Below are 60,948 nucleotides of genomic sequence, written 5' to 3'. Positions count from 1 at the left end.
CAAAAATACCTGAGCAGTGCTGTGTAGTCTTTTTACCCAAAGTCCATACTCTTACTGCAAAGTCACAGTACGTAGAAGAGCAATGTGCAGGTATGCTGCGATAGAGATTCACAACAGAAAGAAGACTGTTGAGAGCATCTAAATTTTAATGAGACGAGAGTTTCGTGCACAAGGCTGCTCTTGTTAATGTCTAACATGAAGTTACAAAATCCAGGAATATATAAAACATGTTGTAATGTAGAGAGCGAGGGGTGGTACAGACATAAAGATAATTATATAATCATATATAATAAAATAAAAAGGGGGTACAACTGCCCCCTCAACTCAACTCGACAACTCAATAACCCTACTTATTCTCTACCTTACAACATGTCATATATTCTGGAATTTTGTAACTTGATGTTAGACATCAAGAAGTACAGCCTTCTGTGCAAAAGTATTCTTTCTGTTGTGGACAATCATTATGCAGTAAATGCGACTATCCATTTCTTGTCATTAAATGCTTTCCCTTACTTTCTTTCTTTTTTTCTGCAGTGATGAGCATCCATAAGGACACATGCCAGAAAGGGAGTCTCTTTGGGATGACAAACCCTCATCAACCTCATGAGGATACAATGGTTGACGAATGGTTCTCAAGCACATCGAAACTTCAAACAAATAATTCATGAAAAAGCCAGTCAGTGCTAGCACCAGGAATTGAACGTGGGCCATCCTGCTACCAGTCAGAGATGTTCAGTGGTGTAGCCACGGCGGGGCTAGAGGGGGCTCGAGCCCCCCCCTACCTGCCACGGACCGACCCACACAAATCGTGCAAATCCGAGAACATAATATATGGGGGGGGGGGGGACCAGTGTGACTATCGCGAAAGTTCTTGCAGTTCATGGCGTCTATCTAAGAAGCATTCTTGAATGGTTTTCAAAGTATGAGCTTTTCAAAATACTTCCAATCTCGTGACACCACTTCATTGGTCATGACAGCCTATACATGTAATCGTACTGTGAACGTCTAAACCAACTATTTCGTTCCCTTTTTTAATCCTCAGTTTGAAGTGTGCACAAGTATGTGTGTGTTGTCGACGCAGGATCAGCGGGGGGGGGGAGTTTTCGTATCGAGCCCCCCCTACCTTTGAGGTCGGGCTACGCCACTGGAGATGTTACATTTCAGGCGCTCATTGACTTTTGGTGAATTACTTGTTGACTTTGTCCCAAGGTGGAGCCCGCTACAGCTCATTTGCTATCTGTTAATGTTGTGGCGTGTGTTGCGTTTTTCTCTTTGTGTGTTCCAGACTCAGAACGGTTAATTTGGATCAGGTCAGGTACGTTTCATTTAGACATGGCAAACATAAAGTGGTGTTTCTCAACACAACTTAGCAGTGGTCTTCATGCAATACTGCTACGGCCATTAAGCGTGAATGGAAACCTAGCCAGAGCAGCTGATACACAGAGAGAACATAGCCCGTGTGTGTTTGTCTTTTCCACCGCAGCCCTTGGGTTTCCTCCCTGATGGCTACACATGTCAGGGATAGGTTTCAGAACCGGTAGTTCCCGCCAAGTGTGAATTGCTTTTCAGGGGATCATCACGCTGGCAGATGAAACATATGGTTGAAATTATTTGCAGGACAGGAATTGCGCAGCTTCACACAAATACTACTACTACGACGTAAGAGTGGTTTAAAATCTATATTTTTTGTGTTCCTGACATTATCGCACAAGATGTAGTATCCACTATGATCCTTTATGTGGGGGGTATGTACAGTGCAATCAACAGATGCTATTTACAAATCTGTGTTTTCTACTGTGTTGAAATGGGGTAGTTTGTATCTGAGAGCCATAGTGAAACACAGGCCCTCGAGAAACATGGCAACACAGCAGGGGCTCTGGATACTGCCTAAATTTCCAGAACACACAGCTCAAGGCAGCGGTTAAATAACAAGTGGTTAGAGAAATCCAAGATAGTTGCATCCGTAAGCAGTCCGCTGTTGGATTTGCTTCTGTCAGAGATACGTTATCTCAAAGGGAACGCACGGACACACTCAGAATGATACTAGGGCTGCGTGTGAAATAGAATGAGGAGAGGGGAAGATATATAACCCTTTTTCTTGTCTGTTATTCTATTGGTTAAATTGTCATTTTCTTAGCAGCATATGTATGTGTATATTCCAGAGTCTGCTAATAAATATATCAGTTTAGAGCTAGCAGTCGCATTGTAGATGTCTCATCCTGCCCTTGGTTGCTTGTGATTCACTATGGCCATGCTTGCTAATGCAAAAACAGAAAAGAAAAAAAGGCAATAGAAAAACACGAAAAGAGCGACCTAAAAAGCTGCCTGTTCTAGAGCTGACATGGAGGCAATGCAATGAGGTAACATGTTCCATTAATGAACTGTGCATAGTAGTACATATCACAACGGCAACCGATTATTCAGATTTTTCTTGAAGTACTTTGTTTTTTTTTTAGCTTTGTTTGCACAGTCTATTATTGGAGCTTTATGTGATTCCCCTCTTCAGATACTTTAACATTGCTGATGCTGTGCAGTTTGTTAATTTTGAAACTGTACTGTGCTGAGGTACAAAAACAGAATTGTCATATCTGCATTTGAGCACATAGGAATAATTTGTAAGTACTTTACTTGTTGACATTAATATTTGCACCAGGTCACAACATTGTTGATTTATGGAAAATGTAAATAAATATATTTATTTGCTTGCCAAACAATGCGCAAATGTCTTCTTTTCTAGTGAGATATTCCCTGTTCACCAGACATAAATGTGGAAAGGTTAAAGGGGCACAATGATGGTAGAGTCTAGCGTTGCTTTTTGCCACTTCACATATATGCACTGTTATTCGTGTGCACATGTAGGAATAGGAAGGTAGAGGATGCGCATAAAAAATTTCGTATGCAGCCACACATATGGTTCAGAAGATTAATTAGATGATGTCCAAGCATATATAATTGTGCTTCATGTGCAATGGGTATGCTAACGGATTGCTTCCATGAAGCCTTTTTATTTATTTTTTATAAATTATTTTTATAAATGTTATTTTTTATTTTATATAAATTTCATATTACATATTGTATACTTATATTTTTATAAATTAAAAACTCAAGTTACACGGCCCTTTTTAAATGGTTTGGTAACGTGTCTCTCACTGTAAAGGTAAGAGGCCATTGAGAATGCTGCAGACAAGGTTGCAACTTACATATTGCTTATCACGTCCTACATACAAAGTGATTTGTACAATAATTCCTGAGCACGGAATTAATCCCGAGGCTGGCCAGTGATGTCACCCACGACGACAAGTCACATAATTGCCTTTAATACTTTTACACCCCATGGGCTGAGTTGTGAATTGAAAGAGCACTCTACAGAAGGATAAGGTACACCTGATTTCTAGGATCTATGCTATGCCCTAACTCTTCAGGCACCACATTTCTAAGTGGCAATATGTGCTCTGGTACCTCTTTTGCGTCTGCATAGTGTGCAACCACATGGCTACTGGAGCTTTCGTGTGCATGTTTTTGTGCGACGGTGTTCATTACAAACAATATCCAGATGTTAGACATAAAATGCAGTAGTTTGTAGCGTACGACACAACGCAGCGTGACATGGGAGTGCGTGATTCAAAGAAAGCTTCTGGAAAATGCACAGAATCTCACAAAAAGTTTAAAATGTGATTTGTATTTCATTTTACGTCTTTCGTCGTTACATACCGTCGTCGACGCTGTTGCACATTGATAAATCGTACGTAAAACTTGTCCCATAGCAGTATGCGGTTTCTCAAATACATAGCACAATTTTCCTGCAGTAATAAAACGCTGTCGGCATTTTCTTGCTGACACGGCTGTCGAAACGTCAGCCTCTACAATGGGCAAGTGCTGTAAAGGGGCTAACGCAGACGCGACTTGATACAAATTGTACGTGCTCACAAAACACAAACGGCGAATTCCAGTCACAACATCGCACAGAGGTTGCTTCGCGAATGAGTTCGCAGCTGCTGCACTGTTTACTTATCGCGGAACGGTGGAACCCGGCTGTCCGCCATCTTCAAGCATAGATACGTGAAGCCGTGAGAAGCCGTAGCTGAAATCCACTGACAAGTACGAAGGCGCGTACACGTCACAATGCCCGTTCGGGCGCATTTACGTCATAAAAATGGCTGCGCCCATGTGTGTTTCGGAATGAATTACCTATTTTTTTGACATGGTACTGTACCGAACTGAGAGAATGAAGGTGTATTTTGGGGAGAGCTGGATGTGGGCTTTCAGAATATCACAACCGTTTCGACTATTTGGGATATCGGCATAGCTGACCTTTAAACATATGAAATTATGGGTCGAGGGTATACATTAGATCCGTCAGAACAGGATTGAAATTAGATAGCTTAGCTGTGTCGGCGGTGGAGTCCAGACTCTGAAGTAATGCGTCTCGGGCGGAGCCAGCTGATGAGGTGATGCTCGGTGCCGGGGATCAGCGGTGACCACACACACAACATTTGTTGCACTCGATCCTTGGTGACTGTCCCCAAGTCCCATACTTCGTCGACCCGGTCTCGACACACAACCGTTCGCTTGCACTGCTGCTTTTCAACTCCCCCTTTGTCTCCGAAGTTTTCCCGTACTTTTCCTTTTCCCGCGTTTTTGCATTCTGAGAAGCATTGCCATAAAAAAAAAATATACATACGGGCCGCTCGTTAAGAAAGGGAGCATCCCCAAAAACCATTTAACGCGAGTGCCATAAACGACACTCTGCGGTTACAGCTGAGTTCCCGTTTGCTCCCTGTCCGACTCTCGGCAGAGGCCAGACCCATAAACGGGCACTGTTAACAAAAGAAAATTAAAATGCTTGAACTGTACGTATCCGTGGACCCCTCTTTTTACTGTGAAGAACACATGAGCTTTATGACACTACCCTCACCTTAGGAACAATTAATATTGAAATTAATTCGCAAAGCTCAATAACACTAAAACTTATAACAGTGATTACCGTGTCAGAACTATACAAGCGCATAGTGCCTGAGACAAAACTGTTAAATAGACCAGCCGCCCACAACCTAAAATACATAGGACAACCCTATAGTCTCTCTTTTAAATGCAACATGACAAATCCACAAATAACCATCACAATGTGGTAAAGCCGTACAATACTACGAATTTAAAGTACCATAAAGATGCATAAGTCGATGTCAACCCCGCTCAAAATATTTGCACTTGACAACGTTTGCACACGAAAATGGCGGTAACAATACTATAACACATGTCATATGGTCTGGTATACATATTAGCTGATTATATGCGGCTTAGGTAGTCTGCACCTACATTATCGGTACCCCTTATGTACTCGACAGGAAAACTATATTCTTGCAACTGCAAACTCCATCTGAGGAGGCGGCCGTTGAGGTGTCTTTGTTTACTTAAGTACTGTAACGGCTGATGGTCCGTTTGCACTGTGAAAAGCCGACCGTACAAGTACGTCTTGTACCTATGTATCCCCCACACCGAGGCCATCCCCTCCCGTTCTATAGTAGAATAGGCGGCCTCGCGGGGCAGCAGCTTACGGCTCGCGTATGACACCGGGTGGAGGATCCCCAATTCCTCTTGGAGGAGTATGGCCCCGAGGCTACGATCAGATGCGTCTGTCCGCAAGACAAAGAGACGTCCGAAGTCTGGTAGCTTCAAGATGGGAGCGCTTGATAGCCGCTTCTTTAGATCCTTGAACCCTTCCTCTTGTTCGGGAACCCACGCCACGCGGTTTCCTTTCCCCTTCTTTGTGAGGTCGGTGAGGGGTGCTGCTATCCCGCCGTAGTTGGGAATGAACTCCCGATAATAGCCAGCTAGCCCCAGGAAGGATCGCACCTCACGCAATGTTTCCGGTTTGTTCGCGTCCAGAATCTTCTCGAGTGTCTTTGGAAGGGGTGAAAGGGTGCCCTTGCCAAGCCGGTGGACCAGGAAGGAGATCTCTTCGGCGCCGATTTCGCACTTTGTTGGTCGCACGGTGAGACCTGCAGTCCTGATCTTCCCAAATACTTTTCTTAGGGTGGTGAGGCGGTCCTCCCATGAGTCACTGGCGATGAGTCCGTCGTCATAATAATGAACAACGTCGGGGACATCTCCAAGAAGCTTTCGCATGAGCCGTGTGAATATGGCATGCGCAGTTTTAATGCCGAAGGGCATATACTTAAACTGGTACAATCCCGACTTGCTGGAGAACGCGGTCTTCTTTTTTGAATCCTCTGCTCGCGGGATCTGCCAGTATCCCTTGGAGAAGTCCAATTTTTTAACCACTAGTAGTGGGGAGTTGTAAGCGGAGTTACACTTCTTCACTATGCCCATACGTAACATTGCCTGTACTTCATCTTCGATAGTTTCGCGTACGGCGAATGGCAAAGGGTATTGTTTTGTGTTGATGGGCTTTTCGGTCGTTAGTTCGAGGTCGCACTGCACCAGATCAGTGATCCCAGGTGTGTCTAAGAATATGTCTCTGTGGTCGTTCAGCACCTCCTGTACCTGTTCCTTCTGCTCTTCCGTTAGAGTGGGGGAGAGTGCGACGTCCCGGAAGGTCTCATTTTGGTGAAGAGATAGCACTTGCAGGCCTTGATCATCATCTGTCTCGTTCATTGCTGTAGTGTTCGTATAACGGAACATATAATATCACATACACGGATGGCATCGAAGTAACGTGATACACACCGCCACGTAGGCGCGTCGATCCAACACGGTGTCTGTAAACAGATACGATGAGAGAAAATGTAGAGGTATGGGGGATTGGAAAATAAAGCATTGAAGTGTACGGACGGAAAGGAGCCTCTGTCGTTGTTCTGTTCAACGTTGGGCACGATACAGAAAAATCCTGGCAAGACACTACAAAAAACTGGCGACGAGGATGGGATGTTAATCCACCGTCGGAGAAGCCCATGTCCGAAGCAACGGGACAACAAAGGCAAGAAGCAGGTTCGACAGACGCCGCGGAGCCGCGTCAAGTAAGCGATATGACGAGCTCCCTACCAGCCCTTCCACCGTTCGACCCGCACTCAGATGTGTCCTCGCTCGCTCAGCGTTGGACCAAGTGGTTAGCTCGATTGGAGAACTTCATTTTGGCGGCCGATGTCAAAGATGCAGAGCGCAAGCGTGCAATGCTGCTCCACTATGCCGGCGAAGCAGTGTACGACATATTCCTATCGCTCTCTAACACGGGAACGGATTACAAGACTGCCGCCAAATGCCTGACAGAGCACTTCGCTCCTAAGAAGAATACAGTCTTCGAGCGACATGTGTTTCGACAGGCCAGACAAGAGCCTGGAGAGACGTTGGACCAGTTTCAAGTCCGACTCAGAAGATTGGGTGCAACGTGTGAGTTCACCGCCATTGAGGACGAGATGGTCTCGCAGATCATAGAAGGCACATCGTCGCAGAAACTGCGCAGGGCTGCACTTCGCGAGACGGACATCACGCTGGAGAAACTTCTTAGCACGGGACGCAGCATAGAGATCTCCGAAGTGCAAGCTAGCAGCATAGAGAGCCCAACGTCAGCCCAACCTGTGCAGAAGATCACACCAAACAAGCAGCCGCATGAGGGTCCGCCTCCGAAGAAAAATCACCAACGAAATCGTCCGAAACAAAACCACACTGAAGACACCCAATCAGAGAAGTGCTCAGCATGTGGAAGGGCCTGGCCCCACAAAGGTGGCAAGACAAACTGCCCAGCCTGAGGACAGACCTGTCATAAGTGTCAGAAGAAAAACCACTTCGCTAAATGGTGCAGAGGCCCTAGAGAGACAAAGGAAACAGTGCGATCCCTGGCTGCATCGACCTCCACAGCAGACCCTCAGCAAGCCCCGGGCTCAGATGAGTCACTGTTTCACGTGCGAACCAACACGAGGAAGCTTCCAATTGTCACCGTCAAGGTTAACGATACGTCAATAGACTTTTACCTGGACACTGGAGCTGGGGTCAACGTTGTAGGAGAGCAAACCTGGCGTAAACAGCTCCGAACACCGTTAGACGCTACAGCAACGCGTCTCGTACCGTACGGTGTTACCCAAGAGATACCTGTGCTGGGAACATTCGTTGCTGAGTTCAGTGCCCGAGAAATGAAAACGAGAGCACCAGTGTACGTTGTAAAAGGGTCACAGACATCCCTTTTGAGCTACCAGGCAGCCACAGAACTACAACTCGTCAGCGTTGTGCAGAACATTGCCGAGAAGTCTTCCGTCGACGCCGTAAAGGAATTTCCAAAGCTGTTTGATGGACTCGGTAAGCTCAAGGACTCCCAAGTGAAACTAGAGATTTCGAAAGACGTGCAGCCCGTCGCCCGTCAGCACCGGCGGATTCCCTTTCGGTTAAGAAAAGCGCTAGAAGCTGAGCTGTCACGGCTGGAGGAACTCGACATCATCGAGTCAGTGACAGGACCGACACCATGGGTTTCCCCTGTCGTCCTAGTTCCCAAGCCTCGGAACGACGGACCGGTGAGAATGTGCATCGACATGCGAGAACCCAACACAGCAATCACGCGCGTTCGTCATGTCATGCCTACCGCAGAAGACATAGTAAACATACTCAACGAAGCTGCATACTTCTCAAAGCTTGACCTCAATGAGGGCTACCACCAGCTTGAACGAACGAAGAGTCAAGAGTCATAACCACCTTCGCCACACACTGCGTTCTCAGAAGATATAAACGATTACTCTTTGGCGTGAATGCCGCAGCAGAAATATTCCAGGACGCAATCAGACAAGTCCTGCCAGATGAAGATGGCATCATCAACGGAAGCGACGACATCCTAGTGTCAGGGCGCACAATCCAAGAGCACGACCGCCGTCTGCGCTTAGTGCTGAAACGTCTTGAAGATGCAGGACTCACACTCAACAAGAAAAAATGTGTCATCGGTGCTCAGGTCCTCAAGTTCTTCGGACACGTGTTTTCGGCCGAGGGAGTGAGTGTAGACCCAGACAAAGTAGCAGCAGTAGCTGAAATGACGCTGCCGAGAAACCCGACCGAAGTCAGCAGCCTTCTCGGAATGGTTAACTACTGCGGCAGATTCATCCCTCGCCTGGCCGAACTCGTAGAGCCCCTGAGAAGCCTGACACACAGGGACTCCGAATTCTCCTGGACAACAAAACACCAAGAGGCACTTGACAAAGTGAAGGAGGCCATGTCCCAAGCACACACTCTGGCGTACTTTGACGACAGCAAAGACACATATCTCCTCACCGATGCTGGACCTGATGGATTAGCCGGCGTTTTGGTCCAAGAAAGAAAAAGGGACAAGATACCCAGTATCTCGGGGTACTACAGCAGAGCACTAAACCCGACTGAGAAGCGATATCCTCAGATTGACAAAGAGATGCTTGCAATTGTGTCGGCTATCGAACACTTCCGAGTATACCTCGCTGGGGGACATTGCACAGTAAAGACGGACCATCTACCGTTGGTGTCCATCCTGAGAAACCCCAGTGCAAAACTGTCAGCAAGACTATAACTTTTAAGCCTATTGCAACACTACCTGTTCGAGATCCAGCACATCCCGGGAAAGGACCATCCTGCGGATTATTTGTCCAGGCATCCGCCTCCCTCACCGCAAGAAATCAAGCTTTACCGAGAAACCGACGCAGTTGAAGAATACATCTCCTTTGTAATGAAGGCAGCCACGCCAAACGCACTAACCGTGCACGACATCAAAGATGCATACAAGAACGATGCGCAGATGAACAGTTTAATCAGCGCTCTACGGGCAGCTGATCGAAAGTCTCGTGAACGCCTGTGGAAAGATGAAAAGCTAAAACCTTTTGCCCAAATCAAGGACGAGCTAACTGTCACTGACAGCAACATAGTCCTGAGAGGAACTCGTCTGGTGATCCCCGAGAAAGTCCAAATGCAGGTCATCCACCTTGCCCACCAGGGCCTGGTGAAGACTAAACAGCTGATACGAGAGAAAGTGTGGTTTCCAGACATAGACCAAAAGACGGAGGCCGTGATCAAGAGCTGCGCAGCCTGTCAAACAACTGTCGAGGAGAAGAGAGTTTCGCCCCTGATGATGACTCCGCTGCCCGATGGGCCATGGCAGTCACTATTTGCAGCAGACTTTGCGGGACCCTTGCCAGGATACAGCTACCTGCTGGTGGTCGTGGACGAGTACTCACGATTCCCCATCGTTGCGACGTTGTCTTCACTGACTACCACAGCGGTAACGGCAAAACTCAACGATATATTCGCAGTACACGGCTTACCACATGTACTGAAAACAGATAACGGTCCACCGTTCTTCTCGAAAGAATTCGCAAGCTATCTGAGCCAAAATGGCATACGTCATCACCGTACCACCCCACTGTGGCCGCAAGCAAACGGTGAAGCAGAGAGATTTATAAGAAGTATCCAGAAGACCGTGAAGGCGGCTGGCGCCTCCGGAAGCAACTGGAAAGAAGAAATCAGCAACTATCTCCGGAACTACAAAGCAACGCCACACTCCACGACTGGCGTTACTCCAGCAGAACTTCTGTTCGGGAGAAAAATTCGAACAAGAATTCCTGAGATGCCAGAAAAGAAACCCCATGAGAACCTGGAAAAGAGAGACCGGGAGAAGAAGGAGCAAATGAAAGCATATGCAGACAAGCAGCGTCATGCAGCGCACCATGAACTTCGACAAGGAGACACTGTGCTACTGAAACGGCAGTCGCCACTGTCGTGTGAGTCTGCATATGACCCTCGACCCTACCGAGTCATCAGGGTCCAGGGAACAGCGATCACCGCCGAACGCGACAACAAGAAAATTGTCAGGAATGCCTCATTCTTTAAACGCGTTCCTGAAATCCCCTTCCAGGATTCGGACGAGTGGCAAACAGCGGAGCACCCTGCCCATGCAGCTGTTCCTCCTGCCAACACAGAAGATAGCACCAGCCCTTTTGATGCGAGCCCGGACCAACGCACAACCAGCAACCATACCACAGCAGCAGTGACAAACTGCCGTAGTTCCGAACGTGCAAATCTTGAAAGCCGCCTACAAGATTTGCAGACTACTTCTTCATGTGAATGAAGGGGGGGGGGGTAGTGTTCGTATAACCGAATATATAATATCACATACACGGATGGCATCGAAGTAACGTGATACACACCGCCACGTAGGCGCGTCGATCCCACACGATGTCTGTAAACAGATAGGATGAGAGAAAATGTAGAGGTATGAAGGAGTCGAAAATAAAGCACTGAAGTGTACAGACGGAAAGGAGCCTCTGTCGTTGTTCTGTTCAACGTTGGGCGCGATACAGAAAATCCTGGCAAGACACTACAGTATAAAAGCCTATAAACTACACAGTAATATAGACTGTTCCTTAGTCAAACGTTGCAATATAGACCGGTTTCGAAATTCAGCCCTCTAGCGGCGGCGCAGTGCTCCGGCCGCCACGTTGCGGGAGACCGTCCGTATGGTCTGTATGGCATTGCACGTCTATCCCTGCGTACGGCGTTGTTGTTAACCTCTGTTTAGACGCTGACATCTCCTGCTGATTCTTTTTATCTCATGGTACGTGATGTCACAACCATTTCCCATCACCGGCTGGGTGAATGACCTTTCAAAGCTGCCGAAGCTCTCGGAGGGAAGCATTACGTCCTTCAGCCCATCAGAACGAAATGTGCGAAGGAGTTATAGCTTCTGCGTAGAGCAGTACGAAGTCACTTCATCAATTCAAGCTAACTATTCAAGGTAAGCATAGACTCCAGTTAAGTTCTTATTCATGCGGCTTTGCACAGCACAAGCAAACGTTTTCTGACACAGTGTTGAAGTAGCCTTTTCTACGCGCACCTCAACGCTGATCTTTTCATTCTTGTCATATGAGCGTACGAGAGGCTTAAATAACAGTTCCGTGCTCAGCGATCCTATCTTCCCCTCCCCCTTGAAGTACGCTCTATTAAGCGTTTTTTTTTTTTTTTTGCAGTACTTGAGTTACGAACAGGCGCGGCGTCAAAAGTTGCACATGTATTTAACCCAAGTACCAGAAAAGCGCCAGTTTTCCTTTAGTCGCTTGCTTTGGGAGGGACTTTCCAAGGGAGGGAGTTTCCAAAACAACAACAAAAAAAGAAAGACCCACACAACGTAATGTTAATTCGAGGTGAACATTATATCCTTTGCTGTTTGTGGCAATGCAGTTAAGGGTGAACAAATTTGTTTATACACTCATTTATTTGCAGGCCAGGTGTATGCTTCATCAACAGAAAATCCCTACTCTACGTTGCTGTGCTTACACGAAAGTGCAGCCGTGCAGGATGGTGTCTGCGACTGCCCTGCTGGACGACAAGTTTGCGACCACCAAGCAGTTGTGCTAAGGACTGTCCTCCTACTTGAACAGTGCGGATTCAAAGAGGCCCCTCCAGAACTGTCATGCACCGACCTTCCACAGCAATGGAGGACACCTCGTGGCAGCAGGATTCCGGGGACATCGATGCAGTCTGTAGTCTGGCGCAGTGTCCGAGAAGGAGGACTGGATGAACCCATACCAGTGCGAATTTACCATGCACGGAAAAAGCCGAGGACGTGCCTTGAACAGGAGCTGTTGTTTGAGAAAATTGATTAGAACAGGAGCTAGCGGCTAAGAGGCTGGGCAACACCCTTCAAGAAATCAACAGCAGTAACCAATTCCTTCATACGCTACTACATCTTGGACCAGAGGAACCTAAAAGCACACGACTTGGCACGGCTTGTGCAAGCTCCCTACTTTCGTACCATCAGGCCCTGCTACCCTTCGGATTTGCTTCCGTCTCGGAGAATTGTTTGAAGCCTTCCCAAACCAGCTTTCCACTGCAAGAGTTTTCCTTCTTCTCTGGCTTGTCACCCAGCACCATATCTGGTGCATTTCCAGAAAACCAAGTGGGAGTTTTGAAGGTACTACATTACCACTATTTTCAGGAAATCCCAACACTTGCGCACTCACATGAAACACTGTTTGCCCCAAATTGACGTATAGGATGCATAATTGTGAACTGCATGGCTTATGATGACACAGTCTGCCCTTGATAACAGCATGGCGTCCGTAAATATAAATTAAATTAATACAACCCGTTTTCATTCACAGTGGCTGTGTGTCACCAGCTCTGCTGCTCGTGAAATTGAGAGGAACACACGACAGCAGAGGAACAGTTCGACCTGGCTGAAGGAGAGGACTGCACGCTTGACAGCCTCCAACTTTGGTGCTGTCATAAAGCGTGCCACTTAGACAAAGACGGGTATCGACAACCTGGTAAAAAGCAGGAACCTATCAAGAGTGAAAGCTGTAAAGTATGTATATATGGATTTAACTATGGTTCCTGGAGGCTATTTGCATTGAGCAACCCTACTCACAATGACTTATGCTGCAGGTATGGCATTGACAATGAAAACATCGCCCGTGACAGATATAAAGCAGTCCTGCACACCCTCGGACATGGAGTTACAGTTAGTCCGTGCGGCCTGCTGGTTTTGCCCTCGTGTCCCTGGCTAGGAGCATCTCCAGATGGCATTATTTCTTACCCAAAGGAAGACCCTCCTCACGGAGTCCTGGAAATGAAATGCCCCTATTCTCTCCGAAATGCCAGCCTGGGCGAACTCTCAGAGGAAAGCTTTTTCTCGGTAAGGGCGGTAGAGGATACGGCAGCTGAGTGCGAGGATGGTGAAAATATGCCGCTTTCAAGCAGAACCAGGAAGCCAGTGCTCAACGGGGAACACGAGTACTACTATCAGGTGCTTGGACAAATGGCGTTATCAGGGTTACAATGGACCGACTTTGTTGTTTACTCGAGGGATTTTATACTTATCGAGAGAATACCTTTTTCAAAGTGTGATCGGGAACGTGTGGAGCGCAAGCTCACCCAATTCTATTTTGAAACACTGCTGCCTAGATTTCCCCCAATCAAACACAGAATAATAAATAATAAGTTTTATTGTTTCTTCCTTTTTTGTCTGTTGTATGCTTGAGCACTGATTAAAAAACTTTTTGCACTCGCATGAAACACTTGACATGTCACCAGCCTACATCACATTACTGTGCATTTCGAATAATAGGAGCTTGAAAGTTACTTAAAATTACGCAAACAGTCCATATCTGGTTGATCACGGGACCTAAGGAGAGCTGAATAGCACGGTCAAAAATATGGAATGACTTTACACGCTGAATTCTTCGTTCCACATGTATCCTTAATGTCCTGAGTTTCGAGCACTTCAACTTCAGAAAACTGGCCCTGTCGAAGGAAAGGTGGAATGTTCAAGTGGACGTTCCTTGGTTCCAGGAGGTCTGCTATTTTGAAGCCTTTGTCGGTCATCATTGAGTCGTTTTCAGCGAAATCCATCTGCAGAAACCCACTTCTCACAGTGTACTCCCAGTCATACATGCTGCCAGTGAAAAGTTCTGACACAAAAGTCACAACTCCGCTCGGGGCTATTCCTATCAGTCCTTTGAACGTGTTAGTCGACTTATAGTTCGAGTACGTTCTTGATTGCATCACGAACGAGCTAGGCGCCTCGCATATGACTTCAGTAGCATCAATTATCACACGTGTTGTTGGGTAGCGGTCTTTAAATGCGTCTGGCATTGTGCAGTCAACAGTTTCACGTGACTGCCAAAGGGGATGTTGTCCAAGTTGCACGTACATAAAGTTTATCCATGTAATGAAGGTCTTCGAGACACAAAACAGGTGTGCTACGTGTTGGTGGAAGAGACCCAGCCTGAGCTTCACTAGCACGAGGAAAAGCTGGTTCTCAGTGCTTAGTTTCTGAGGACGTCCCCTTGTCTCACTAGCACCAGTTTCTTGCGACTCTTCACAGTTCCACTGAACAATGTTCTCCGCATTTTCGCCAGGACCAAGATATTCAAGAAGTGCACAAAAAGTAGCATAGTTTGGAAGGCCCGTATTGAACTCGAAATCCTCGTTACTGCCCCGGAACTTCTCAATGCAGAAAGGCATTCTTTCTTCCTGAAGTTTTCTGCACTTGTCCTTGCATATTTCCAACTCGTGGCTAAGCCTATAATTTTCTGATGTCTTTAGCTGTAGTTGACCACTTCAACTCCTGAAGCTCCTCTGTCAACTCAGTGATGACCATTTCCTTCCTTGCCAGGTCATTTTTAGCACAAGCAAGCTCCTTCAATACCGTGTCGAGTTTGTCTTGAGGTGACATGACTTCTTCTGTGACTGTGTCCGGAGGAACAGTATTTTCCTGTGCTTTTTGGCTTTCTGCAGTAATGGAGCTCACTTGCTTTTCCACCAGAATGCTGCGTCTGATCAGAGGTCGGCGTGGCTTTTGTTTTGGCGAAGCAAACGAAATGATCGATGGAACAGCATGGTCCAAGAGGATGTGTTTCCCACTGGCCACATTTGGAACGAAGTCCTCTTCTCTTAAATGTTTGGAGCATACTTTTGTGTGCCTCGTTACTTCGAATAGCGGCCCTTCGTCTCGTTTAATCTTGATTATCCATTGCTTCAACAGGGCTTCACTTTTGGGGACTTGTGATACGTGACCTGAAAAATAGTTGCATAAACATTAGTTGGAAGTTGCACATTTTGTTGGTTCATATAGCACGTTTCACCTAAATTGATAAGAAATTGTATCCAAAGAGACAAGTCTAGCTTTTTTTATCAAAGGTTCACGTACAGCCTCGTGGATTATTATAGACATTTAGAAGACTACCTCCAATTAAACATGCCCAACGATTAACGGTTAACTAAGAGCAAGAGCTGGTTCGCAAGTTGATTACGACCGTGACTTAGCGAGCAAAAACGCGCAGAAACTTACGCGCACGAAAAGCAATCGCGACTAATGACAGCGTGTCACATCAAGTGTGGACAAGCTTCCCGTTTTAGTTAACATCTTGCAGAAACTGCCCGCGTGCGAAGCTGCCTATTTTGGTGGTGGTGGTGGTTGGTAAAATAACGAGGGGAGGTTGAATTCGCGCAAGCGAATTCTGCTACCCCCAAAAAAAGAAAGACGGTACACCCCAAAGCAGAAAAGAAAAAAGAAAGGAAACGGTACGATTGCACCACAGAATGTGCGAGCGCACCGCAAAAGCTCACCGGGGTGAGCGTCTCGACCGCGACAACGCAGGACAGAGCGCGCCGTTCACATCCGCCGTAATGTCCACGCTCCGTCTAGTACAGAGTTTCTAGTCCACATTTCACAATGAAATTGACAAGAGCATTGAAGGCCGCGTCCCTGTGGTTAGCGTCCCATACGCCTAAGACTTTCTCTATGCCTGCCTATTTTGTTCACCGCAGCTACGTTGCAATGACATACGCACTTTCGGATAGCCATTGTATCACATTCATTGGAATTGGCGATTTACCTTTCTGCCTTCCTCGTCGAGATGTCCCACTTGTCGGCAGAGAGGTACACAGCAGCTGCACGGCATATTGAACTGAAACCGGCGGTTTGACCGCGTCACAGCAGCGCAGTAGCTACTATACGTACAGCACAGGAGGTGCGTGAGTGCCAGATCCTCCCGCAACATGGCGGCTCCGGCGCGGTGCGCGTAGCACGCAACAGATGGCGCGGATTTTTGAAAGGGGTCTTGAAGACTTGAAGGAAGACTTGAAACAGGACAGCTGTATCGCCGTCATTCTGGCCTGTCACCAAGCCTCAAATACAGCGCTATTTGGCACGATGCCTCAGTGACCTTCAATCGATGATACATCTTATCTGTGATGCGTGGGACTAGGTATCATCGATTACTGTGACACGTTTTACATCGTTTTTCTTTTTGGGTCTCTCATTGTGGTCAAATCAGCTGTTGAGATGGACGGCTGCAGCGATTTGAGACACGTCAGAGAACTGTCAAGTGGGCAAAATTTGTCCACCGACCGATCACTGTGACGTGGTTCATGGCAAGTTGTCTCACGACATAAAGCCGATTACAATTATAAAGGTGTCTTTTATCTTCTCTAGGCAATACAAAGCTTCTCTCTCTTCAGCGGAAGGTAGAAAGTATAATACCGTTTCACCGAATCTCTAACAAAATTTTAATGAGTATCTACACGATAAAAAGAGCTTAACCACGTAACATGCTCAGGGCTAACCACTGTGCGGAATGATAGCCGTTCTAACTGCTTCTGACTTCGCCTTTCTGTCACCGCACGATAAGCGCAGTGGTGGTAGTGGTGGTGAAAGGGCTCACCGTCATCGGCCTCAGAGAGGTGGGCAACGTCACGACGCCCTGAGGAATGTGCATCCTGGGCCGACTTCTAAGGGAACTGCGCCGACATATGTCTGAAAGCATCTGGGGAAAACCCAGGGAAAACCCCTGGCAGCACAGCCGGCACCGGGATTCAAACCCGGGCACCTCCCAGTCTCAACGTGACGTGGCCAACACGCCAAACCACTGAGCCGCGCGAGCTGACACGATAAGCGCTACTAAATGTCAAAAGCGTCGTACGCCTCACATTTTCGACCAATCAGGAGAGAGAACGATATCAATCTGAATTATGTATTGGCTAGGATCGTTACAAGTTACTCTTTACTGTAACTAAGTTACTATTATTATTATTATTATTATTATTATTATTTATTGGTCCATCAAGGGGCCTTTATATGAGGGAGTGAGCACGTATGCAACACACTGCTACTAATTTGGTTACTACTTTGGTGACTTTCAAGTTAACCCGTTACTTTTGAGTTTCCAGTAACTTCTTGAGGAGCTCGTTCCTCTTTTAGGTAACTTTGTAACTTGGAGTGAGTTCTTTTTGTTCAGTGGAGGTGCAGAAAAGTGATATCACAATCCTGGTGATAGCGCGTGCATGGCCGTCTCCTCGTCAAACTCCGCTTCCTTCTGACGCAGGGAACGATGCAAATACAGTGTTATCCATTACAGAGCTCAAGAGCGAAGTGTACATAATGCGTAGCTAGTAACTTGAACATAATTCATTATTTTTACAAAGGGTTTACTTGGGTTCAAGTTCAAGTTCTTAGTAACCTAGTTACACTGCTTATACAGCAACATAACTTATAACGAGTTGATTTTGTATTCCTCATCTCTGTTAACGAGTGCTAGTAAAACACAGTATGATTCTACCCACATTATGCAAGCGTGGAATAAACAAGATAACTACCTACCACCTGGGGATGAAAACCAAGCAGAATAGTTAAGCGTCCTTGCACTGCATTTGCACGATATCACAAGGCGTGCTGAAAAACATGCGCTCGAGTACACCTCTCCTTGATCACGAAGCTCCGAGTGGGTCACGCAAGGCGCGTGCGAACAAGCTGATACAACAGTTAGTTGTTGCAGCTGGGAAAAAGATGAAACAAAATCATGTATAAAGGTCCTCTTTTCGCCCTCGAGACCTCAATTTCTGTTTTCCGTCGCATTCGATTCCGTCAACGAAAAATGAAGGCATGCACTGTCGTTCTTGTTGGTATTCTGGCCCTTGTCACGATGGTCCACTGCTTCAATGGTAAGTGGTTAGACTCCTCAAAAGTGTATGCCTTGGTAGTTGCTTGTCATAATAAGAATAATGAATATAGAAGAAATAGAATATAGTTTGCGAACTATTGCATTGCATGGTAGCATAAACAGCAAAATCGTTACAAAAGTGTTAAAATAGTTCAATGCGAGCTTAAAACCCCACAGAGACACACCTACACACAGCACTGTGTGGTTTAAGTTTGTATTGGGCATTTTTTTTTTCGTTTTTATAATGCATTACCAACAAGTCCAGATGTGGACACTTATGACCAAAACGTGGGCGTTGCATCAATCAGAAACAAGACAATGACCGGAGCACACGTATCCAGGTATATTCTCGAAAATGCAATCCACGCAATTGTTGTATGATGTGAGAGCACCTTGTTCTCTGTTACTATCTGCCCCATTACCTATCCCGCGTCCCGTTACCTTTTTCTTCGTTGTCCGCACTCATATGTGTTTCCCTTCGTGTCTTACAGACGAAGAGAAAGAGAAGGCTATCGGCGAAGCAGAATTATTTCTTCGGAGCCGTCGCTCCCCTGCAGATGATAGCGACGATACGCCAGGAGCCAAAGGAAGGTCGATAGCAGAAGAAAAATCGAAAGGAAAGGGAAAAGGGAAGGGGAAAGGGAAAGGAAAGGGGAAAGAAACAACTAAATAGATGTTTGAGTAATCCGTGCGGTGTGTGAGACCTTGTCTATGATCCGACATCCATGAACATAGCAGACGACCAATAAAGTATATCCCACTTGTTCTGTATGTTCGTTTAATATTTATGTTCCGCTGAACAGTGCTTCAAGCAACAGATTAGTGATTCAATTAACAAAATTTTGTTATAAGTCACCAACTGCAAAGTTGACCTAATAACTACAAATCAGCCAAGAACAGTTTCGCACAACAACGAATTGAAATGTATTAGTATTACTCTTGAATGGCTGCTGAATGTTCCAAGCTTTACCTTTACTTTCCTTCCTGATCTATATCGATCGATTTATCTATTGGTATTGGAATAATCTTGAAAACCAGGAGCGCGGACGAAAAATGAAGAAAGACACACACGTAGAAATGCTCAGCCGGAACAGAGCTGTTTGCTATTTTATTTTTATTTGACTTATTTCATTTCACGTACACGGATATGGGGCATAAGCCTGACAAGGCACCTGGACCATTAGAGACTGCCATTCTAGATGGTCTTGTTTCGAGCAGCCATTTATTCTGGCCTTCAGAACTTATATCCCCCGAAACAGCGCTATTGAAGCTCATATTCAACATCTTCTCCTCGACTGTCACAGATTCGACACCCCTCGAGCTTCGATCCCCGAGATAAATATATCCCCCCCCCCCCCCCGAAACCGGGAAGATATTGATAAATGACGTTTCCCCTTGTGACCATATTTGCGAAGATTCTCGAAAGAGCCTACGGTGACTTAGCGGTTTCCACGCAAACACAGTGTTTGTTCGAAACGTGGTCCACAGCATTGACACTCTTTTAGGCTGACGACTTTTGAGCTCCAGGAAATCTTTTTAACGTTGGCGAGGTGTTCTAGAAGCAGTTCCTTCATACAGCGACCCACAGCAGTGTCTCCCATACACAAAGCCACACACCGTCAAGCGGCATAGAAGAAGCCACATTATGCTTACAGGGCCCCAAAGGCTGTATGCGTTTAATTAATGGCACATACATTGATTCGAACTAAACCGCGCAAGACAGCTCAGTTTCAAAGCCTTCGAGAAGACAATGTTCATAAAAGAACTTTGCTCAACTGCAAGAATGTTGTGTGAGACTGCGTGAAAATAAAGGATTACCACGATACGATGATTACATACGACACCGCTTGAATTACGTCGATCGTTACATGGTAATTTGATTCTGTGTGCATAGCAAAGATCTATTGGTCACACCCAGCTTGCCGCAGTCAGTCATGTTGTTTCAGCATACGTTTGGCAATCAAATGAAAATAGCTTTCCTTTGTTGCGGTATTCAGTACAGACGAAAAACCTCCAAATTTAACCAGCTTAGAGTGCGAACTAGAAAACGGGAGGATAGGCTTTTCATTCTCCTCTCCATAAGGCTAACAGAAACGCGGGTTATAGTTGATTGTTAGGCCTACGACACCCAAGCTACGGTCCTCCAATCATCGAGGACTGCGACCGGTACACAAGTGAACGCCGGGTTTTTCGACGCCAACTTGAGCTCCTTGACCGTAGACCATTCAGCCTGTCTAAAGTACTTGGCCTCTCTGGAGCTCTCCTGCGCATCAGTGCCAGGCTCTTCACTCCCTTTTTGCTTGGATGCAAGCCACTGGACTCCTCGAAGAGCTCTGAACAGGACTCCGACCTGTCGTCCCTTCGCGTTCATCATAATTCATCCTCTCATATTAACCGCTGTGAAGTGGAGTAGGGTCCTGCAGCTACGAAACATCCGTCATCATCGCTTCTCCTTCATTCATTGTTGTTGTTGTAGGCCTAGGAATTTCAGTTCACCATGGGGAGGCTGCTCCATGTAAAATTCCAACTCAGGGGCCACAGCACGGACATATTCCAATACAATGTTCGTTGAAAGGGAACCGACGTCATATATAACTACAAGAACATCAACAAAGCGACGAATCAAAAGCTTTCCTTTACCCAGCTCCGTGTCCACTTCTTGTCCTCCGTCGCTCCCCCCGTCCTGAAAACTCAATGATTTGTTGTTCGGTCCACTGACATACTTGCCAATATCAAAACAGGCATTGCTAAGACAGGGTCAACCACCAAACCAATACTAACACCATCCATGCGATTGCTAACGGAAATAATAGCAGATTTCAGGCAATTGTCGGGTGTTGTGATAAAATCATTGCACGAAAGCCCAACCTCTGACTAAAATATCAGAAACTGCTCCTCAATAAGGCTATTGTCCCACTTGAGTAAAAGCCGTACAACTAGGGAATAGTACATATTCTTGATATCCCGAGAAAATTCGCATTTACAGCAACGCCGTGGTGTTACTCCAAACATTCCAAGAAAGGAGACGCTGCAGCATGCGTGACGACGCAGCACACTCTAGAGACTATAAACGCGTGTTAATCGACCTCCACAGCAGTATTCACGGACGGCTCAACCACAAGGGGAAGTTCGTCCTCCGCTTTTGTCATTCCCTCCGAGCCAATTTCAGATGGCCATCGTCTCTCACATAAAACATCGTCAACACGCGCAGAGCTTTATGCTATTTTTTCGTCCTGCAGAAAATTACTGACAGCCCCGTTCGCTCCTGGGTCGTTTTTGAGGATTCCAGATCTGCACTGCAGAGTGTGGCAACTATGGAACTTCGCGGCTCCCTCAGCCCTGTGGTCTTTGAAATTCTGCAAGTCTATAGGAAAGCAAGCGCACAGCATGACTGTATCGTCTTCCAGTGGATCCCGGTTCATGTGGGCATCAGTGGAATCGAGGACGCAGATAGAACAGCTGCAGGTGCGCATCAGTACACCCATTGAGTCCCCCATCATCTTGTCTCCGGGGGATTGCCGTTACCTCGTCTGAAGCCTCACCGGCCCCAAGATCCACTCTCAATGGCAACATGACATCACCACCCACTCTCTGCTTTACACATTGTCCCTTTCTCACCGCCGCCGAATGCCACTGTCCGTTACCACAGACTTCCACCGCATGAGACCTAATGTGCTTGTACATCGGCTTTCAAACATCTCATCGGTGTCGGCGCATCCAACCTCTGTTCCACGTGTGGTGTGCGCGGTGATTTCCATCCCATCCTCCTGAGAGAGAGCGATCGCGAGCGCGCCCTCGTGGAAACTGCTTTGCAACGCGTCGATCAACGCCAGTTGAGCTCAGCCTAAAATCTCGGGCCATGAGCGGACCCCTCACATCATATGTAAGGCCTACGAGTTGTTTCGGAGCTCCTCTTCAGCTCTGGAATAGTGGACGAACTCTAACAGGACACTTTTCCATCATCATCCCTTTCTCATCCCTTCCGTAAGAGCCATGGTGCAGTGTACCGCCATAGCGGCGGTAAATGGCCCACCGCATCATCATCCCATTTATGTGTGTGTTTATGTCCGAACACTCAACAAGCTCCTCCGAAATCCTCTGGAAGAGAAAACCAGAAAGCTGTAAAAACCTTAGTCGACGCTGCGGAAACTCCCCAGTCATCACCCCGTAATAAAGTTGTTGTTTTTGGTCAATTTGATGGCATAAGGCTGTATAACTCAGCCAACTTTGCAATTTTCCACCCACACAGAGTAACAAACAGTTAGCGCTTCTACCACTCGACATATCACGGTTGACTGTTTGGTTCAAAGTATTTTCATGCATGCACACGAATTATGTACCTGGAGCTGTTAGAACAGAGCGTGAAATGCAGTCTCCACTCTGTGACATTCATTTAGTCCTGTGCATTTACTCCCGAAAGGGACTACTTTCTGTGGCAATGCATTTTGTCCCCAAAAGGAGCAAAATTACTCCTTCTTAGAGCGTGCGGGGAATGAAATAATGGAAATAATAAGCCCCTCAACAATAAGGATTGAAGTCCAATCAGTGGTTTATCCAGAATCTCAAGCACGGAGGAGAGTTCGAAAAAATTGGTTGGGGATCGTTATTATAGTTGCGTCATTATAGCTTAACATATCATTGCCGACATGTGTCTAAAGCTGAAATGTCAAGGGCACCCCCTGTAGGGGGTACACATGTGAAAACGTTAGGAGGGTGTCAGTGAACATTTGAGAGGGTGTTAGGGGTATAGGGGGTGTCTGGATAAATCACTGAGTCCAATGGTGTCAAAGAAGGTCAAAAGAACTTTGAAGGCAGAGCGTTCGTGGGCTGGATTTGGCCAGGGTGATGAGAGCAATATTACCCATTGTCTTTAGATTCCTGCACATGCATGGGATCTGTACCGTATTGGCACTGATTAAACACCCTGCATCTTGTTGAATTGTATTGTATGATTCTTGACACAATGGTTCTTTTCCTGCCACTGCCGCTCTCAAGCGTTCAGAAGATGTGAATCGTCAAGTAATCTACATGAAGAAGCTGGCTAAAGATTGAATTGAATTGAAATTTATCTACCATGAACTATTATGTACACAAAAGGTTTCTAATTATTACTAATTATTACACTATGCTAAAGGTTATGTTGAGATATTTGAGTGAAGGCTATATTGACAGAAGAAGATGCAAATAGTACGGGAATGTTGGCCGAATACACGAGTGATCTGATGAATTGATTGATTAAGATATCAAAAATACGGATACGCTGGGCTACTCTAGAACTCGTGAATAGAAGACAAAGTAGAAAAACCGACCTCACGATGACCAAGAGTGATTTAAAAGAAAGAAAAACCACGCAAAAAAAGAAAAGAAAAGCAAACAAGCAGAGTCCACCGGATGAATGAGTCCAGTAAATGAAATAACAGTTCAAATGAACGTAGACCGTATACATGAATGGCCCACATCGCACTGCACAATGTCCTTAAAATAGCAGCCGAGAAACACAGATTGTCCAGAGGCTGTGCAGAAGGTCACATGATATCAGAAATTGCTTAACTGCGTCTATGCTCCCAAGCAGCACAATGTACTGAAAGTCGAGTGCAATAGGGGTGGACGGTATGCGTCTTATCAATGTTCTGTTGATTCACGAGTCTGTTCAAGGCCGTTCACCTACCCGTCCACCCCTATTGCACTCGACTTTCAGTACATTGTGCTGCTTGGGCTGGTACTTGGTGACCCACAGGCCAGCATCCATTATCTTTTTCGGTGCTGAAAGGGCGGTTATCGAGATGAGCCAGCGACGATTCTAAGATCGGTGATGGTCTCTGTAATTACTGCAGCCTTGAATGACGTGTGGAGCGACATCTGTGATGTCGCATTCGCTACAATTCGGCGACGGAACCTTTCGAAGCTTATACAGTAGACGGCCATTGACGGGAACATTGAGGGGCAGCATGTAGCACCACACACACACATACACAGGGTGTCTTTTTTTTAGGCGATACAGATTTTTTATTTAAAAAAAACTATAAGGGCTATAGTCATGCTCTTTTCACTTCTATCATCTCTGGGCCGGCGGACGTTCTTGGTCATGTGTTGCTCGACCGTCAAATGACTAATTACCTAAAAATCGTTAATTAACTTTTTAATTATAAAAGCTATGAAGTTGTCCCAAAGAGAACATCTGTTCCTTTCGGTGACCTGATATCGTAGCCGTTTTCAGAACAAAAATCCGCTCGGTAGATCGTCCGCAAAAAATCCGTGAAGGAACACCATTTTATACTATATTTTGTTCAATGCGCATCTTCGGAGACGCGTCTTTCCTTCACCCCCAATGTGAGACGGTGAAGGAGCCTCATGCGTCGAAGATGCCGCCACAGTGCCGCCTCATGCGTCGAAGATGAGCTTTAACTTGCGGAAACAAAACAAAAACACATGTATTGGGTGACGCCATCGAAACTGCCCGTATCTAGTATTGCATTTTCTGTTAATGTTTTTCCAGGACGCAAGAAGCGACAGTGTGCTCTTGCTAGGGAACGGATTTTTGTTGTGAAAACTGCTACGATACCAGATTACTGAAAGGAACAGATGCTCTCATTGGGACAACTTCGTAGCTTTTATAATTAAAAAGTTAATTACCGATTTTTAGGTAATTAGTCATTTGACGGTCGAGCAACATATGGCCAAGAACGTCCGCAGGCCCCGAGATGATATAAGTGAAAACAGCATGTCTATAGCCCTTAAAAAATTTTTGTATGAAAAACTATATCGCCTAAAAAAAGACACTCTGTATATTATAAATTGGATGGTGATGAGGTAGGCGATTCATCGCCACTGTGGCGGCACGCTACCCTATTGCTCATTGGGAACGGTTGAGGGGATAATGACGGGAGGAGTACTTTCAGAGATCCGTCACCAGACCGGTGGAGCACAAGTACTCCGCAAGAATACGCAGGCCTGGCGCCTATAGTGGGCAGCGTTCGACCACGATCGAAGATTTCTCGCAAGATTGAACGGCCTTTGGTCAATATGTTGCATAGCAATTTCCATGCGTGCATGCTCTTAGTGATGTTGCCCACAAGCCATGATGGCGTGGAAGAGGTCGACGTGCACTCCGGGGCAGAAAGAAGACGAGTTGGAGCCGAGAGGGTATTTAAAGGCTGTGTAAAGTCAATGTTCAGCCTCATGCGGTGGAATAACGCAGTAAAACGGCGCGGTATTGTCGCGCAGGAAGTACAAAAGAAAGCGTGAGGTCTATAACAGAAGAGAAGGGAGTGGGTTACGCCTGTCTATTGACATCTTTTGGACATTCTTTGGCTTCTTTGGCTTTTCTTTTGACTTCGATTTCCTATGGACAATTGCCCAAACAACTGCTGTAGATGGCCTTTGGCCTTTTTTTTCCCTGAAAGTCTAAAGAGGTCGAGCCACAGGAAATCTATTGACTGCCTTTGGACTTCTTTTTTCTTCATTTTCAAAAGACAAGTCAATAGGCAGTCCAAAGAACGATCAAAAGAAGGGCGTTCCGAAGGAAACCCGAAAACTTAGGTGGAAGCATAAAGTGAGTTAGTGTAGCGGTAAGAGATTATACAATAGGGGGGTTGCACATTCCTAGAGTAGGAAGGAGAGAAAATGACGGGGTGCTCCACGTGATAGCACATCCTCCCCTCCGCCCCCTACAACAAAGCAGGATCGAGGAGCACGCCTGCAAGGCCGGTACTTAACAATTTAGTTATTTGCGCTGCACATTAAAAAAGGAAAAACTCGCGTTTCTGCCTCCAATAATTATAGTAACACCTGGTATTTCTTCCTTCTTTTCTTCAATATTGTTATTTTTAGCGCACCTTTCCTCCTCAATTCCTCGCGCTTGATGACAGTAAATCCCGGCGGGCGACATTGTTTGGCTTTCAAGCCGAGCCAATCCATTCCTTCCCGGCTTGATCTTTGCCATGTTTATTTGAGAGCGTTGTGGCGCCATATACAAGTTCTCTGACAAGTTAGTTGTTTCGCGTTCCAAGTAGATTTTTGTTTGTGTGAGGTGGCCCGATGTGGGCATGCTGGACATCCATCGGATCGAGAACCTCTAGAACATTGATGCGGGTTTACGGATACTGCAAAGCGTAGATAATTTGTGATTCGCCTCCAAATCGATTTCGGACACAGATGCTTCGAGGCTTATATTGTTGCTACAGGTCAGTCTTCTAATGTCATATTTACTTGATCATATTGAGGGAGGGATGAGCTTAAGGATATGAAAAGTATTTGTAGCTGCTTCGTGTAGTGAGCTGTATTGCACGTGGTTCTGAGTTAGCGCTCAGCTCAACTTATTTTCTGAGCTTGCACAAAAGACTTCAACCGCATGGTTCACACCCGTCGTATTTTGACAGGGGATGCACAATAGAGTTGGGGGTCTTCTTTATTCCAGTATTTGTCACGATGACGGAGTAACATTACTGGTGTATCCATGGAAGCGTGTGTAAATGTCAAGTATGCGACACTGTAAAGGCCACCTTTTGTCCCCATATGGGGGTAGGCTTAGAGGATGTGTGATATTACTCATATTAAATGCAGATGCCACAATACATTATATGCCACAAAATATTAAGGAGATGCTATTCTATGTTTTCAGAAAACAGCTGAAAATTGCGCTTTCCCTATAAGAACACTGTGAAGGTAGACAAGCACCAGCCTACTGGAGAAAAAGGAAAGCATCGCGTTGATGATTTACAAAATGAAGTGACTCAATAAAGTGCTCCTGTTCACATGTGACTTTGCGTTTGTCTCCCTTAATGCTTCAGAGCAGATTGAATTAAATTTGAGGCCAAGGCAACCCGAGACAACGTAGAATGTGCAGGGAGGGAGGGAAGGAAGGGGGAGTAATCAAAAGAAAAGTCAATGACTTTCAATAGATGTTCAAACCAAAACCGTGTTGACCTTCAAAAGGAAGTCCAGAGCGGAAATGTCTTTTGAAACCTTTTGGACAAACGTCAAAAGGAAGTCTGTCCCAAATAACCATTAGCAGTCCAAAGCAATCGCAAAGGATTTTCCATATAAAATCTACAGGATTTCAATACCATGTCTATTGACTCTTTTGACTTATTTCTCTAGAATTTCTATAGCATGGCCAAATTTTTTTCATAAGGGTTGGGCCTGCATCTTGGGGCCGGTATATAAGGGTCGAAAGGGGGTATATACCCTCGCCTGGAGACAGCATTATCGGCGAAGGAGCTGGAGCTGATGGGCGCTCAAGGCGGCTCTTTCTGCTTTACCGCTGATGCCGACACGTCCGGGGATCCACTGTAATGCGACAGTGTGCCCTGCAACGGCCGCCTCATAAACTCGCAGGATGTCAAAGACATCAGGACTGCGGGTGCCGCGTATCCACAAGTTAGCAGCACGGCGAAGCATGGTTCTTGAGCTTGTAAAGACGACCCTGGACTGAGCTGGGCTGGCTGATATTTCACAGCGCCAGCTGTCACGGGCTGAATTTAGTGGAGGTCCTGTCCTGTACGTCGCGCCGCTGATTATTCGGTGTGCCATTGGTTGGCGCAGCAGCAAATCGGAGAGCAGAAGAAGAAAAACAGCGGCAGTCGCGCAGAGTCCTGCGAGCGCCGTCACTGTAAGGGATGTCACGCTATGAGTCAGTAGCGCAGAGTGCCTACTCCGTCCGGAGATAGGGATTTGAGGGCTCGACGCCGCGGCTGCAGACGAAGTATGTAGCACATCGAGCGAACAAGCAGCCCGGCGCGCGTTGGCTAGGCACGAAGACAACATGACCCAGCAGTGGGGGAACGCAGAGCGGTGGCGATGAGACGAAGCCGAGATGATCCGAGAGTTAGAGAACACGAAGGCATGGCCAAGAGCCGAACAAGGAACAAGTACGCGAGCACGAAGCCGCGGTCGAGAGACGTAAGCGGTCCCAAACGTGTGTACTTGAAACAGTGCGCGTCCGTCGGAGTTTGCGGATTTACGAAGTTTGGACACCTTTTGTTTGTGTGTTTGCGTGGCGGTCGCAGAGCACTGCAAACTGTCGGTCAGGGTTAATTCGAACGAAACAGCAATCGCAGAGACGGTATTGTGTGTGTGCGGATGTCAATAGCGGCATTATGGGCCGTCCTAGAAAGTGCTCGTACAGAACATGGCGAGACAACCACTATCATGATTGATGCCAGATTGGTCGGCCTGTGCACTTATTTTGCCTAGCTGAGGGTCCTTTAACGTGCACTGAAATTTAGCTGATATGTTTAGTTGAAATTGAGCTATGTTCAGCTATATTTGGCTGATATGTTTAGCTATGGTTAGCTCATATTATAACTTGAAGCTTCACGTCACGAGACAACCACTATCATGATTGACGCCTGATTGGTCGGCGGTAAGCAGATAGTCCGAGGGCTCCCAAGCAGTTTACCTGCTCCCACAGATCTTTCCTGTGAACATTGTATCATTCGAAAATTCACGCGGCTGCCATCCAAGTATATCAGCCATGCTCCCAGACAAACGGTCAACGAGCTAATTCACATGGACTTGTGCGGCCCTTTTCCACCCTCACTCGGAGGTAGAGCAGGTATCTACTTGTCATCGTTGACGATTGTAGCCGAAAGGTTATTGTGCATTTTATGAAAGCTAAAGGGGAGACAGCGTCGATTGTCCAAGCGGAGATCACGAAGACTGAAATTCAAACCGGAAAGTGGGTACAAAGAATACGGACTGACAACTGTGGTGCGGTACCTTACAGTGTGGGGATATTGCGATGAATTTCTTGCACAGGATCGGAAAGATTTTCTCACACGTAGGGGAATCGTGCATGAAAAGACAATGCCTTACTCTCCACCAGGCATAGCCGAACGTACAAACCACACACTCGTCGAAACTGCCCCCTACTACTCGCGGAGGCCAAATTACCTGAGGTCTTCTGGGCTGAAGCGGTAAATACAGCGGCTTACGAACAGGGGCAGCAAATGGATATTGCAAGGACTTATTCCAGTGGAGGTTTATACCAATCGCAAGCAAACGGTTGCCTATCCGAACACTTTTGGGTGCCTCGCATATACATGGATTCCAACACATCGCAGGTCTAAAATTGACGACAAGAACATACCCAGCATTTTGTGGGGATATTGCAATGACCGCAAGGGATATGGGTTGTTTGACCCTCAACGTAAACGAGTCTTCGTCCGTCGCGACGTTCGCTACCTAGAACAGCGCAGTGGTTCAGAACTTCAGCACGGTTTCAACCAACACGAAACCGAGCAGACGCTCAATGTTCCTTTCTACGAGCCCACCACCGTCTCTCTTCATGGTGACGCCACATCAAGTACCACGACTTCTACAACGTCACACATGCGTCGTGACACGGAAACGTCAGACAACTTTGCCATCCGGAACAGTTCTTCTATAGGTACTTCCGACGATTCCACCGGAGACGATGGTCTTGAATTATGTCGCCCTACTAGACTTTCGCATCCTCCTCAGAGATTACATGCAGGTGGACCCGAAGAAGAAGTGTTATACTGATCATGTGTGTTATTGTCATAAGTTCACCCCGGCTGATAATAACATCACACTCATCATCATCATCATCCTATTGCATTCTGGTTTCGGTTTATTAAATAAACGGGGTGGGGAATTTATTGGCAGAAACAAAAAATAAGAAAGAAAGAAAAATAAACAGCTGGCTGGGGGGGGGGGGGGGCAGCAACGCTCGCGCTGCTTCTCTTTCCTTCGCTAAGCACGCAGCCAGCGAAGCGCACGGCCGTGTCTTCTCTTACATTCTTACAAATTAATTACAGTAATTTCACCACTTACTTACTCTACATTGCTTCACATTTACACTTCACTTTGCTAGGCGCTCTCCAACATCGATCTAATATGGCACTAAATTGCATGTGTGGGGCCAACAAAAGGACGAGAGGTGCTCAGAAACCGCCGATTAATTATTGGATTTTTTTTATTGGTGTGGAGTTCACTTGGAGAGGTGTCCTATTCATCATCTTGCAGTGCGTGAGCGGTAATAACATACCTTCACTGCAAATGTTAAAAATTAACCGAAAGAAAGTGCAATGGAACACAGGCATAAGGGTACAGTTTTTGATAAAAACTAACTTGTACATCGGGCGACGAACTGAAGGAGAACTAGCTATTTCAGAGCGAAATGTGGTGCAAACCACAGAACTCACGAGCATTATGCACTTGAAAATGGGCTACAGAAACGTTGCTTTTTTTTTTTTTTTTTTTCAATAGTCGTTAACACAAAATCGGTCACACCGCCGCCACGCGTCGTTTAGCGGAAACATTACAGTTTATATCGGAGCGGGCAATTAGCATTGCATGCTTTACGTTCGGTTCGTTTCCTCTGCTTTGTGGTCTTTGGTATCCTCGTGTGAACGGAAAATTAACGCTCTGTGAGAAGTAAAACACTACCAGTGGACATACGAATTGATATTTTGTCGTGAGCAGGAATAACGCGCCCTTTTGACGGTACGAAATTGTAAGAAGCATATGTTTGCTGGGTACTTTGCGTGCGTGAACGACGGTGACCGTGGTTATTCCTCCTCTCCATGCGTTCCTGGAAGTCTTTATAGTGTATTAGTTCCGTACATGAAGTCTAAATGATTATGCAAAAGAACGCGCACAGCTCTGTATGTGATTTGCAAAATTCATCGAGTAATCGTCTCAGGAATTCGTTTGACGTTTCATGCTGTCGAAGAACATCAACGCTTGTTGTTCGCTTTGTTATTTACTTTCAGTGTCCCTTTCATTGTTCACTCTAATGGAGCACGTTGGGAACAGCAGGCGCTGCATTCTTAAAGGAGAGCAGCTTCTGGCGGCAGGCCATGTTATCGATTGTAGTGTGTAGTGCTCTGCGTGTGTCCGGGCTCCTCAGTGCCCCTCATTTGGTTTGCCTCCACTTGACTTGTACCGGTGAAATAGGTATTGAAGCTCGTGTGCACCTATCCCACAGGATAACTTCATGATCTTACTGATGAAATTACTTCATCAAACTTGTAATACGTTACCGATTAAAAATGTAACACGTTACTTTTCCCGTTACTTTTATATTGTGGGCCATACCAAAGCTTACAAGCCTGCAGTGAATGCAACCATGTAGCTCGTGTTGGAAATTCTAATATGAGACACCAACATACATGATAAGTGAAACTCACAAATACATTTGAAAGCAACATACAAAACACATACACGCTTTTATCATAGATTTATATACGCATTGACATATATATCTACACAACACCGTTATCTACGAACGACTTAGGTTTATACATATGTACATATACGCGTGGCTAATACGTGGACGAATACGTGGTGACTAGTCTATGACCCACATCACATATTTATACAATTACATGCTCTAAGCAGTAGGTCGCGGTTGTATCATAGGTACACGTTGTACAGTCGCGCTTTAATTCCTCTAGGCGAAAGTCCCTCTTTTGTCAAGAATTTTATCACAGCGCGGTACTCGTTTTTTTCTATTTTAACTGAAGAGTGCACCCTGGCAGTTTGAAATGCCGCTCTCCAACTGACAAAAGCATGGAGAGGGTTGAGGGTGGTGCTCCGGCCCTCCAACAGATGGCGTGACGCGTCCTTAATCGCATTTTCAAATTCGCGCGCATTTTCTACCTCGGGCCGGAAACTTATGGAACCACCCTCGCACACTCATGCTCTCAGGTGGGTCAAGCTCTTGTTTTGTTTAACATTTTAACTTCTGCATGCCTTGCAGGTGCATGATATGACAATATCTGCACCACTGGTGTAACCAGCTGCTGAGTAATTCCGGAAATCTGAAGACAACAGTTTTGAATGGCGTTCTGATACAAGATTGCAGATACCAAAAGCTCTTCTACTTTGCAGTGTTGTGCCCTCTGCTTCACCAGACCAGAAGAAGTACATCAAATGTGCATCATATTCAGAACTTCCGGTGCATCTCACACACTGGCCACAGATGTTCGCATCACGCTTCTCACCACAAAAGCCGAGTGCCCAAGTGAACACAATTTATCTTGGAAACTTCGGCCAGAAGTGAACAAGATGGCTGCAGGGAACATCCTGCTGTCCTGCACAATCATTTTCAATGGGACCAGTGCAGCCATGGTGTGAATTCATAGCGCCTTATGTTTTCACAGATTCAATTGACACCTTGGAGTATTTGCTGCTGACCAGGTTCCGTGGTTACTCGAGCTGATTAATATTAAAGTCACCTCAACAGACCTCACCTACAACACCTACTAGAAAGGTTGCTGGCTCCCTTTACCGACACAGGTAGGATTATCAGAACTCACGGTCATGAGAGACTGAAACATCCAAATAATCTTACTGAAACACAAGCTTTCGAATAGAGTCTGTCCTTCATTAGGCATGATACAGACATACATGGTACAGATATTTATACTGATGTACATTAGAGAAAGGGAACAAAGAAGGTAGTGAGGAGGAAATCCAAATTATTGTTAGAAAGTATTGAGGGCACGAAAAAATAATACAAAACAAGGCACACAGGCTTTGAGTAGTTGAATTTTCTGTTGCAGATAGAATTCTATCTGCAACAATGACATAAAAGGTACACGTAGTAAAAGGTAAAAAGAACAAGCTTGCACAATTGCAATATGCAAATGCCATGCTCGGGAATGCTTAGTGGCCATGTAGTCCACAAGAGGATCTTGTAACAGAAGATTAAGAAAAACCTTGAATGTGCGGTCAAGTTCCGTGCACTTACTGAGCTGAACCCGTGGATGCAGCATACTTGTAACCGCCTTTACAGGTGTAGTTTCAATTGTGAAGGAAATGCGGAGCTTCTACTTAGCATGTGGAGAAGTATGAGCTTACGTATACAAATCACCTGTCATTCAGGAAACAATGTATACAAGCTTCGAGATAATGTGTCTGGGTTTGACCTGGCACGCTTTCAACAGCCATGACAGCCATGAGGGAACGTGTTTCGATAGAAAGATAATAGGCAACACACTTAGCCATGACCATACCTTATCTTCGCAGAGGATGTAGATTACCTCCTGAGTGAAACACCAACAACTTGCAAAGGTGTGAGCTACAGTAAAATAGTAGCAGTCTGCAAATGGCCTGAGCCCACACCAGTGGCTGCAATTTGACTGGTATAAGGGCAAACATGGGAAATTTATAATAAGAAACTGAGAAAGTGTTGCAAAGATGGATGTGCGCAGATACAGAAAAGGCCTAAAATTTTTGTCAACGACAGGAATGCCTCTGTTGATGCTATTGGCATGACCCCACCTAAGGCCTTCTTATACTGATAAAGTCATGAACGCGAGATGTTTTATTGATGTATTTATTTATTTCTATTTTTCCGGTGGCCATGAACGTCCAGAGGGCCTCGTTAATGGTGCATCATACAAACAGTCAATACAAAGAAATGAATTAAAACACCATAATTACATAAAATAAAACAAAAACAAATACTACGACAAAGACAAAACCATGTAGATGGCGACGCAACGACTGGCCTTGCTTTGGACCCATCATGAAGGAGGCATCGAAGTTTGCGTACGACGCCGAATTAGTCACCACTGAACAGATCAAAAGCCCCTGAATGGGAGTTATATAGAATATGAAGCCTCAAAGAAGGTGATTTCTCGTAACTATTACCACATACATAAAATGTTTTGTGGGTTCTAGGGCTGCAATGTGGAACATAGAAATTGAGCCTTGATACGATCGTAGCTGTATCGATATATGTCTATATCGATATATAAATCGATTATAGGCAAAGTGATAGCCTATGTTCTCTTAGAGCTTATGGACTGGAACGTGTTTGTGGCAGTATTAGTACTCGTAATGTGCTCTATAGTATGAGTCGTCTAATAATTTTTTTCAAACACCTGTGCACTGAACAGAATAAAAAAAGCATACATACATTGCGTTACCGGTTGGTGCGAAGTAGCACTTGCAAATTGATATGAACACGGTATGGGGATGTTCTCCTTCATTGTTTGCTTGTTTACTGTTATCACTTGTATGCTCATTCATAAACACAGTGATCAATAAAGCTTTGATGACTGTAGAATGTATTTTACTGTGTAATGGCTGGCTGGTTATTCCAGAAGGGTATATGGCAGACCTCTATTGTTCATGAAAGGTATCCTGGTGTGATCAAGCAGTGTTCAAACCATCCAGTGTACTGCTGTCAAGATAGGAGGCATTCAACGCAGCGTACAAGCACGTGAGAGAAAAGTGAGAGCTTCATCTCAGTGAAAGCGAATAAACATGCACATGGTCAGACAGCATCTACTGCATCACACGTCAAAAAGGCAAAAACCTTTGTGTGCTTCAGAAGGAAAGCTTTCCCTTATGGCATGTACAGCACATGCTGCGAGGACTTTTCTGCAGTGCTTTCAGCTTTCCTAATGGTCCCCAGAGCCACCTGGTAAACTGTTTGTAGGCAACGTACCGAAACTTCCTGCATGTAGCATGGACAGCGTAAAATTATGATATGTAACTTTAATAATAACAAACCGAAGGCACACATAGAGGAACTCACTTGTTCACTTAGCTGTTCCTCTTAACAGCGTACTCGTCGCTTTCTCTCACGTAGCAGTAGGATACCTGGAGCAACTCGGTCTTCAGCCACAGTATTTTAAAGTACATATTTCTTGAAATGCAACCGCTGCGCTGCTTCAGTAATGTCTCATTTCAGGGTGTCGGAGCGAATCGAAAACCGGAACCGAAAACCGAAAAAAAAACACGCTGTTTTGGAGCGAACCGGAACGGAATCGAAACCGTATACGTTTTTTTCGATCAGGAGGGAAACCGAAAAATTTATTTAACGGTTTTCGATCCAAGCAAAAACTTCGCCGGTTTGGACTACGAGTAGGCGAATGAAACTGTCGTCGTGTGTTCTGAAGTCATGTCATGAATACTTTACGAGGGTTACGGTTATGGTGCAATGTATGTCGGTATACTATGACGTTTAGGCTCCCTTTGTAACGTTTTATCGTTCGCGCACATAGACTTAGATGTACATGTGACCGGTTGTGACTCTCTACCAATGTGCGACCCAAGGGTACTGCGAAACGGCTTCTCTATCGGTAATCACGCGCAACGCGTCCCTTGTTTGAGAGCAGCGAAGTTGAATACATGTACGTATCCGCGAGGCAAGCGCGTGCGAAGTGGCGCCTCTTTTGTGGACAGGACACGAAGAAAAGAAAACAGAGCCGTCGAGCGCGTTTGTGAGTGAAGGTGTCCCTCGATTTGCGTCGTACTCGTGCGGTAGTGCTTGCTGGCGAGCAACCAGCAACAGACATTCGGATGGGACTAGATCGCACCAATCTAGCAAGAAAGTACTTTACGTATGACATCACGACAAACAAGTCCGTTTGTATCATGCGCTTCAAGAAAAGAGAAAGCCTATTTGAACAGACAGTCACCTACAGGAACCAGGAGCTACCAATTTCACAGCTGCCTATTAATATTAAATACAATGTATGCGTATAAACGGGTTTACATTTTGCAGCATTGATTTTTTTTTCTGAGAATGAATATGTCCACCAGAAGCGGAACCGGTTAAAACCGGTATGAACCGTAATTTTTTTGCTCCGGACCAGAACCGGTACCGGACCGTTTATGATAGAACCGGAACGAAAACCGGAACGAAAAACGTTTCGGTTCGACACCCTGTCTCATTTTGCGGCAACAAAGGCATTCTTCTGCCGTCGGCATCGGCACGCATGTGCCACAAGGACACCTGAACCGAAAGAGCAATGCCATATTTCCGCTGCGAGGTTCTCAACATTTTCATTACACATGAGGAGTGTTTCCCACGGCGGCTGGGTGACTGTAATGACGGTAATTCATTCTCCGTCGACGATTCTGCGGATGATGCCGTGTCATACTGCGTCTACAGCGTGCATTCGTACGAACAAACGTTTTGGGGGCGTGACTGCTGAACTGTCGCAAACTCTAGGGCATTCAAGTTTGGAAAAATCAACATCACACGGTGTGGACCTCAAAACAACATTCCGCCTTCGCCACAGACCGGGAGGCGAATTAGAAAGGCGAGACTAGCCGTAGCCGACACGAGCCAACCCAGTGTCGTGTCTGAGGGAGTACTGAGCTTTGCGCTCGAATGTAATCTTTGAAATTCGATTACTCAAAGAAAGAAAGGACACAAAAAGAAATATTTCGTAACTGAGATGTACTCTTCATAGGCTTTCATAAAATCATAAGGTGACCCTGGGTTGAAATACACTTTACAGTTCCTTTAACAATCGAAGTACATTCTGTTGCAGACGTTGGACGCGGCGGCAGGAGAGGATCAGCTGCATCGGTGAAGCGACGATGTACATTACAAGCGAGGTTAATTGTATTCTTTCGTTATAGGTGACCGTGGCACTGTATCGCTGGCGAGGAGGTGAGTTACAAAATGGAGTACTATTCCAGCATTAACGTTGGAACAATACCAGCGTGAGATTCACTTCGGTTTCTTTACAGGTTGTTTCCTGTCTCAACGGGCACACATACGCGTGCAAGGTTGCAACTGCTTCTCACATGGAATTGATGTCTGTTGCCACTTGTTGGACAATTGTTCCTCGGCCATTTCGTTTGAGGAACCGTCGTGTTCGTCACTAAGGATCTTCATTGAGCTTTGCAGCGCCAGCCTGTTCGAAGTTTCGAGGATTGTGTGTTCGGAGTTTGGAGTACTGCCTGGTGCATCGGATCATCGGATGGGTTTTGTGTCCGTGCAACGTGTGCTCCATATGTGTGTGTTGGGATTAGTGAACCGTGTATGCTTTCCATTCGGCAAACGATGATGTACTGGATGCAATTTAAAGGTATGTGCAAGCTAATAAAATTTGGTGTTTCATGTTCAATGTGCTTGGAGCATTTTCTTCCTTGCTTTTTCTCTTTTTTTGCGAAGCGTGGAGGTAACTTTTCTGTTAGGGAACTCGAGAGGCGCAATGTGTTTCGCGTATTAGTGGGTAAAAGTAACGCTTCGATACGTCCGGCGCAGTGTGGCTCCTGGCGTCAGCAGGGATGTCGTACCAGTTGCTTCAGGGGGCACATGGCACCTGCAGCTTTCGCAGGCACCGCGTGCCCCTTGAAGTCGATCATCTGGCACATTCTTTAAAAAATGTGCCAGTTGATCAGACGGCACCTATCCATCACTGGGTTTAGAGTGTACTTCTTAAACGTTCTTTTTACAGCTTCCCTAGACACGCGGATTATTTCTGGAAATAATTTGCATGTTGTTCGGTAGACTCATTGACAGCCATATAATCAATGATGGAAAGGCACGTCATCCGACTTATAGGCGCACTGTATGGGGCGAAACATACTGTGCTCTTAAAGTAGCCCTTTGCTTCCTTCTCAGGTGTTGGTGATGGGCTCTTGCCCCATTCATCATAATCGTTATGGCACAGTCCGTGACGAAACAGTAACGATCTAATTTGTCGATCTGAAACACTTCTGATTCAGAGGGGATTTTCGCCCACAAATACGTGTACCTTTCCTGTCCTTTCTTTGCTCTTTGCATCTCGTGATACGAAAAGGGCTCACGAAAGGTGCACGTGGCGCAGCTGCTAACACTTCAACTCTACGCAACCTGCTCAAGGACATGAATGTGAGAGGAAACGGTATTTAAGCAGGCGGTTTGTACCACTATAGCTTTATCTCTGAACGAGAGTCACATCAAAGAAGTTGAGCATGAAGACCTGCATTCTAGCTCTTGTGGGCATGCTAGCCCTCGCTACTGTTGCCCACTGCTACGAAGGTACGTAATGTATCTACATAGTACTGTGACACATTAATTAAGTTTAGTGATACATAAATGTCAATTCAAAGATGTGATGCTCCTCGCATGTCGTGAAACTTTTTTTCTTTCTAAGGAAGGCGAGGTCGATGGAGTAGTTCCACTATACAGCCCCACGGCCCTAAAGGGGTCCTGACACGTTGGTGTTTGTGGTTCATTCCATCATGCACGCATTGTACTCCATATCAGACCACTGAGGCAGTTTTTTTTTTTTTTTTTTTTACTGCATGTCGCATTTAGCTAGATGCAGACTTGAGCACACCTCCGTGTCGAGGTCTGACGTCATAGTAGTAAGAGCTAATGGGACGCTTTTATTGGTTCTTGAAACCATAAGGCATAGCGAGCACCAGCTGCCTGCAACCCGACTGGTCTTCCGTGATGTCACAGCTGGTTTAGTTACGATATCTACTATTCTGATTTCCCACGCGTATATCATACCCTTTATTGTAATACTGCAAATAACCTTTTTCTACATTTATCTGAGATAACTGGGGGAGGGGGTGGGGGCGAAGTGTCACAATCATTTTTACGAGGGGTGCTAAAAGCTTCACCGCAGGCTGTATCGCATTTATAGGTTTTTCTGCACACACCCCTGAACATTCAGATATCACGTGACCGTGAAACGAGAGCAAAGAAACCAGGTACTCTGCTTCTGATTCTTATTTCGAGCATTTGGTGTGTCAGCCTTCAGCCCATGATTTGCATCTCAGAAAAATGTGCCTAACATGCTGAAGCTCATGAAAAAGACTCTAGCGTTTCTATAATCATTCAAGAATATCAGCAATATTTTTTATGCTTTCTGATTTGCATCACACGTGTGTCAGACTCCCAATATTTTCTTCGGGTATGATTGGTTGATTGATGTGTAAAAGAAAAAAATGGAGATGTTAGTCTCGAGCCACTCGGGCCTGGCTACACCAGGACGCGTTATTCAGATAAGAAAGGGAAGCTACACAAATCTATACACTTTGAAACGGAATGGATGAAAACATCACCACAAAACGTGGCACCAAAAGCAACAGTGTAGGAGAGTGCACGTGCGAAATCTCAATGCACAAAGAACAAAGAGCGTCACAAAGTGTCAAAGAGGTATGTTTGCACATACTCAATATGCTTTTGTGAAGATCTTGCCTTGGTCTGTGCCTATGTTCGTTGGTGACATTGTGGAACTGTGCTTAATATTATGATTAAACCACACCGTGCGGAGTTCTTGATGTCGTATTCATTTGACTCACAGACTACGAAGATGATGATGCTGTTGCTTTCCCTGACACGCTGATTCGAAGCCGGCGTTCCCCAGCTGAGGATGAGGGGGGAAGCTCGTCAGAGGAAGGGGGCAAGGGAAAGAAGAAGGGCAAAGGAAAGCGGGGTGGCAAGAAGAAAGGTGGCAAAAAGTCTGATGAAGAAGAATAGTTACGGTGGCATTCTCCTCACCTGACAACAATGACAAATAAATGGTCCCTGCACACGATTCATTCCGGGTAATAGTTGGTTACTCTACTGTCACGGTGTAGCAGAAGCTGGAAACATGGCAGGAGATATACTTGTACAATACATTGCACGCATCGTCCGGCACATCTCCTGTCAGATTAGTATAGTATAGAAAAATAAGCTGAAGTAACTTTTTTGCTCATAGTACACCATATGGCAGTTTCTTCAAACACATATAATGCCCTCTGCAAAATATCGCAAGAAGATACGAGGACAGAAAAATAGGCGATGTCAAGTTGCCGGTGATGTGTAGATCAAAGAGTGATATTAAACGGCAGGAGCAACTTATTTATTTACACATGGTAACAAGACTCTCGTGCACGAGACTCCACTTCTTCAGGAGCAGTCTCGTGCACGAAAGTCTTGTTACCATGCGTAAATAAATAAGTTGCTCCTACCGTTTAATATCACTTTTTGATCAAAATATCACAGTGAGATGTTTACAATGGTATGATGAGGTTATTTTAAATGGTTTAAAGGATTTGGGGTACAATGCCTCGTGGCAGACGTGAACAGTGTCCGGTTATTGGTCATATTGTTGGATGATGTTGATATTGAATGATAATGGCGAAACAAATAATAGGGAGATATTGTAGGGCCACAGAGGTACGCTTTCATCCCGCAAGACAATTGACGTCTTGGTGTAGGTCTGGCCTCCACCGTTAATGCTATTCAGCCATTTCAAGGCAATTTGCCGTTTATGTTTAAGTAGTCATGTCCTACTTCAACGAACTGCTCCATTGTATATGGTCCAATCATCCTGAAAACGAGCCTTTCGGATAAAAGCTGCAACATTATTATTGCACATGGAATGTCTCGAGGGGAAAAGAGTATTAAGCCTGTTTGCTAGTGGTTGGTACGCATATCTGCAATACCTGTGAGTATCATAGGCATTGCTTGTTCACAGTGCGCCATAGCAAGCCGACATAGCGTTTAGCTGACATTTCCTCCCCTGTAAATATATATCTCCCCTCATCAACATCATCATTTGTCCGGATTACAACAAACTTCTTGCTAGGGGATCTGGTTTCAGAATAATAGTTTATTCAGTTAATATCTCGCCGTCTCTGTGGATCACTGTCTCGTTTTCACACTTGCTAGAATAAATGAATTGGCTGAGATTGAAAACTGAATGCTGCCGAGACACAAGCCTTCCAAAGTGATGAAAAGGTGCATCATCATCTACGCTGTTGGCTTGTGGCGTGGGTCGTGTGTCGACCCATGCCCAAGATTCGCGGACAAAAACTTAAAGCGTGTTTAGCCTGCATTACACCTATAGACGCAATGCATAAGAAACGTATAATTTCATTTTGGCGGAGAACGCGGACACTTTTCACTGGTTCGCCACTGGATCTTGTGAGATCTATGGTCAAGAAATTATGCCGAAAAGGAATTATCCGTATATCTATAAAGGCTTTTGTTCCCCTGGCGTTTCAAAATCTTACACATTGTACTCAATGGGACTCAATAGAATTCGCGCTCCATCGTGATTTCACAGTCTTATATATCAAAATATATCCGCTTTAGGTAATTTTCCACTGCAGTTTCACAATTTGGGGAACAATGTTTGGAACCTAAAGTGAATGTCTTGGTTTTATAGCGAGCCAATTTTGTTCCCGAGGGCATCAAAGTTCGACTAAAATGTGAGACATCACACTTAAAGAGAACTTAGCCTATCAACACTGTATATCGACTGTACATTTGAGCACGTGTAAATGGGAGGAGGAATGAAACTCGAAAGGGAGGGGAATTATCAGAGTTCAGCGCGCATTCTCCTCTGATAACCAGCACCGCAAGACGGGTTTGATAAAAACATCTACAAAATAAAGGTGTGCTTTCACGGCCAAAGAGGGTGAAGAACATTTCTGGTGACTTCTGCTTTAACAACAGAAAAGACAAGGCTGCAGATACTGCGTTTCCCGGACGTTCGCGTTTTGGGAATTAGAACGCTCTCTTCTTCTTAGTATCAGTTTCTTAAACTCTTTCTGAGATTGTACTTATGGCGTTAAAAAGATGTACAAACATTACATTGTACTTATGGCTGTAGTGTACCGTTATTGCATTGTGATCTGCCTGCCGATGATTTCCTTTTCATCTTTACCTTATCTGTGACCGTCATGTTTTTGTATCTATACAATGTACGCTTACTTCTATGTTTCACACTCTTTCTTAATTTTTCCTCGCAGCACCACGGGGAAGCTTGGTTGCCACCAGTATGAAATTTGATAAGTACCCTAATGGCTGTAAAATCGTATATTTTGTCTAACGACGTTATATACCTTTATTTAGGAGAAGCGAAGGCAAGGCAATTTTTCTTTTTCTTTTCTTCATGCATACACTTGTCTCGGCGACAGCATGCATAAACTGTGCATGGCCGAGCCATTGCGCCTGCGCAGTCCGGGAGCGTCATTCACGAACAAAATGTGTACGTCATCTAAGTAAGGCATAATAAAAAATTATTATTAAAAATTACTATTATTATTAAAATTATTTTAGCGGCATGCTTTGCGCGTGAAATAGTGCACCCTGGGTGATTTTTGCAAACACTCGAGGTGACGTTGTGCTTCGCCTTCGACAAAGTACTGTCAATAGCCTAAGATAACGTTACCCCAATATTCCCATCACCATGGCGATATCCGATCATTCTTTTTTTTTTTTCTTTTTAGTGTGCACCATGGGTGCCGAACTCATTCGTGTCTGCGGGCCGCATTGAACCTGAGAGGAACTACGCGGGCCGCATACGACTGCTTTGGGGTAGCCTGCTTCTGGTATACAGGGTGTCCCAGAAAACGTGTTATTGAATTCTAATAAAGAAACTACGCCACCAAGAATCATGCGGGCAATGGCATTTGTCCTTACTTGGTTTTTGCCACCTCCTGATGTGCATGTCATGTAACGTAAGTTTAACTTTGCAAACTTTTGCCTCTGAAATTTGCCATGTAAAGGTCAGTTTTTTACACCACCAACATGAAGAGCGTGCCGTATTTACTCAAATTCATGACAATTCACAGTGATATTCAGGATCTATCTTGTCTGGAAAAATAGCCGAAAATCATGCTTCTCGGGGCACTTCAGTATAACGCGCGAGGACTCTTTGAGCGCAATCGCTCTCAGTCCGATGAAAGGAGGTGGGAAACCCAGCACACAGAGTCATAGTAGAAAAAGTGACAGTTTCTGAAATTGGGAGAGCGAAGGTATGGTCCCAGCCGAGGCCGGCCGCGATAAGTTATGTCTGTGTTATCTCTTTCTACAATGCCGGTGTGGGCTGGGTTTCCAACCTCCTTTCGTCGGACTGACAATGATTCCGCTGAAGAATTTGTCGCGCCCTCTGTGAGCTCGGTAGAGCATGATTTTTGGCTATTTTTTTTCTATACGATAGCTCCTCAATATTCCTGTCAATTATTATTAATTTGAGTAAGTTCGGCACGCTCTTCACATTGGTGGGGTAAAAAAATGACCTTTACTTGGCAAAGTTTCGAGTTCAGTTCGCAAAAATTTACATAATTAAACTTAGGGGGGAGGGGATATGTTTAATAGAGTGAAAGAAAAAAAGGAAGTTAGGAAAAGGAAACTTAGGTTACATGACATGCACATCAGGAGGTGGCAAAAACCTAGTAACATCAAATGCCGTTGACCGCATGATTCAATGTGGCGTAGTTTTTTTTAAATTAAAATTCAATGGCACGTTTTCTGGGACACCCTGTCGATGGTCGAATTCACTCGAGAGATCACCAAGCCTACCGGCCCGTGTCTAGTAGCTTTGAAGGCACTAATATTACAAGTCGGCCTTGCAGGGTTTGCTCAGAAGTTTGGTAGGAGTATACTAGTAATACTAATCGAGTAAAAATCTGACGCAGAGACAGGTTTAGATAGTCATTAGCGAAGACGTCGAAAGCAACACAGAGGTACACAGGAAACGTCGAACTTTAAACTTTTTATCACATGATTAGAGGTTGAAATAACTTTTCATAAGTTTCAGCGCAACGCAGAACAAAGAAATCGTTTGATTGGAGTCGTTTTGATAGGGTAAACGGAAAGATTCCCTGACATCGCATTTGTGATATTCCCTCACGATACCTCTGTACAAATAAACGACGCTAACATGAACCGGTGCACCGTACCAAATCAACGCTCTTTCCAGAAACGCCCCGATCAAACAGCTCGCTTAAGGTGAAGTAATTGTGTGCTTTCAGTGACTAGTACGCTTGCGCAATATCAGCAGTGAACAGGCTCGGCGAAAATATTAGGTCAACTACAATGCGATTGTGATCGGCGTCATGTTCTGTGTCTGGGCTGTCCAGTTGTGGATGTGTAGCGCAAAGAGATCGTCATGTTGTATACCGTTCGTAAACAAGTTGGTCTTGTCTGATTCCTTCATAGCTCTAAATTATTCGGGTATTGTGAAGGAGACAGTCGAGAGCGGTGTAGCAGTGCAACGCAGCCGATATCGCACTTGCGGAAAGCATTCGCACGGCTGCGTTCAGTGTGTTTTTTAACCACACCAACTCCACGCATGCGCAGATGGCGCTTCTTGTTTGTCAACAGCTGGTCAACAGTAAAGTGCTGTACACATTTTGAACGAACGAAGACATCACTTTATTTCCGTGCGCGTTTGTGCTGCTGTCGGGCGGTATTTCGAAACTTTTGTTCGCGCGTTTTTTGAAACCGGGAAAAAGAAAAAGAACTGAGAGGAGGTACATAATCACGCATAAGAGAATTGAAGACTCCCTTCCCCCTCTACAACTGCGCCATTGACAGTTTTGCTGGAGTCCCTGCGGTTAAAAGAATTATCAATTCATTTCAATTAAAGAATTAATTAATTAACGAGGAAACAAAACATAGACTGAGTGGATTGACTGGACCCTTACTAACATTACGTACTAAGCCTCGTTCAAGTGCAATGCACCATTTTTGTAAAAAAAAGTTTGACTCATTTCAAATGAAACGCCCTGCAATAATAGAGAAAACAAAGTGTCCGAGCTATGATGTTGAGGCAGGCAACGCGGAGGGAGAAGAAACAACTACCGCAGCCTGCGAGGGTTTGGAAACAACTGGAGGTATATTGACGTTTCCTCGCACTCGCCTCAGTGAAAATACTTTGACTGTTGGGACTGGATATGTCGAAGCTGAAATTGGGCCTCGACTTGTCTGAACCAAGACCGGGGTTCTGGCACCAAAAAGGGGGCAACCGCAACGTAGTGGTCGTCGAAATAGGCGGATCATCGGCGCTGGAGGAGTGATTGCCTGAGGGTGATGCCATCGACTCAAGCAAAGGCTGCGTATGTTCGACGCGGGTCACCAAATGAGGCAGGCCACGCGGAGGGAGAAGAAAGAACTACCGCAGTCTGCGAGGGTTTGGAAACAACTGAAGGTTTATTGACGCTCCTCGCGCTTGCCTCAGCTGAGCGCTCGTCGTCATCATCAGATAGCTGCGCTACAATGGCATTGAGAATGCATTTGTACCAGCGATATTCGTCTAAAAAAATCTGGCATTTGAAAGCGATGAAGCAGTTTGAAGAATCCTTATCATGCTCGTCACGCAGTGCCCGTTATCACCAATCAAAAGGAAGTGACCCGTGATAGGTGTTCGCTCTCTCCTACCCTGCTTCTTCCTTCCGGGTTTCATGCCTCCTCTCACCTATACACGTGTACAAAGGTAAAGTTGTCTCACTTACACAACACGTGCTATTAGGCTAGGCGCACTTTAGGGAGACATGTACGCGAATCTTGGGCAAGATACACGTGTAGTTGTGCAATTTTTGAAATTATGTGATGGTTTCGACACCCTCTGAAGTCCCTCTGTCTCGGCTACTGTTCTAAGGGCACGGTACATTGAGCGGTGGGCACTGAGGGTCATAGCTGTCATTTGGTCATTAGGGTCATTTGGTATACAAACTTTGGAACTATGGTCCCATTAACTGAACTCATACATGAGTTGATCCCTGTCTGGTTTTTATCATGTCCCATGGACATCTTGGGCTGCATTTGTGTTGCCCTTTCCGTTGTTTATTTATTTAGTTTTGCGTTGTTCTTCTACACTTCTATTTATGTGCCCCGAAGTATCCTGTCTTCATAATTTCCGTAGATTTCCATTTTCAATGAATCAATTATGACCTCACCTAGCCCAGACGGCTGGACAACGGAACCTCAGTAATGCATACAGCGACTGGTGGTAGCATGTGCTCAACGAAGAGCCATTCGCCAAGTCAGTGTTGATGATAACAGCAAGAACAAGATTTTGATAAGCATGATTGGGGTGTTTCATCGCCAGAGGCGACACTATACGACCTATTCACGGTGGAAATGGCACCCTGCTCAGGAAGAAGCATTCGCAAAGGCGAAGGATGTGTCTTGTAAATTCTCGATTTCTAACAAATTTTCATCCGTCACAGGAAATTCAGCTTGACTACGACGCATCACAGTACGGAATAGCTGCAGTTCTATCACGTCGCATCGATAACCAAGAAAGACCGACTGCGTTCAGGCGGCGGAAAAGAACTACTCCCAGCTCGAGAAGGGAGCATTGGCACTTGTTTACGGAGTAATGATTTGGAGCAGAACTGCGGAATGGAGACTCCCATTCCATTCCAGTTCCGTTCCGATGATTGGAAATGTCTGCTAATTCCTTTCTGTGAATTCCTTTCAACTCCAAGGAATCGAGAGGTATGGTAAATTCCCACTCCTGCAATGGCTTGCTAACCTCATTCCTTAAATTCCGTGAAAGAAAAGGTGGCTTTTGAAAGGGTTCTAACGAATAAATAAAACAAATAATCAACGATTTCGAACTATAACAAAATAACAAAAAGCATTTTGAGCTAACAACACCATAAAAATATTCTGGAACTACGCAACGCGGGAGAGACGCCCCAAACTTGTTCATGTGAAGCATATCTAGTTTTATTGCGTGAATAGATTTCCAACCATAAAATTTACATTCCTGAATGCAGAGTTTTCCGTAATCCATGAATTAGAATTGGCGATCAGTTCTGTAAGTTCTTCCAGAGGCCAGTTTCGGCAGCGGCTACAACACCACCAACTGATAAATTTGTAGCAGACGACATGAAGTGGCCGGTTAACTTGCACGCCACCACCCTCTACAGCAAGATTGACCTGACGAAGGCCTACCATCAGATCCCGGTCGCAGCCGAAGACGTCAAGAAAACCGTACTCACCACCCTTTTTGGTCTGTTTGAGTTCCCGCGCATGCCTTTCGGCTTGCGCAGTGCGGCTCAAACATTCGAGCGGTTCATGGACTGCCGTGGACTACCCTTCGTCTTTGCCTACATCGACGATCTCTTGGTGGCAAGCTCGACGCCAAAAGAACACGAACTGCACCTTCGGCTGCTCTTCGAACGACTGGCCGCCCATGGAATTCAGGTCAACGTACAGAGATGCGAGTTCGGCGTCTGATCTACCGAATTTCTGGGCCACAAGGTGACACCCGAAGGCATTGCTCTTCTCGAGAGCAAGGTAGAGGCGACCAACTTTCACCAACAACCAACTTTCACCAACAACTTTCACCAACTTCCCTCGCCCCCATTCCTTGCGCCAGTTACGCCGTTTCCTCCGCCTCGTCAATTTCTACAGGCGTTTTATACCACTGTGCTGAGACTGTGCGCCCTCTGGACACCCTCCTCACCGGGCAAAAAACACTTTCGTACGCCGTTCAGTGGAGTCCAGCCGCCGATGCCGCATTCACACAGGTCAAGACCGACCTCGCCCGCTGCACCATGCTTTCCCATCTGAAGCTTGGCGCCCCCACCTCCCTGATGGTCGACGCGTCACGCATTGCTGTCGGTGCAGTACTGCAGCAGAAGATCAAGGAGGCGTGGAAACCAGTCGCTTTCTTCTCCAAGGCCCTCTTTCTTCTCCAAGACCAAGAAGTACAGTATATTCGGCCGCGAACTGCTAGCTGCCTATCTTGCAGTGCGCCACTTCCGCCACTTTCTCGAGGGTCGGCAATTCACCATCATAACGGACCACAAGAAGCTTACGCACGCATTCCGGTCGGCGAGCAGCCGATATACTCGCCACGGGAAATCCGGCACCTGGCCTATCTCGCCGAGTTTTGCGCGGACATTCAGCACGTCCCCGGCACCGCAAACTCTCCTGCAGACGCCCTCAACCGGATTGCGAGCGTCTCTCCCATCGTCCAGCCGCTTACTCCCGAGGCAATCGCTGCTGCTCAGGCTATTGACGACGAACTTCTGCAGATTCGTCGGCGTGGCACATCCTCGCTCAGGTTCACCGACCTCCCCATACCCGGCTCTCACTTGACCATCTGTTGCGACACCACCGGGCATAGCCTGGGCCTTTCGTCCCCGCGCCCTACCGCCGCGCGGCCTTTGCTGCGGTCCACGACCTGGCCCACCGCGGTATTCGTGCCACCCAGCGCATGGTGACCGCTCGCTTTGTTTGGCCCTCCACCAACGCCGACGTCAGAGCCTGGACCCGTTCGTGCATCCCGTGCCAGCGATCCAAGGTGCACCGGCATACAATATCGCCGCACCAGCAGTTTGGCCCCCCGGACAGCCGTTTCGATGTTGTGCACATGGACATCGGCGGCCCCCTTCTGCCGTCGTCCGGTTTCCGCTACCTGTTCACAGCAGTGGACCGATACACCCGGTGGCCCGAAGCCTGCCCGATGCCCGATATGTCTGCCGAAATTGTCGCTGCCACGTTCCTAGCCACATGGGTAGCCCGTTTCGCAGTACCCTCCCAGGTTACCCTGATCGAGGTCGCCAATTTGAGAGCAACTTATTCTCCGCTTTCGCACGGTTCTTTTGCACCTCCCGCATACGCACGACATCCTACCACCCGGCATCTAATGGTGTCATGGAGCGTTTTCACCGCCACCTGAAGACCGCCCTCATGGCATCAGAAGGCCGCGAGCACTGGCAGCTAACCTCCCGCTGGTTCTACTCGGCCTACGTGCTGCATTCAGATCCGACCTGGGTTGTAGTCCTGCCGACCCGGTACACGGCCGCGCCCTTCGCCTTCCCGGCGAATTTTTTGCCGACACCCCCAGCCAGAATGACCCATCCCTGTTTGTTCAACGACTACAGCGGTTCTTCCACACACTGCGCCCGGTGGCCCCACGTTCGTCAACCTCTTACACCTTTTTCGTCCCGCTGGATTTTCCTACGGCGACGCATGTGTTCATCCGTACTGACGCCGTACAGAAGTCCCTCGTTCCTCCATACTCCGGTCCCCACCCGGTTATCGGACGCTCCGGCAAGAACTACCGCGTGAACGTCAACGGTACCGAAGACACGATCAGCGTGGACCGGCTCATGCCAGCCTACATTGAAGCACCGCCCAGCTCCGACCTTCTTCGATTGAACCACTGTAACTTCAGCCCTTCACCACCATATTTGACACTGTCAAGTGGTCAGACAGCTTTCCGCTGCCTCCAGTGGAGGGGGGGGGGGCGATGTAGCAGACGACGATGGAAGTGGTCTGCGACCACCGGTTCAATTCTCGAGCCAAAGCTTCGGCCCGCGAGCCGTTGTTCTTTTCTATTTAATTTGGGGGCCAGACAGCCCAGAGTAAACCTCTACTGTTGATCCCTCCGGCTGTGTCTGTCTCTACCTCAACATATTAATGAATGATGAACTGGGAAATTCGCCACTGCAGCGGCAGCAGCAGTTTCTGCATGCGTCCATCATTTTTCTATCATTGCCTCTTCCTCACCCCGCAAAATCTAAAGCCTGTTCCCCACTTGCCCGTTTCTGCATTTTCGTTATTCTGTGTATTCTTGCATTTCCCCATTCATCATCACTAACTTAAATGCTGTTGTTGTTGCATTAAGTTTTGAGTGATAGCAAAGAGCTTCTCGAACTTACGACCAGCTACTAATCTCCAATAAACGCTACTTTTAGAATCACAAGAATTACTGGACAATTCTTCAAAATATCGGAGATGCCAGGTATCTACTGTAATGTTCGGGGATACACCAAGTACGGCGTTGATGGAGGGCCAAACAAAGCGAGCGGTCACCATGCGCTGGGTGGCACGGATACCGGGGTGGGCCAGGTCGTGGACCGTAGCAAAGGCCGCGCGGCGGTAGGGCGCGGGGACGAAAGGCCCAGGCTTTGCCCCGGTGGTGTCGCAACAGATGGTCAAGTGAGAATCTGGAAGGTATCTCGAAAGATAGAAGTACCGTTGAGCGAAGAGAAGATGTTCCGAAAGACGAAAGCTGCATTAGTGCAGCTGGAGCGTTGAAAAATAAGACTAATTTCTCGCCGGTAAGTTCATTTTACTTTTGAGAAAAATGAAAAGTCCCGGTTTGACTTGAACGCCCCTCGTACATCAAATGTGCATCATCACAAAGCGGCCACAGATGTTCGCATCACACTTCTCACCACAAAAGCCGAGTTCACTATACTACTACTATTCAGAGTTTTGAAGTGCTAAACAATACAGGAAACATTCGATAATATTATTTCCCTGTTCACCGTGGGCAGGTACGAGGGTCGTTCCATAAGTTTCCGGCCCGATCAACTTTTAATTGTCATAGAGACGAAACAAGTGTATCACTTTTCGACATAGTCACCCTTAACTTCGATGCACTTTTGACACCTTTCAACCAGCATTCTTATACCCTTGAAAAAATAGTCCGAAGTTTTGTCCGCCTCTTGCACTGCAACTGCCTCTTGCACCTCACTATCGTTTTGAAATCTCCGTCCTCTGAGATCCCTCTTCAAGTTTGAGAATAGGAGGTAGTCACTCGGTACCAAGGCTGGACTGTAGGGTGGGTGGTGGATTTCTTCGAACCGCACTCCTTCAGTGCAGCCTTGGCAACAGAAGCCGTGTGGACAGGGGCATTGTCCTGGGGCAACCGGACACCTCGACTCAACCTGCCGCGCCTGTTTTCCGTGATGGCGTCTCGCAGTCGGTGCAGGAGTGAGAGTGAAGCATAATAAGTCGCATTCACTGTGGTGTTCCTCTCTTTGAAGTCGATGAGGAGGATCCCGTGACAATCCCAAAATATTGTTGCCATGATCTTCTTTGTGGATTGTGTGACCTTGGCTTTTCTTGAGGGTGCTTCCCCTGGTTTGCGCCATTCCATCGACTCCTTTTTCGAAAGGGGATCATAGTAGGGCACCATAGTCTCATCCTATGCTCATCCCCTGTGACAATTGACTTCAATATTTCTTCTTCGTTATCTTGACAGAGCTCCAAAAACTCTTTGGCACAGACGACGCGCTGTTGCTTTTGAACTGACGAGAGAAGTCGTGGCACCCATCTCAAACTGGCCTTTTTCATGTGAAGGCCCTCGTCGATGATGCGAGAAACGGTTGTTTTGGAAAGCCCCAGCCTTTCTGAGATTTCCTTCACCTTCAGACGCCTGTCGCTCAGCACTTCCTCCTCGACAAGTGACAAATTTTCTTGTGTCACCACTTTCACCGGACGACCATCGCGCGGATCATCTTCAATGGACACTCGCCCCAGTCGAAACTGCTTAGCCCAGTTTTTTTACCGTTGTGTACGACGGAAAGGCTTCCCTGTACACGTTGTCCAGTCGCGCTTTAATTTCTTTAGGCGAAAGTCCCTCTTTTGTCAAGAATTTTATCACAGCGCGGTACTCGATTTTTTTCCATTTTAACTGAAGAGTGCACCCTGTCTGTTTGAAATGCCGCTCTCCAACCGACAAAAGCATGGATAGGGTTGAGGGTGGTGCTCCGGCCCTCCAACAGATGGCGCCACGCGTCCTTAATCGCATTTTCAAATTCACGCGCATTTTCTACCTCGGGCCGGAAACGTCTCGAACCACCCTCGTACGAGGAGAGGGCGTAGGTTCAAGGGGTGCAAGGGCAAAAACCATTGGCTTAAAGAAAATGTAAAGTGAAATTTGACCCCCCTGTTTCTATGTGCGACCTGGTAGTGTTTGCCTGTGTGATGCCTCACATAGAGCCTAAGCACTCAAAGCGCGTTAATTAGTACACAGCATAAATTAGAAAAATTAAATTGGACGGTAGGTTGCGCCCCGCAACAGCTAAAAAAGTCATGATGGGAGTACTTCCGTCACGTGATAGCTAAGTAATACACAATGAACTTATGGCCGGCTACTAATCTCCAATAAACGCTACTTTTAGAATCCAAGAATTACTGGACAATTCTTCAAAATATCGAAGAAACAGTATCCCAAAATACTGTCAGCGCGGTCAACGCCCTCGGTTTGTTCTCCTCGCAACCATATCGCACGGCGACGGCGTTTATTGCGGCCTTGCGAGGTTTGTGTACGCAAAAAAGTTCATTTCCTGCCGAAATTGAACAAAGCTTCACCTGACAGCGATGCCAGGTACCTACTGTAACGTTCGGGGATACACCAAGTGTGCTCTTTCGACAAGCGACAATGTGTACCACAAGATTCTAACGGAGAATGCATGGAAACGACAGTTGTTGCAAGCGCTTGGTCAAGGCATTCGTGAGCCGCGCCGTATTTGCTCAACCCATTTCTCTGACGAGTCGTACGAAATGGTAGCAGCGGTATGTATTTACCGATACACAGGAATAATACATATATGGGGTTCACTTCAAACTCAAACTGACTTACGCTGCGTAATGTGCCAAACGCAATACCCCCCTTCCCTAAGGAAGCCCTGAGCTCTCGCAGGAGAATATAAGTGCCAAGTAAATTATGTGCTATAGATACTGACCGTATTCTTCATTCACATCAGCGACGCAGGCTTCCATCGTGGCTGACAAGAATGTGAAACTCGGAAGTAAAAGCGTGCAAATGCGTGATTTACCGTCAGCACCTCTCAACCTTTATCCAGTGATGAATTCAACACCTATTGTCCATACACCCTCAAGCTCACAGATGGGTCAAGCTCTTGTTTTGTTTAACATTTTAACTTCTGCATTCCTTGCAGGTGCATGACATGACAATATCTGCACCACTGGTGGAACCAGCCGTTGCGTCATTCTGGAAATCTGAAGACAACAGTTTTGAATGGCTTGCTGATACAAGCTTGCAGATACTAAAAGCTCTTCTACTTTGCAGTGTTGTGCCCTCTGCTTCACCAAACCAGAAGTAGCACGAGGGGTGTTCAAGTCAAACCGGGACTTTCTGTCTCCTGAGCAGGGTGTCGGAGTGAACCGAAAACCGGAACCGAAAACCGAAAAAAAAACCGCTATTTTGGTGCGAACCGGATCGGAATCGAAACCGTATACGTTTTTTTCGCTCAGGAGGGAAACCGAAAAATATATTTAACGGTTTTCGGTCCAAGAAAAAACTTCATCGGTTTGGACTACGGATAGGCGAATGAAACAGACGTCGTGTGATCTGAAGTCATGTCTGGATACTATACAAGGGTTACGGTTACGGTGGAATGTATGTCGGTATACTATGACCCTTAGGCTCCCTTTGTAATGGTTTATCGTTCGCGCACGCACACAGACTTAGAGGTACATGTGACTCTCTAGCAATGTGCCGTAGTGTTCGTTTTAATTTGAACCCCGCAAACTCTCCTCAACTAGGTGAGCGCCAGGTGAGGCCGACAACGAGGTGAGCGCGCACACCGAACAGCGAATTGTCATGAAGTTTCTCGTGAATGAAGGCGTAAAGTCATCTGAAATTCACAGAAGACTTGAGGCTCAGTATGGCCACGATACACTTAGCCGCAGCAAAGCGTTTGAGTGGTGCAAACGGTTCCGAGACGGCCGTACATCAGTGCAGTACGATCCCTGCCGGGGCGGCTCAGAGCCCAGTGTCAGAGTTCCTGAGAAACATCCAACTTGTGGAGCGCCTGATCCTCAAGGACCGACGGATAACATGTCTCGAACTGGCTCGAAAGACGGACCTTTCTGTGGGAACGTTGAACACTATCATTCATGAACACCTCCAGTTTCGGAAAGCCGGGCCTCATCTCCAAAGGAGTCCTCTTCCTACAGGACAATGCACGCCCGCATACCGCACATCTCACGACACGCACATTACAGGAACTTTGCTGGGAGTTGCTGCCACATCCCCCTTACAGATCAGACCTCGCCTCCAGCCATTTCCGTCTCTTCGGTCCACGGAAGGCGTTCCTTGGGGGCCGCCACTTCAGCTGCGACGACGAGGTCAAGAATGCGGTCCGATCATGGCTGCTACGCGCCGGTAAGGATTTGTACGCTGCTGGCACCCAAGCCCTCGTGAAACGCTGGGACAAGTGCATTAGTGCAGCTGGAGATTACGTTGAAAAATAAAACTAATTTCTCGCCTGTAAGTTCATTTTACATTTGAGAAAAATGAAAAGTCCTGGTTTAACTTGAACGCCCCTCGTGCACCAAATGTGCATCATCACAAAGTGGCCACAGATGTTCGCATCACACTTCTCACCACAAAAGCTGAGTGCCCAAGTGAACACAATTTATCTTGGAAACGTCGGCAAGACATGAACAAGATGGCTGCGGTAAACATCCTGTTGTCTGGCACAATCCTTTTCAATGGGACCAGTGCAACCAAGGTGTGAATTCATAGCGGCTTATGTTTTCACAGATTCAAATGACACCTTGTAGTATTTGCTGGTGACCAGGTTCCCTGGTTACTCGAGCTGTTTAATATTAAAGTCACCTCAACAGATCTCACCTACAACACCTACCAGAAAGGTCACAGGCTCCCTTTCGCGACACAGGTAGGGTTATCAGAACTCAGGCCATAAGAGATAGAAACATTCAAATAATCTTACTGAAACACAAGCTTTCGCATAGAGTCTGTCCTTCATGAGGCATGATTTAGACACACATGGTACAGATATTTATACTGATGTACATCAGAGAAAGGGAACAAAGAAGGTAGTGAGGAGGAAATCCAAATTCTTGTTACAAAACAAGGCGCACAGGCTTTGCGTAGTTGAATTTTCTGTTACAATAATTCTATCTGAAACAACGACGTAAAAGGTACATGTAGTAAAAGGCAAAAAGAACAAGCTTGTACAATTGCAATATGCAAGTGCCATGCTCGGGAATGCTTAGTGGCCATGTAGTCCACAAGAGGATCTTGTAACAGAGGGTTAAGGAAAAGCTTTAAGCTGCTGTCAAGTCCCGTGCATGTGCTGAGCTAAACCCGTGCATGCAGCAAACTTGTACCCACCGTTACAGGTGTAGTTCCAATTCTGAGGGAAATGCAGAGCTTCTGCTCAGCATAAATATGCAGAAGTATGAGCTTGCGTGTGCAAATGAACTGTCATTCAGGAAACAATGTATACAAGCTTCGAGATAATGCGTCTAGGTTTGACCTGGCACGCTTTCAACATCCATGACAGCCATGAGGGACCATGTTTCGATATAAAGAGCATAGGGAAGACATTTAGCCATGACCATATCTTATCTCCGCAGAGGATGTAGATCACCTCCTGAGTGAAACACCAACAACTTGCAAAGATGTGAGCTACAGTGAAATAGTAGCGGTCTGCAAAAGGCCTGAGCCCGCACCAATGGCTGCAATTGGAGTGGTATAAGGGAAAACATGGGAAATTTATAATAAGAAATTGAGAAATTGTTGCAAAGACAGATGTGCACAGAAAAGGTCTAAAATTTTTGTCAACGATAGGGATGCAACCGAAGAGAAGCCTCTGTTGATACCATTGGCTTGACCCCACCTGGGGCCCTCTTATACTGATAAAGTCATGAACTCGAGATGGTTTATAGGCAAGGTGATAGCCTATGTTCTCTTAGAGCTTATGGAGAGAACGTGTTTGTGGCAAACACCTGTGCACTGAACAGACGAAAAAAAAAAGCATACATACATTGCGTTACTGGTTGGTGCGAGGTAGCACTTGCAAATTGATATCAATACAGTATGGGGATATTCTCCTTCATTGTTTGCCTGTTTACTGCTATCACTTATATGCTCATTCATAAACACAGTGACCAATAAAGCAACATTACAAGCTTTGATGTCTGTAGAATGTATTTTACTGTGTAGTGGCTGCCTGGTTATTCCAGAAGGGCATATGGCAAACCTCTATTGTGCGTGAAAGGGATACTGTTGTGATCGAGCAGTGTTCATGCCCAAACCATCCAGTGTACTTCTGTCAAGATGGGAGGCATTCAATGGTGCCTACGAGCACCTGAACGAAAAGTGAGAGCTTCATCGCAGTGAAAGCGAATAAACATTCACATGGTCAGACAGCACCTACTACATCACACGTCAAAAAGGCGAAAACCTTTGTATGCTTCGGAAGGAGCGTTTTCTCATATTGCATATGCAGCACATGCTTCGAGGACTCTTCTGCAGTGCTTTCCTAATGGTCCCCAGAGCCACCTGGTAAACTGTTTGTAGGCAACGTATCGAACTTCCTGCATGTACCATGGACAGCGTAAAATTATGATATGTAACTTTACTAATAACGAACCGAAGACACACATGAATGAACTCACTTGTTCACTTTGCTGTTCCTGGTAACAGCGTACTCGTCGCTTTCTATCACGTATCAGTAGGATACCTGGAGCAACTCAGCCTTCAGCCACAGTATTGCAAACTACAGATTTCTTGAAATGCAACCGCTGCGCTGCTTCAGTAACGTCTCATTTCGCGGCAACAAAGGCATTCTTCTGCCGGCATCGGCACGCATTTGCCGCAAGGACACCTGAACCGAAAGAGCAATGCCATATTTCCATTGCGAGGTTCTCAACAACCATTACACCATTTCCATTACACATGAAGGTGTTTCCCACGACGGCCAGGTGACTGCAATGACGGTATAATTCATCTTCCGATTCTGCTGATGATGTCCTGTCATACTGCGTCTACCGCGTGCACTCGTAAGAACAAAATTTTTGCGGGCGTGACTGCTGGACTATCGCAAGCTCGAGGGCATTCAAGTTTGGAAAAATCAACATCACACGACGTGGACCTCAAAACAACATTACGCCTTCGCCACAGAGCCACAGACCAGGAGGCGGATTAGGAAGGCGAGACTAGCCGTAGCCGACACGAGCCAACCCAGTGTTGTGTCTGAGGGAGTACTGCGCTTTGCGCTCGAATGCAATTTTTAAAATTCGATTACTCAAAGAAAAAAAGGATTCAAAAAGAAATATTTCGTAACTGATATGTACTCTTCCTAGGCTTTCATAAAATCATAAGATAACCCTGGGTTGAAATTCACTTTACAGTTCCTTTAAAACCGAAACTACCACACGGGCAACCAGGCAATTCCATTCTATGTCATTTTCTGATAAAGCTGGAATGATTCCCGAATCACTCCAACTCCGGAGTGGCATCCCCGCATTCCCGATACACACTCCCGTACCTTAGAAAACGACTATGTGGCTTACAAATTTCGTTGAAGTTATAGCTCCGGGGTGGTCCACTTTGTTGATATCTTATAATGGAATGGGAAAATTCACTTGTGTAGCTTATATTTGTAGCATACAGCATAATGTAAGGTACTGTAGGGGCACGGTTGTCAAAAACAAGCACTCCGTGGTTTATTGTGTCTCAAATCTCCAGGTGTTGCAAGTTTATTTCCCTCGAGTAACAAACACGTGCTGCAGGTGGGCCTCCATCAGATACAATACACGTACAACATATACACAACGTATAAACATACAACACTTTTGAGCGGGTGGCGTCAGAAGGCCACGTGGCACGTGATATCCTCCCGTCAGGGTGAAAGACTCACCGCTGAAAGCCCAGCCCAAAGCCAGTGATTTAAGTATATACGAAAAAAAAAATTTGCCTAAGCTCTTTGATTGCACGTTTGTGTTTGTTGCTCAAATGTAGCCGTGACAGCTGAACAGCTGTTTCGGCTTTCTTGGGCCTCTCGAGCACTGCGCAGGCAGGCAACGTTTGAGCGGGTGGCGAAAGAAACGTGGAAGGTCACGTGGCGCATGATATCCTCTCGTCAGGTTGAGAGACTCACTACTGAAAGCAGAGTGCAAAGACACTGGCATATGTATATACGGCGAAAAGAGTTGTCAAACCTCTTTGACTGCAGGTAGTGTTTCTGTTTGTTGCTCAAACGTCGCCATGCAGGCACTGGACAGCTGTTTCGGCATTTTTGGGCCTCTTCAGCAGTGCACAAGCAGACAACCTTTCAGAGGGTGGCGTCAGAAGGTGGGGTCAGTATAGATCACTCAGAATATCCACAACCAAAAGATCAAACAGGACATAGAAACAAGTCCAGCCGTAGTCAGAGTACATGACCCACATTAAAGGCAAATTATTCGACGTGTTTCATTTCATATTCATGACTGGCCATGCTTGAGAAGAAGCACTTGGTTAAATGCCACTGAGAAACATAATTTTCTCACTTTTGGGTCAGCACCGAACTGTAAGACAACTGCGACGAACTGTGCGAAACATCGGCGGCTCTTGTCGAGGGCACTTCCCTTCGTATTACCTGACCGGTGCGCTGGATTTTCCATCCTTCTATGTGAGACATGGAGCGAGAAAACCTACGATGTGCCTTCACAAGTAGTTTAACGTATACGTTTCCTAGTACTTCACTGTAAGTGCGTTGCAATACGGTACTTTCCACAACACTTCAAGTATGAATGACGTCAGATACTTTGTACTTTACTTTATGTACAATTCTAAGGTATTTGCCCACTACTGGAAGGAACTAATAATCCATGCTTTTCTTTTCTCTTTTTAATCGCACGGTGTCCGTTTATGGCATTCACCAAATTCTTGTATTACCCCAGTTACAGCATGTTCTCGTGTTTATGCTAAGCACTCATTTCAAATCATTTCGGGCGTCCTTTCGATACATATTTCCAATGTTTGTACTCAGGGAAGAAGTTATCTACTGTATCAGAGTTATGTACTGAAATGGACGTATCTCGGTATAAGTTAGAATAAGGAATAACTTTCTTCCTGTAACCAAACTGCTCTGACGAGCTTGTAGTTGTAACAGCGACAGAATTACTCATAGAAAGTAGTTTTTATAGGACTGCTGCTTTGACTACGCGGATTATTCTGGACCTAATTTGTGTGTTACTCTATGTGTATGGATTACGACAGCATATGTAATAGTGGAATGGCGCCCCATTACATTTATGGGCACACAGGAAAAACATACTGTGCTGTTAAAGCAGCCGCTGCTTTCCATCTCAGGTATTGGTGGTGTCCCGTCTTCCCCTCAGGACAAGACAATCACTCTCTCTTCGTGGTTATGGACGTGACAGTACCGATCTCATTTGCAGGTTTGGAACACCTCTGGCCTACAAATACGTGTACCTTTCCTGTTCTTTCTTCGATCTTCGTATCTCGTGATACGAGAAGGAGTCACGCAGGGCGCACGCGGCGCAGCTGCTAACACGTGAATTCTATGCAACCTCCTCAAGGACATGAATGTGAGAGGAAGCGGTATTTAAGCAGATGGTTTGTCCTACTGTAGCAATTCACCTCTGAACAGGAGTCACATCGAACAAACCGAACATGAAGACTTGGGTTCTAGCTCTCGTGGGCATGCTAGCCGTTGCTACCGTTGTCCACTGCTACGAAGGTACGTAAAATACCTGCATAGTACTGTGACATTACGTAATAGGTAGATGGTAAGGGGACACGTGAGATTCCTCGCGTTTCACGAAACCTTGTTTCTTCTTCTTTCTAAGGAAGGCAAGACGTGTGGAACAGTTTCACTATCCCAACGCGGGGACACGCACTCACCCTGAGCACATGCTCTTTCTCATGTTGCCAGACATTCCCACATCCACGCAGACGAACACACACATCGCGTGCAGCATCTTTCTCACATAACGTTGGACCTGGGCGTTGTGAGGCTTGTGTCCTGTCTGACCCTCCATATGTTTAATTGCCTCATCCACTACAACGTCACATGAGAAAGATGCAGCCCTCCACGAGTGTGTTCGTCTGTGTGATCATGTGGGTCACTGGAAACAATGTAACAGAGCATGTGTTGCGCTCTGTGTTTTCCCGACATGCGCCTCTCCATCCAGGTGGCGTCGATAAAAGTGGCCGGAAAATTCTTTATGTTGGAAGGTCGCTAGGGAATATCCGTTGCAATCCTACCCAATCCAGTTTCCTGAAAACGGTGGCACCCAGTAAATACAGTTGAAGTATAGCTCCGGATATAAATCATACTTCAGGTATAGCTTCAGGTATAGGCAGGTCCCATTAATGACCAAACTCCCTTTCTTTATACACGGCTCCGAGACACCGAAATAACAGTATGGTAGCGAGAAAGGGTGGTACCCCGACCGGCGAGAGAAGCGCACGCTCCCGCTGGAAGAAAGGCGCAGAGGGCGCTCCGAGCCGGAGGTATGCGTTGTTTTCCCAGTCGGCGGTTCGCATTTCGACGAGTTTCGCCAATAATCGCGTTCGGAAGCATTTTCTTGCGAGTTTATTTTTAGCCGAGATACTACGAACAGGGGCTACGTGTATTCCTGAACGATTGCGGGGCTTTCACATGAAAAAACAATAACAACAAAACGCAATTCGTACGATAACAGCCGACAGATTCTAGCGAGCGCGAAAAGCTGCCGCGGCTGCTCCAATTACATATTATACCTTTTAGTTATCCGCCCTTTCCTCAGCAATAACGGCACTTTACTGCACAAACAGGATACATTTGACTATTTATGGCTAGGACGATCATACAGCCCTGCCCTGAAGTATTGGCGACTAGCATAGCAGCTACCGCAACGAAAATAAAATAAATATTAAATAAATAATACATATAGCTTGTTTAAATAAATAATAAATAAATAAACAAAGCGCTTGGCCTGGTCTTCCTGGGTGCTATATTAGTTTAGTCGAGACTGTTTGGGCATATTCCTGCGTACTCTTCTCTGGTATCTGTCGAGGTTTACGCCTTTTACGTAAAAAAAGAGCTTTGTGATCAAATACAATTTGCACTCAGCACCTGTTAGTTCATTTCTGTGGAGATCACAACCAAGTTTGTGTGTTGAGGCTCGAGCACTGGTGGTCAACCCGTGGAGCCTGTCAGGATGTAATTTGTACATGCTGAAAAATCTAGTGAAAGCTGCTTCAAAGGAAGCAGGGAAGAAGGGAAGGGTCCTTCTGTGCCGACGTATTCCCGGCGTCTACAGCTTCATCACCCATGTCAGGGTCAGATGTATTCCTTCTTTTGCAAGGCACTGGCGACTCCACGTTGCGGTTCCTCCTGTTGCGCTGAGCGGGCAGCTTCTTGGAATTTGTCCGGGAATTTTTGGGTCCGGGAGTATTGTACGTACCGCACCATCTTTCAGGGTAGGCTGGTCACGCTTCATCGGCTCGATCTTGACGTTCACGACGGGTGCGTTGGCGTAAAAGCGCAGTCGTCGTAGTGTATTTCGCAAACGGCCGAATGCGTTTGG

General features: G+C 46.1%; 2 protein-coding genes and 1 long non-coding RNA gene across 3 annotated transcripts; 2 read left to right on the top strand and 1 right to left on the bottom strand.

Annotated features, from left to right (window-relative positions):
- Nucleotides 1-6,783: 6,783 nt before the first annotated feature.
- On the top strand, nucleotides 6,784-12,560 carry LOC135384561 (uncharacterized protein K02A2.6-like). The gene is made up of 5 exons (XM_064613757.1): nucleotides 6,784-7,645; nucleotides 7,760-8,622; nucleotides 8,703-9,423; nucleotides 9,484-11,018; nucleotides 12,178-12,560. The coding sequence occupies exons 1-5, from the start codon at nucleotides 6,912-6,914 to the stop codon at nucleotides 12,558-12,560; spliced, it is 4,236 nt and encodes a 1,411-aa protein (XP_064469827.1). The 5' UTR covers nucleotides 6,784-6,911.
- Nucleotides 12,561-14,103: 1,543 nt separating this feature from the next.
- Nucleotides 14,104-14,922, bottom strand: LOC135384560 (uncharacterized). Its single transcript, XM_064613756.1, has one exon. The coding sequence runs from the start codon at nucleotides 14,920-14,922 to the stop codon at nucleotides 14,104-14,106; it is 819 nt and encodes a 272-aa protein (XP_064469826.1).
- Nucleotides 14,923-18,194: 3,272 nt separating this feature from the next.
- On the top strand, nucleotides 18,195-19,163 carry LOC135383391 (uncharacterized). Its single transcript, XR_010419847.1, has 2 exons — nucleotides 18,195-18,399; nucleotides 18,890-19,163. It is a non-coding gene; the product is annotated as an uncharacterized LOC135383391 (long non-coding RNA).
- Nucleotides 19,164-60,948: the final 41,785 nt, after the last annotated feature.

This window comes from Ornithodoros turicata, chromosome 2 (assembly GCF_037126465.1).
Source record: "Ornithodoros turicata isolate Travis chromosome 2, ASM3712646v1, whole genome shotgun sequence".
Classification (NCBI taxonomy): Eukaryota; Metazoa; Arthropoda; class Arachnida; order Ixodida; family Argasidae; genus Ornithodoros; species Ornithodoros turicata.
Note: the sequence above shows the minus strand (reverse complement) of the source record. Positions and strands in the feature narration are given on the sequence as shown.

Excerpts from the sequence above, each read along its gene's own strand:
- LOC135384561 (XM_064613757.1), top strand. The coding sequence starts at position 6,912 with ATGTCCGAAGCAACGGGACAACAAAGGCAAGAAGCAGGTTCGACAGAC. Across the intron at positions 7,646-7,759 it reads GAAGACACCCAATCAGAGAA|AGGCCCTAGAGAGACAAAGG; the intron begins GTGCTCAGCATG and ends TAAATGGTGCAG. Across the intron at positions 9,424-9,483 it reads GTAAAGACGGACCATCTACC|CCTATTGCAACACTACCTGT; the intron begins GTTGGTGTCCAT and ends ATAACTTTTAAG.
- LOC135384560 (XM_064613756.1), bottom strand. The coding sequence starts at position 14,922 with ATGCCTTTCTGCATTGAGAAGTTCCGGGGCAGTAACGAGGATTTCGAG.